This window comes from Mobula birostris, chromosome 13 (assembly GCF_030028105.1).
Source record: "Mobula birostris isolate sMobBir1 chromosome 13, sMobBir1.hap1, whole genome shotgun sequence".
Classification (NCBI taxonomy): domain Eukaryota; kingdom Metazoa; phylum Chordata; class Chondrichthyes; order Myliobatiformes; family Myliobatidae; genus Mobula; species Mobula birostris.
In genome coordinates, this window is record NC_092382.1 from 84,517,670 (window position 1) to 84,589,758 (window position 72,089).

Here is a 72,089-nt window from a genome sequence, read left to right on the forward strand (position 1 = left end):
CTTTCAATTTTTTTTTGAATTCGGCATATTTCTGGTGTTATTTCAGGGTTGATTGCAGAATGTGGTGTGTGTTTGGAATGGCGATATCTATTAAGTAATTTTTTGATTGTTTATCCTGTAATATTATATCGGGACAGACGTATTATTTATTGCCCTATCTATTATAATAGATCCGTCATGGTATTGTTTCATAACTCTGACTCTACAACTAGATGAGTTTTGTATTTATAGTAATGTATGGGATTTTTTTTCATGAGTTTATGTTTTAAAGCAGGATTTTAGTGAAGGATACTTGTCTCTTGACTGTGCCTGTGTGATCATTAGATTGAGTTAAACTGGTGCTGGCTCCTGTAATGAGCTAGATTGTTTCTTATTTCAGTTTGAATTTTCTGCATTTATTGTCTTCAATTTGTGTGCCTTTTATTGCGTGTTTTTGGTATTTTTGTGTTAAACGCCTGGTCATGTTTTGCCACAAGAAACACCTGTTTCTGTGATGAAGTTTTCAACTCTGAGCCAGGCATTTGACGAATGCTTGTCAACATCTGCTCTGCTCAGTTCGTGGGGATCTCTTCCATGGAGTTAACTGTATCTACTGAAGTCATAATTGCTTCATATTTGTCGGTTGTACCTCTATTTCATTTCAGCAGCGTGCACTTCGTACAAGAATAGCATGTAGAAACATTGAAAACCTACAGCCACAATAGAGGCCCTTCGGCCCACAATGTTGTGCCGAACATGTGTACTTATTTTAGAAATTACCTGGGGTTACCCATAAACCTCTAGTTTTCTATGTTTCATGTATCTATCCAGGAGTCTTTTAACAGACCCTATCGTATCCACCTCCACCACAATCGCCGGCAGCCTACTCTATGCACTCACCACTATCTGCGTAAATAACTTACCCCTGACATCTCCTCTGTACCTACTTCCAAGTACCTTAATTGTGTCCTCTCGTGTGAGCCATTTCAGCCCTGAGAAATAGCCTCATACTATCCATACGAGCAATGCTTCGCATCATCTTGTACAACTCTATCAGGTCACCTCTCATCCTCAGACACTCCAAGGACGCATCGTGTGTTGAATCCTGTTTTCGACGATGGAAACATATCCTGAGAAGGTTTACTGTGAATGAAGTTCCCCCAAAACAATCACAAAACATATAGCATAATTCTAAGTGCATGACTGTAAATTGCCCTCCTCGAGATTGCACTTTCACAGAGCGAACACTGGAGGGCAGCACAGAATGAACAGTAGGGGCCAGCGCCGAGCAAACACCGGAGATCAACCCTGCAGACCAGCAGATCCCAGCGCAGCACTGTTCCTGGGAGCCCATGAGAAGCCCTCTGGATGGCTGCAAGCTGCCTTTGCGTCCAAGTTGACCCTGCTGCGGAGACGGAGACCTCACTACAACAGCGTCAGCACAGGTCCCCACCACCGGTTTTTCCAATGATCTTGTGAACTCCACATGCAGTTCATCTGAAGCATGCAGAACCAATGCAGTCGTTGATATTTGTCGCTACGTGGAATAGACTATATTCCAAGCCTGCCCTGCTAACCATCTCACAATTTTCCGACGCTACATCGATGACTGCATTGCTGCTGCTTCCTGCACCCATTCTGAACTCGTCGAAGTCAACAACTTTGCCTCCAATCTCCACCCCGTCCTCAAATTCACCTGGTCCGTTTCCGAAACCACCCCCCTTGCCTTTCTGGATCTCACTGTCTCTACTTCCGGAGACAGCTTATTCACCGATGTCTTTTACTAACCCACGATATCTCACTGCACCTCGCCCCATCTTGCTTATTGTAAGAACGCCATTTATTTCATTCAATTCCTCTGACTGACGTTGGTTGATTCTCGTTTCCTTGTCTGCAAGAATGCACCACCTGCTGGCGATGATCTGAATTACACAAATAAAGCAGAGTGAGTCAGTTGTTGTCCCCTTCAATTTTAAAACACTCCTGTAAGGTTGGTGCTCCGTCTCCTACATTCCAGGGAGTAAAGACATCCTCTCTCCAGATTGTGGCCATCCTCTCCTCAGAATAGAGGCCTTCTGGTCTTTACAGCATGCTCGCAAATCTTCTCTGCACTCTTTCCTCTTTAACCAAGTCTTTTCAAACATATAGCGTCTAGAACTATACTTTGTACTGCTAACACTGTCTCACCAACGACTTATACAACGGCCCCATAGCGGCTAACACAACTCTTTACAGTTCGAACGACCCGGCTTCCATTTCCGCCGCTGTCTGTAAGAGTTTGCAGGTTCTCACTGCGATCGCATGGGTTTTCCCCGAGTGATCCGGTTTCCTCCACAGTCTCAAGACGTACCGCTGGGCAGGTTAATTGGTCATTGTAAATTGTCCTGTGATAAGACTAGGATTAAATCTTGGGATTTAATGGGTAGCGCGGCTCGCTGTATCTCAATATTGAATAAATAAAATGATGTCCCAGCTCCTGCACTCAGTACCCGGACTGTTGAAGGACGACGTGATAAACACGTCTTCACCACCCCGTGTCGCCGCATTGAGCGAACTGTGCACTTATTCTCCTCGGTCCCTCTGTTCTCCGACAATCTCAGACCATGAGCTGCTTGTTGCCGCGAAGGTGAGGAACAGACTCAGTGGATTAAACCTGGTAGAGATGAAGCCAAAAGAACTGTGGATAGAAGTAAAGAGCATTATACAAGAGGTGGAGACAAAAAATATCAAACCCTTGCTTTGAAGCAGGCGGCCATTGTTCTTAATTTTTAGGTTAACCTGTCAATCATGCAAACAGGTAACAGTAGCAACACACAAGTCACCGGGGCCAGAAGTGACTTAAAAATAAAAACAAATATCTCCTTGATCGCTGTTCCAATGCACAGACAACTGGTTGTTTGAAAATTAAAAAATCCGAAATAAGTATCAGAAGCTGAATTATTCCCTCCTTAATTCCCTGAGAGTGTCAGTTTCTGAGAGTGTGGATACGGTGTATCGTTTTGTTACAAATAGCCCCGCCCACCGCCCCACACGGATCTCCCGTAACCATGGCAACACACAATGCTGGAGGAACTCAGCAGGTCAGGCAGCTCTCTGGATGGGTGTAAATAGTCAACGTTGTGGACCGAGTACCTTCATCAGGACTGGACTGGAAAGGGGAAGAGGGCAGATGATTGACTGATTTGGAAGGTGCGGCTTGTTATTCTGTGAGACTCGGTGCTCAGGGTCTGCGAGCAAGCAGCTGCCTGTCCTGTCCGTGCACATTCCTCAGAACAGGGAGCGGCCTTTCTGCTGAAATCAAATCGAACCCGTTCGACAAAACAATGTCATTCAAGCATGAAGGAAGTTTAATATTGTAATTAACCCTTTCTGCTACAGGGAAGAGCGATAGAACCGGTGACGCGATGTAAGGACATTACCAGGGGTATCGAACCCGCAAAGTTACCAGTTACTTCGCTCCCCTGTTTGCTGCCAGCTTCCAGTATTTTGTTTTTATCTCAGACTCCTGTCATCTGTAGATGCGCTAAAAATAATTATCACGCTTCCTTCAAATAAGTCAAACCGACGCATTCCGAAAAGCGACGTTTCGTAATATAGCCGGGATTCGCCCTGTCATTCTGAGTAGTTGCGTTTTAATGAGGGACAGAGAGATCGGTGACAGATCACTGCTCCGTGGGATTTCACATGTTGCTACCGGTGTGAAAAATGCCTTCAGCTCTCACTCAGTAGAAACCGCCCTGGAGAATATTTCTGGTTGACGGTAACGACGTCGTTTCTCTTAATCCATTTGGACAATGATTGACCCGTTAACATGAACATGTCAGGTCTGCCCTCTGCCACTAAATTCACTCCCGATCCCGATCAAAGCCGAGTTTCGCTGTAAACGCTGAATACTTGTACAGACTCATACACAACACTTACCTCTGATGCTGTAACCGGACGGCGTTCAGTGTGGTCCCGGGAAATCACAGACTGACTTCCCGGGTGACCGACAATGGTCCTGCACCGGTGTGCTCACCCTGTACGGAGAGTTGAGTCTGAGCTGCTGCTCCCGAGTCCGTCGGTCATTACAGATGGACAGGGCTGGGTGAGCCAGGGTAGAGCGGGACTGCCGCGGTCCGGGTCACACTAACTCTCACCGGCTCAGGACGGGTCCGACAGCAGGAGTGGGATCAATGTAGCAACCTTAGAGAGAAAAACAAACAGGCTGCGCTAACCATTCTGTCCGGATTTCCGTGTAAATCTCTCCTTTTTCTCTCATCGCAACCAGTGGGGCGGAGTTTCCCTATTTAACACAGCGAGTCCCAGGCTGCCGATTTGATCCAGCCCGGGTTCTGGGAGGGTCTGAGTTCCGCCCTCTGTGCAAACGGGACTGCCCGGCGTAGGTATTGTTAAGGGGGACAGCCACAGGGGTGCTCCCTAGCCTCTGACTGCCGCCGCTCCCTCTCCTGACTGTTACCGTCTTATCTGCCTCCCGAGACCCCGGTGTGACTACCTGCCTCTAGCTGCTCCCTATCACCTCCTCACTCTCCCTGACCAGACGAAGGACATCGGGCTGCATCTCCAGCTCCCTAACGCGGTCCCGCTGGAGCTGCAGTTCGACGCACCTGGTGCAGAAGTGGCCGTCCGGGAGGCTGGGAGTCTCCAGGACCTCCCACATTTGACACCGAGCTCAGAACGCCGGCCTCACACACATAATTTCTGTCAGCATTGTACACAAGTAACGTACCTCGCCTTGACCCCTTCCCTCCCAAGCCCCGTTGAGCCAAAGCCTTCCTACTCTGTCTCGCTCCACTCTTTCGCCCGCTGTAGAAAGCTGTCTTCTTTTTAAACTCTTCTCGCTGTTCTCACTGGATGACCTCAATGAGGTTTTGCAGTCGTGCCCGTTCAAACCGCTGAAGAAATAACTAGCAAACCCCACTCTGTTGTGTCTGAAACAGCGGAACCCCCGAATATTGAGCTGCCAGTCCTGCCTCTCTAACCAAGTCTAACAGCTACAATGGGTTACCTGCCTTTGCTTCAATACTTCTTGCTTTGTAATTTACCAAACTCAGAACATTAGTCACAGCAATTTACCAAACTCAGAACATTAGTCACAGCAATTTACCAAACTCAGAACATTAGTCACAGCAATTTACCAAACTCAGAACATTAGTCACAGCATGATTAACCTTTTGATTCATGACTTTGTCTGCGGTCTTAACAATCTATTAAAGAAATTTGGATAAGTACATGGATGGGAGGGGAAGGGGGCGTGTCAATGAGACTCGGCTGATTAAAAGCTCGACACAGAGACCGGGAATCGAGCAGAGTAAAACTCCTGGTGTGGGACAGGGAGACAGGGAATCATGCGCCGTAAAACACCTACCGTGAAATAGGGAGACTGGGAATGGGAACCGTGTGCTATGGATTTGTTCAGAGACTTGTGATGAGCCATGACTGACATCCTTGGCACTGTGAGGGAATAAGTAGTTAGTCTAATAACTTTGACCAGTCACAGCACCTCTCTTCACTCATCCATGTCTCCTCGCCACGGATCTCCTTCACCCTGCTCTCTTCACCATCCCTCTCCCTATCCGCGCATAAACCTTCCATAAGACCATAAGATATAGGAGTAGAAGTAGGCCATTCGGCCCATCAAGTCTGCTCCGCCATTCAATCATGGGCTGATCCAATTCTTCCAGTCATCCCCACTCCCCTGCTTTTACCCCATTCCCTTTGGATTATACATTTCCTGGATAATCCTCTCTACTCGCCACCCATCACACTCATCCCTCCTTTCTTGCCACCTCCTCATGCTCACCCCACCCTTCGCATCCCACAGCTTCACTAGTTCTACCTCAAGCCTGTCTCCTTAACCCTTCTCTCATTCCCACTCACCAGCCCTTTCTCGCTGCACAGTCGGTCACCCCTCCCTTCTCAAAAAAAGAAAGCTTCCTGCAACAGAAAATACGACAAGTCGTACATAAAACACGGATTTATTGCGACCGGTGACTCGCACGCTCCAAGCCCCCTGTGTGTGGTATGTGGAGACAAGCTGTCTAATGAGGCAATGAAGCCCTCAAAACTGCTTCGGCACCTTGAGACCAAGCACCCTGCACTTAAAGACAAACCCGTTGAGTTTTTTGTGTGGAAAAAATGTGAGCAAGCGGGACAGGAGCAAGTGGGACAGAAGGAAGTGCTGAGAGCCACCACCTCCACAAACGCTGCCGCTCTGAGAGTGTCGTACTTAGTGGCTAGCCGGATTGCTAAGGCTAAAAAGCCTTTCACCGTTGGTGAAGAATTGATTCTGCCTGCTGCCAAGGTCATGTGCCGTGAACTGTTGGGAGAAGCTGCAGCTAACAAGATGGCACAGGTTTCTCTTTCAGCTACCACAGATTCAAGGAGAATCGATGCCATAGCGGAGGACATCGAAGCACAACTGTTGGAACGGCTTAACGAGTCACCATGGTATGCTATCCAGGTCGACGAGTCTACCGATGTCGACAACAAGGCAATACTGCTGGTTAATGTGCGATATATATTTCAAGACGATGTGCACGAGGATATGTTGTGTGCACTGCCGTTGCCAACTAACACAACTGGGGCAGAACTATTCAAGTCTTTGAATGACTACATGTCAGGCAAACTGGACTGGTCATTCTGTGTTGGAATATGCACAGACGGGGCTGCAGCTGTGACTGGACGGCTGTCTGGTTTCACTACCCGAGTCTGGACGGCTGTCTGGTTTCACTACACTGTGTCACACACAGCGAAATGCTGGCTAGCCGAAAAGTGTCACCTGATCTTAACAGCGTGTTGAGTGACGTTGTTGAAGTTGTCAATCACATCAAAGCAAAAGCCCTTGACTCGCGTCTGTTTGAGCAGCTTTGCGAGGAAATGGATGCAGAACACAAACGCCTTCTCTTACACACTGAAGTCAGGTGGCTATCAAGGGGGAGAGCCCTGGCCAGGGTTTTTGAGTTAAGAGAGCCGCTACAGAGATTTCTTTCAGGAAAAAAGTCACCACTGGCAGCACACTTCAGTGACGAGGAGTGGAGAGCAAAACTCGCTTATCTGTGTGACCTCTTCAACCTGCTCAATGAACTCAATTTGTCACTTCAGGGGAGAATGACAACTGTCTTCAAGTTGGCAGATAAAGTGTCTGCTTTCAAAGCCAAACTGGAACTGTGGGGACGGCGAGTGGACAGGGGCATATTTGACATGTTCCCAACATTAGCTGGGATTTTGGGGGAGACTGAGGCTGCACCGTCCCTCTCACAGCTGGTGCGCGATCACCTATCTTCGCTGGCGACAGAATTCGAGTGTTACTTCCCAACCGCAAATGACCCGAGACGTGCAAAGGAATGGATCCGTGTCCCATTTGTGAATGTTCCCAGTGAATCATCCATGTCAGCGCGGGAAGAAGATCAACTCCTCGAGCTTGCAAGTGACAGTGGGCTGAAAAGTATGTTTGACATAACATCTCTGCCGGCATTCTGGATCAAAGTCAAGGCTGAATATCCTGAGATAGCCACGAAAGCACTGAAAACGTTGCTTCCATTTCCGACATCATGTCTCTGTGAAGCGGGGTTTTCTGCAATGAATGCAATGAAAACTAACTTGCAGAATAGACTGGACATAAGGAACTCCCTTCGAGTATCGCTGTCTCCCATCACCCCTCGATGGGACCGTCTTGTTGCAGGAAAACAAGCCCAGGGCTCCCACTGATTCAGTGATATTGGTGTGTTGCAATGATTTTATATGTTCATGTGAGGAAAATATGTGCTGTGTGTTTAATATCCAAACGTTACATAAAATGTTATGAAGCTATTGACTTATAAGTGACTTATAGTTGAGTTATCACTATATTCATGCAACGAAAATATGTGCTGTGTGTTTAAAAATAAATTCATTACATAAACCCTTTTAGAAACGAAATTGAATGTATTAGCCACTTATAAGTGACTTATAGTTGACTTATCACCTGTATTCTGGTCGTGATTAACACCACCCAACCCCACCCTCGTCGGCCAGTCTGCAAGAATATTGTCAATATTAAACCGGTCCGCAGTGCGAAAAAGGTTGGTGACCCCTGGTTTAAAATGAGAGAAAGTCAACATGATTTGAGAGGAATGTGTATATTTCAAAATCAAAGGATAAGAACAAATGTAAAAGAATCATTGTATTTCAGTCAGAGGGCTGAATCTATGGAACAGTTGTAGTGAGAATTTAAAAACATGCACCACACTTAAAAAAGTTTTTAAAAATATATCAGAATAATTTAATGAACAAATATAAAACACATGATTTAAAATAAACGGGAGTAATGTAAATTAATGATACTTGGAACTGGATTTTGTGTTAAAAGATTATCAATGTTTTCATTTTGACGTGAAGATTGACACCAAATATGTTTTTGTATAAGTAAGAGGGGTAGGTGTAATAAGCTGTAGCTTCAGCTTCACCTTTCGGTTTGTGTTAAAGAATATCTATGTTTTTGTTGTTTAATGAAATCATCGTTGAGAATGATGTTTTTTGTTGTTTGTACTGACCAAAAAATAAAATTTCATTCATATCCTTCCCACCATTCAGCCCACACCACCCGTACACGTAGTCAGATCCCTTTCACCCACATCCACCCTTCCAGCAAGGGGACCCACAACTAACTGATTCCACAATCCCAGCTCAGCGCAAAATAAAACCGGGGCTGCAAGACCGGAGATCCCGGAGCCTCTAACTGTCCGGCAGAGCTCGTACTCGAACATTTCCCACTGCGACCGGCCCTCGATTTACACAAACCCGAGATCAGCCCCTTCCTCACCGCCGCCCGTACAGGAGGAACACCGGCGACGGCTGGGGTCTGCACCGAGTCTGCGCTTTGCAGGAGGTTCGCCGCGACACCACCAGTCTGCAGATGCTGGAAATCCGAAGCAACACAAACAAAATGCTGGCGGAACTCGGCAGGCCGGGCAGCAGCTATGGACAGTCAACGTTTCCAGCTGAACCCTCCTTCAGGAATGAGAAGGGGGGAAATATCGGAACAAAAACGGGGCGGGTGAGGAAGGGGTATCGATAATCCACAATGAACTTTAATGACCAATAAATATAATTCCTCTCTTTGATCAGCTGTCTGAATGATTCCCTGACTCTGAGAGGAAGGGGTGTCTATGGTCCACATTGTCAGGGTGTTGAGTTTACCAGGAGACAAAGACTGCAGGGACAGGAGGTTTTCTGGTCACTAATACACTGTGTGTGGACCCCGCTGGCAATTCTGGTGTTGTGACCCGAATCGAGACAAACACCACGCTGCCCACTCCACCAACAACACGGCACAGCCGGACACATAACAGGGACTTTACATCTCACAACACTGGATTCAGTGATGAAACCCGTGATTAATGTTGTTGTCCCAGTGAAATCATAAGAAACGTCCATTCAGGTGTTTTTAAATACACGCACACCCCCACCCGCCTGACGTCACACATGGTTCCCCTCGTGCGTAGCTGACGTCACACACGCGCTGCTCTGCTCGCGCTGAGGCGGTTTAACGGCTGAGCTACCGACCACGAGACCCCTCCACCCTCACCTCCGCTGCGCTGTAGTCATTGGCCCGAGGCGATGTCAATCACTGTTTACGCGCAATAGCGGAGGCGGACCAGCCGAGAGGGCGTTACCCCGCTGACATCTCTTCTCAAAGAGGAACAAATCCCAAAGTAAATGTCCGCTTTCTGATTTATTTCCATTTCCCTCCGAGGGAAGTTGGGGCGTTTGTGAAGCGTCTCCTGCGGCCGGAGTCTGATGTATCGCTGAGAGGTAGGAGGAGACCGCTCGGCCCGTCGGTTTGATGCCGGTTCCCCGGGGAGGGAGAGGATGAAGACGGTGAGAGAGGGGGCGGACAGGATGTTTGTCCCGGTGGGGACAGGAGGGGCTCATCTGTGGAAATGTCTGAGCCCACGGTGGTGGCGATTCACCACATTGGGGGCAAACACCGGCAGACTGTTGCCCTGCAAGCGGGGACAGGACTGGAGTTGGGAGGGTGGATGAGGAGAGGAGATTTCGGATAGTGGGGGTAAGATCTCGAAAGATCATTGCTAATGGCTCCACATCCCTTCAGCCACTTCTTTCAGATCTCTGGGGTGTTCACCATCTGGTCCAGGTGATCTATTTACCTTCAGACCATCTCTGTTTCCCAAGAAACTTCTCCTGAGTAACGTAACTTTACACATTCTGACCACTGACATCTGGGACTTTCATATTCCTGCCAGTGTCTCCGACAGATAAGAGTGATGTACAATACTTATTCAGTTCATCAGTTCACCTTCCACCCCCACCCCATTACTACCTCTCCAGCATCATTTCCCAGTGGTTTCCACCTCTCTTTTACACTATATGTACCTGAAGAAAAATTTGGTATCCTCTTTAATAGTACTGGCAAGCTCACCTATGTATTTCATCTTTTCCTTCTTAATTACTTCAGTTGCATTCTGTTGGTTTTTAAAAGCTTCCCAATCCTCTAACTTCCTAGTAATTTTTGCTCCATGCTCTCTCTTTGGTTTTTATGTCGTCTTTGGTTTCTCAAATTCCAACTATTGCTGCTCTGTTTTCATCCTTCCCATGTTCTTTTCAAATCAATTTTGACCAATTCTGCTCTCATGCCTCTGTAATTCTCTTTATTCCACATCTGACTTTAGCTTCTCCTTCTCTAATGTCAGGGTGAATTTGATCATATTAAGATCACTTGCCCCTAAGGGTTCTTTGAACTTAAGTGACCTAATTAAATCTGGTTCATTACAACACACAATCCAGAATAGCTGATCCCCAAGTGGGCTCAAACTCGAGCTGCTCTAAAAAAGCATCTTGTAGGATCTCTACGAATTTCTCCTCTTGAGACCAACACCATCCTAATTTTCCTAATCACCTGCATGACAATCCCCCATGACTATTGTAACATTGCCCTTTTGGCACACATTTTCTATCTCCCATTTTATTTTGTGGACCACATATTTACTACTGTTTGGGGGTCTCCATACAATTCCCATCAAAATTTATTTATTTATTTATTTATTTATTTATTTATTTACATTTGCTGCTCCTTAAATCTACCCACAGATTCTACACCTTCCAACCCTATGCCACTTCTTTCTAATGATTTTGTTTAATATTTTACCAATAGAGCCACACAACCCCACTACCAGCTTGTTCTTTTAAGAAACATACAAGTATCTGGGAAACACGAGGACCTGCAGATGCTAGAAATCCAGAGAACTACACACAAAGTGCTGGAGGAGCTCAGCATGTCAGGCAGCATCTATGGATGGGAATCAACATTTCGGGCCAAGACCCTTCATTGGGACTCTTGACACCCACATATCTGGAATATCAACAAGCAAAGAAAATAGAAAGTAGTGCAAAATAGGGAAAACCTTTAAGAAAATTTAGTTCAAAGTTTTTTAAAAAACTGCCAAACAGAGCTCAATAGTTAACAAATTCAACAAAGGCAATAAACATCTTCATCAATTGACTTTTTTTTGAAATAAAAAAAATATCTTGGTCCCATTTCAATCAGTCAAATTTACAAAGATAAATAAGAACTTTAGAAAAGTTTAGAATAGACCATTGACACTCAAACCCACTTAGATTAACATTACCTTGGACAGGAGGAAGAGAAGTAACACACATGAAAAAAAAAATCACACAACAGTCAGATAAAACTTCTAAGTATACACTTTCATCAAAAATGAACAGGATTCAGCACTCCAGGTGTGTCTATGCCATCGTGATAAGAAATACAGACCAGAAAACTTCAATGAGAGGACAACTCAGAGAAATGAATCATCACAATGGAAGAAAACATTAACCAGTCGAATGAGTATGACCCTTCATGGGAGACATCCCAACCATCTGAGCAGACAAGATAGTGACAAGGAAGCATGGAGCACCTGACTGAGAGTTGGAGAACTCTTCCCAGTGTCACGTACACGCAACCCAGTAAAAGTATCAGCAGCAATAGAACACACGTTACGTGGTATCTTATGGTGTTGTTTCACTAAGTACCGGAGACAGAGTTTAAAACAGAACTGATTTATTTGTCACAGATCCAGAATATTAAACTCCAGTCCCATTAAAGGTGAATGTGCAGTAGAAGAAACTTCTCCCATGCCCAGTGACCAGGGTGCAGAACTGGGTGTGGTGAGCAGCAGCAATAATTGCAGAATTCATAAACTTAAAACTTTTCTGACTACAGTAGTGTGTCATAAAGTTACATACATGACTGAACACCTTCCACAGTCACAGCAGGTGAACAGCATCTCCGCTGTGTGAACTTACTGGTGTCCCTTAGACCAAATAGATGGGTGAAACCCTTCCTTCAGTCTGAGCAGGTGAATGGCCTCTTTCCAATGTGTACTGCCTGGTGTGCCAATAGGTCAGATGACCGAGTGAATCCCTTCCCACACACTGAGCAGATGAATGGCCTCTCCCCAGTGTGAACTCGCTGATGTAGCTTCAGGTGGCATGATTGAGTGAATCCTTTCCCACAGTCTAAGCAGGTAAATGGCTTCTCCCCAGTGTGAACTGACTGGTGTGCTTGTAGGCTAGCTAACTGTGTGAATCCCTTCCCACACAACGAACAGGTGAATGGCCTCTCCCCAGTGTGAACTCTCTGATGTACCTTCAGTTGAAATGACCGGGTGAATCCCTTCCCACAGTCTGAGCAGGTGAACAGCCTCTCCCCAGTGTGAACTGACTGATGTGTCAGCAGGTGAGATGACAAAGTGAATCCCTTCCCACAGTCTGAGCAGGTGAACAGCCTCTCCCCAGTGTGAACTGACTGATGTGTCAGCAGGTGAGATGACAAAGTGAATCCCTTCCCACAGTCTGAGCAGGTGAACAGCCTCTCCCCAGTGTGAACTTGCTGATGTGCCTTCAGTTGAGATGACTGAGTGAATCTCTTCCCACAATCCGAGCAGGTAAATGGCTTCTCCCCAGAGTGAACTGACTGATGTGCTTGTAGGCTAGCTAACTGTGTGAATCCCTTCCCACAGTCTGAGCAGGTGAATGGCCTCTCCCCAGTGTGAACTCTTCGATGAACCTTCAGTTGAAATCTCCCAATGAATCCCTTCCCACAGTCTGAGCAGGTGAATGGCCACTCCCCTGTGTGAACTGACTGGTGTCTCCGTAGGGTGGATGAGTGTGTGAATCCTCTTCCACAGTCTGAGCAGGTGAATGGCTTCTTTCCAGTGTGGGCTGTCTGGTGTGTCTGTAGGCTGGATAACTGAGTGAATGTCTTCCCACAATCCGAGCAGGTGAACGGCCTCTCCCCAGTGTGAACTGACTGGTGTCTCAGTAGGTTAGATGATGAAGTGAATCCCATCCCACAGTCTGAGCAGGTAAACGGCCTCTCCCTGGTGTGAACTGACTGGTGAGCCAGAAGGTTGGATGATTGAGAGAATCCCTTCCCACATTCTGAGCAGGTGAATGGCCACACTCCAGTGTGAACTGATTGGTGTGTCTTTAGGCCAGATGACCTAGTGAATCCTTTCCCACAGTCTGAGCAGGTGTACGGCCATTTCCCAGTGTGAACTGACTGGTGTGCCTGTAGGTGGGATGACTGAGTGAATCCTTTCCCACACTCTGAGCAGGTGAAAGGCTTCTCCCCAGTGTGAATGCGCTGATGTACCTTCAGTTGACATGACCGAGTGAATCCCTTCCCACAGTCTGAGCAGGTGAACAGTCTGTCCGCAGTGTGAATTTGCCGATGCACCTTCAGTTGAGATGACAGAATGAATCCCTTCCCACAGTCTGAGCAGGTGAATGGCCTCTCCCCAGTGTGAACTCGCTGATGTACCTTCAGTTGAGATGACAGAATAAATCCTTTCCCACAGTCTGAGCAGGTAAACGGCCTCTCCGCTGTGTGAACTGCCTGGTGTGCCTGCAGGTTGGATGAGCGAGCGAATCCCTTCCCACATTCTGAGCAGGTGAACGGCCTCTCCCCAGTGTGAACTGTTTGGTGAGCTAGTAGGTTTGATGAGCGAGTGAATCCCTTCCCACAGTCCGAGCAGGTGAATAGCCGTTCCCCGGTGTGAATTCGCTGATGAGCCATTAGGTCAGATGATCGAGTGAATCCTTCCCCACAAATTCAGCAGGTGGCCAGCCTCTGCCCAGTGTGAACTGACTGATGTGTCCGCAGGTGGGATGACTGACTAATTCCCTTCCCACATACAGAACAGTGAGTGGCCGTGTCCCAGTGTGGAATTGCTGATGGACTTTCAGTTCAGATGACCGAGTGAATCCATTCCAACAGTGTGAGCAGGAAGGATGATTGAGTGAATCCCTCGATCCACTTCTTAATGGACAAGAAGGGCAACACTGGTGTGTTGTCTCTGAGATTCTGGGAGACAAATTCCTTGCCGTTCTTAACCTGTGAAAAGATTTACAAAATACATCAGTGGGTGAAGGCAACATTTCAGATGAGATCACTTTAGTCACCAAGATGTGATCTGACATCACACTGTGCTTGGGCCCTGACGATTTCTGCACTTGTCTTCCGCAGGGTCCTAGGGAACAACTTGTCAGGCCCTGGGGATTTATCCACGGTAATTTGCCTTAAGACAGGAAACACCTCCACCTGTGTAATCTGTACAGGGTCCATGAAGTTGATGCTGCTTTGCCTCACTTCTATAGACTCTGTGTCCAACTCCTGAAAAATAGAGATGCAAAAAAAAAATTTTAAATCTCCCCCATCTATTTTGTCTCCTCATATAGATTACCGTTCTGATCGTCCAGAGTGGGCATGGTTCTGTATTGACATTCTCCATGTTTCTGTGGCAGAGAAGCTGGCCAAACTTGTTTGGAAGGGAAACGGTAGGAGTGACAATGGAGCAGCAATGGCTGGAGTTTCTGGGAGCAATTCAGGAGCTGAGTGATTGATACATCCCAAAGAAGTGGAAGCATTGTAAAGGCAGGAGGACATAACCGAGGCTAAAATGAGAAGCCTAAGCCAACATAAGAACCAAAGAGAGGCCAAACAAAAGAGCAAAAACTGCTAGGAAGCTTTTAGAAAGCAACAGAAGCTGACTAAAAAAAAATGTCAGATGATCTCAGGGCGTGGAATTATGATTATTGTAGTCATTAATGCGTCTTTGTAGCACCCAACAGTCTGAGGCATTTAGAGGAACAAAATATCTGGGGCCTCGATATCTCTTGAAAACCAAGGTTCCCTGCACCAGCTACCTTTCAACTTTTACTTTGACAGGCACATACAAACCCTAACCCTCAAAACTTCACTTCTGAAGGCCTCCCACTTACCAAGTACTCCCTTGTCAGAAAACAGCCTGTGCCAATCCACACTTGTCAGATCCTTTCTGATACCATCAAAATTGACCTTCCTCCAATTGAGAATTGAACCCATGGTTCAGGCCTCATTTTTTCTATATTAACTTGGAATCTCATGACATTATGATCACTACATACAAAGTGTTCCGATACACTAATTTCTGTTACTAGCCCTGGATTATTTTCTAATAGCTTATTGCACACTTCTATGTCGGGAGTTCTACGTGCTGACTTCGGGCACATTTGACAAACTCTACCCATCCAGTCCTTTTATATACGGGAGCCCCAGTAATCTTTGGGAATTTAAAATCGCTCACTATATGAAGCATTCTTTCTTGGCATAGTCTGTGATCTCTCCACAAATTTATTTCTCTGAATTCCTCAGATTGTTGGGTGCAAACAAGTCCCAGCAATAGCTACAATATCACATTCCATGCCCTGAGGTCTCTGGTGTCAAGAAAACAACCTCTCTCTCATTGTCACAAAAACAAAGGAGCTGATTGTGGACTGCAGGAAGAATGGAGACAGGCTAACCCATATTTGCACCAATGGATCTGGGGTTGAGAGGGTGAACAGCTTTAAGTTCCTCGTCAGACACATCACAGAGGATCTCATGTGGTCTGTACAACAGTGCCTCTTTCACCTCAGACCGTTGTAAGAAGTTTGAAATGCAGCCCCCAATCCGAAGAACTTTCTGCAGGGACACAATTGAGAGCATCCTGACTGGCTGCATCACTTCCTGGCATGGGAACTGTACTTCCCTCAATCACAGACTTTGTAGAGTGGTGTGTACAGCCCAGCACATCTGCAGTTATGAACTTCCCATGATTCAGGACATTTACAAAGACAGGAGTGTAAAAAGGGCCCGAAGGATCATTGGGGACCCGAGTCACCCCAACCACAAACTGTTCCAGCTGCTACCATCTGGGAAACAGTACCGCAGCATTAAAGCCAGAACCAACAGGATCCGGGACAGCTTCTTCCACCAGGCCATCAGACTGCTTAATTCATGCTGATACAATTGCATTTCTAAGTTATAGTGACTGTCGTGTTCTATTATAACTTACTAAAAATTGCACGTTGCACATTCAGACGGAGATGTGACATAAAGATTTTTACTCCTCATGTATGTGAAGGATGTAAGTAATAAAGTCAATTCAATTCAATTCACCCTCTCCACTATCTGTTCTGTCATTCTGGCTCCCATTCCCACTACAACTTCAGTTTAACCCAGCCTGTCTCCACCACACTAGCACCAGCAAGCCTTACCACTACGACATTAGTCCCCTTCTAGTTCTGGTACCCTAACTACTGAACCCACATCACCCCCTTGACTTTCCTCTGCCAGGTAACCCCCCCCCCCACCTCCTCCAACAGTTTCTAAAGTGGTAGAATATATAGACCACAGAAAACCTACAGCACAATACAGGCCCCTCTGCCCACAAAGCTGTGCCGATCATGACCCTGGCTTAGGACTACCTGGGCTTACCCATAGCCCTCTATTTTTCTAAGCTCCATGTAGCCATCCAGGAGTCTCTTAAAAGACCCTATTGTTTCTGCCTCCACCACCACCGCCAGCAGCCCATTCCATGCACTCACCACTCTCTGCATAAAAAAAAACTTACCCCTGATGTCTCCTCTATACCCACTTCCAAGCACCTTAGAACTATGCCCTCTCGCGCTTGCCATTTCAGCACTGGGAAAAAGCATCTGACTATCCACATGATCAATGCCTCTCATTATCTCGTACACCTCCATCAGGTCACCTCTCATCCTCCATCGCTCCAAGGATAAAAGGCTGAGATCACTCAACTTATTCTCATAAACCATGCTCCCTAATCGACACAAAGTCCTTGTAAATTTCCTCTGCACCCTTTCTATGGTCTACCTGTTGTTGTGGGGGATGGCCACAAGAGTACTGTACTCTGCGATGGCTATTTAACCTCATTCCCCTTCCTGACTCTCACCCAGTTTCATGTGTCCTACACCTTGGGTGTAACTCACCTCTGTTCAATGTCATATCAATCACCCCTCCGACTCCTGATTAATCCAGAATTCATTCATTCCCAGCTCCAACTCCAATATCACTGTCAATAATAATTTTTATCTGCTCTGGGTTTGATTGACTTCATCTGCACTCTCACACCACCTATGTAGCAGGCCTGTAGTGGATAATGAAGGATTTTCTCGACAGAGCATTTGAACACCGTCCATACGTGACTTGCTTGCTAACTGATGCTATGAAAAGTCATTTTTTCAAATATCGCTCCACTTCTTCCCACTTGCAAATTCTCCAGCAACTTTTGCGTCACCACAATACACACAGGTAACACCAGTTTCTGTTTTGTACATAAATATTTCCCCTGAACCCTCCCCCAGGTGACTGACAGTGGTAAACTCATTGATGGCAATGTCAATGAATATGAAGGGAAGGGCAGTAGTCTGTCCCATTGGAGTCTGGCACACTTGTGATGTGAAAGCTACTTGTTGCCCAGTGCAAAGGTGTTTGATATCATTATGTACCCAGACAGAGTGGGTCAAAACATGTTCTCACGGGTGGAAAAGTCCAGAACAAGAGGAGGTAGAACAAGCAAAACACACAAAATGCTGGAGGAACTCAGCAGGGCAGGCAGCATCTATGGAAAAGAGTACTAATGCTGAGTTCCTCCAACAATTTGTGTGCGTTGCTTGCATTTCCAGCATCTGCAGATTTTCTCTTGTTTGTGATTGGAAGTAGAACAAAGGTGATTTTCTCACCTGGTGATGTAAAAGATTATGTTCCCTTTCCCCGAGTTCCCAATCCTTGCATTTAGATAGCTGGAGCTCAGCTCTGTCTGAGAGATCCAGCGGTTCCCATTCCCTCATCAGCCGGAAGCTCCCTGGGGCCCGTGTGCAGATCGTGGGGCTGAGAGAGAGGGCCGAGAGCAGGACTGTCCCGGGATTGCGGGTCACGGTATCCGCATCTCACAACAATTGTCCCGAAGTCGGTATTAAAATCCCGCCCGGAGATTCTCTCTTACCTCTTGCCGATCCTCCCGAGGCCTTTGTGTATTGCGCGCATGAGTGATATTCGGGAAAATGCGCAATCCTGACGGCTGCGAATTTGATCGGTGCTTCAGCGACGGCTAAATATCCAACTCCCGGCTTTATGGGTAACCAGGGCACCATTAAAAGTTTCCGCAAGCACCGCTTCCATGTCCATACCTCAGTTTTTTTTTTGTGTGTATAGAAAACTCAGCAGCTATTTTAACACAGAAAGCGGCTCCCATAAACAACATACTCTATAGCAACTGGTATTCCGTGCATCTAATACCAAAGTACAACCCTCTTACAAAGGCAGAGTGGCGGGCAACTGGAATCTCTGCCTGTGGTGGGAAACCCCACCAGTCACGTGATCTCATTTGCCCCTCCCATTTGACCGCGGAGGGGCAGCATCTGCGCGTATGTTTCCGAGGCCCCGCCCTCTGGATGATGTAACACTGACGCCGCGCATGCTCACTGCATCCAGATGGGTGGTGTTTTCCTTTCCGCTCACTGCTGAAGCCGATTCATCTGCGGCAGCGGGATCGGGAAAGGTCGGGATCGCTGTCCGCGGGCCGAAGTTTTCACTTTCCCATCGGTGAGTATTGAGACCGATCCCGAGCGGGGAGATCTGATGTGGGCCGTGATCCCCGAACTGAGGGCCAGTTACTCATTCAGTACCCAGTTATCTGGGCTCGTCAGAAATGTGTAGACTTCACTGAATCTGCATTGAACGATCCAAACCAGGAGCCCAGGCTGTCTGTTTCCACAGAATTGAAATGGGAGTCCCGTCAGCCGGTCACGTGAGGCTGTTTACCGCAGATCTGCCCCGCCCTCCGCTTTGTGACGTAGGATCACGTGGTGTGCCAGCCGTGGGGGTGGTGTGTGAGTGGCAGATTCAGCTGTTGACTCTGTGAGGCTGGGTCCTGGTGTATCACAGTTTCTGATCCAAGTCAAATGGACCCGGGGTCGAGCTGCCCGGGTTTATGAGCCGCTGAGTTCTGGGATCAGATCTTTGTTTCTGGAGTTCCTTTGGAAACAATGACTGCTGATCTGAGGAGAGACTCGAGGAAATCTGCAGATGCTGGAATTCAAGCAACACACCTAAAAGTTGCTGGTGAACACAGCAGGTCAGGCAGCATCTCTAGAAAGAGGTACAGTTAGGACAAGGGTCTCGGCCCGAAACGTCGACTGTACCTCTTCCTAGAGATGCTGCCTGACCTGTTGCGTTCACCAGCAACTTTTATGTGTGTTGCTTGTAACCTGAGGAGAGGATGCGTTCCCATTCCATCCTCACAGGTAGTGGCTGCTCTGTGTTTGCATCAGTAGAAATAAAATAGACCAGTGTTCAAACTGTGTTTGGAAATTCCCCCTCACTGTCACCTGTCTATCAGGCAGTGGAAATAAAACATAAACCCAAGATGCAGGAGATCGGCACTAAAAACTGAAAATGTGTGAGGCCATTCTGATAAAACGTTATTAACCTGAATCGTTAAGTTTGTTCCTCTCCCCACAGCTGTTCCTTACCTGCTGAGTGTTTCTGGTAATTCCAGTTTTTTTTAATGTCACTCACCCTGGTCTGGTTTATATTTCCTGAAATGAACCTGTTTTAACCTGGGAATGCAATTGGCTCATTCTGTGATAGTAGAACATGAAAGAAAGCACAACTTTTCCCTGGTACTAATATGTCTGTTATTCCTGGAAATGAGTTCTGTACATTTGTTGCTGACAAGGTTTACAAGAATAATCTCAGGAATGATCGGCTTTATGTATTGTCACGTATGCCGTGACGGGCTAAAGAACCAGCAGAATGGAAAACACTTTGAAGTCCAGTATTGTTATTAACTAATATTATTTATTAGTAACTATGCAATACAGTAATATAAATGCAGATATGTCAAACAGGTTAGCAATGAATATATATATATAGGAATATATAAAAACCAAGCTTCTTCAAGTCTAGGGGTAAATAGATCGTCTTACGATGATGAGTAAAGTTCAGTTCAGTTCGTGGTATTGAGTTGAGTAGTGATGGAGAGAGAGAGAGAGGGAGAGATTTGAGTCTTCAGGTGAGCTGATGGTGTTGATCTTCCCGTTGTCCTCTGAAATCCTTTTGAAGTCACTGACTGTGACCACAACAAAGGGGGCCGTTCTTATGTGGTGGAATTATCAACCCACGCGAGGGTTGGACACACAAATAGCTCCCCACCGGTCACACCCTTTTCACACTGCAAGAGCCGCTGATCGATTCTCCAAAACCCACCTTTTCTATGGGCACAACAAAGCTCATTCAGTGTCCAAAACCATTGTGTCTGTAGCTCTATCATCTGACCTTCTATTTATCTCACCGCACTGAATACCAACTGCCTATCAAGTAGCTCCTCCCTTCTCTCTGTAAGAATACAGAAGCTGAGAGTGTCCTTGCAAAAGTGTAAACATACTGCTGAAAAACCATAACAACATCTCAAAGCAGTCTTCGTCTCTCTCTCTCCTTCTTTCTCTCTCTTTTAACAAGGTGTCTGGTGTTGCATACCCCTCTATCTCTCTTTTCAAAAGCACAGTTCATAGGGTAATTCAGGACCCCCGTCACAGTATGAGGAGCATTTGATGGTTCTGGGCCTGTGCTCAATGGAGTTCAGAGGGACTGTGGGGGTGCTGGGGAGATGTACGGTTAAGTAAACCTACCGAATGCTGAAAAGCCTGGATACAGTGGACACGGAGAGGATGTTTCCATTAGATATTAATCTGACAGCACAGTCTCAGAATAAAGATGTTTCCCTTTAAAACTGAGGTGAGAGATTTTTTTTGGCAAAAAGCTGTCTGATGTGTGTGCGGGTTTCAGGTTACCAACCATTCCCTCCTTTCCCAGGTGTGTACAATTATGTTTCCATCATTAAAGGCTTGGTCTCCTGCGAAAGTGCTGTAGCAGGCCACAAATTGCTCCCAATAGTCTGGTCCCGATTCCCCAGGCTTAGGTTTTTATTAAAGTACCTTAGTGATATCTACAGGTTGGTGGAGAGCCCTTTCCAATGCTTGAATTATCTGGTCTGTCCGTTCATTCTCATTATGGTTTCCCGCTTGTAACTCCTGATAGGTTTGGTATCTCAATTCTGCCTTCTATTTCCGCCCCTCATCAGCTGAGAGAATCGTGCAGCAGAGACCGAATAAATCTTGCGGGGTCACTTTAAGCATTTGTAGAGTACTGCAGACATACTGAGCAAACTGTGCTGGTCTTTCTTTTCTATGTGGGGCCTGATTCATGATCATTATCATTTCTTAAGGCTTCCAGGGTGCATACACAGGAATCACTGAGGGCTGTCCCTCCTCCTGCTCGTGGACTGGGCATCATTCGGGTCGGCAATTGTCTTTGTGGAGCCATTAACTCTGGGGTTTTATTGGATTCTTCCCTCCCTGTCTCAGTATAATCCTCGGTATTCCCTTTCTGGATCTCAGGGTATAGGGACCTCCCCTCCCCTGATGCCGCTGTTTTACCTGAGCCGCCACCGTATCTGAGTACTGGGAGAATTGGGGTTCAGGAGCACGGGTGCACGGGTCGGTATGCCAGACATGTGTTCGGGATCCCTTGTTTCCCTATCAGTTAGAACTTTAGACTGACGTTCCTGCCCTTCCCTCCTATGTAAGCCAGCCTTGGTTTGCTTACGTTGTTTTTCCTGCTCTCGTTTTCAACGCCCATCCACCATTCACACTCCGGTTTTAGCCTCTCCCAACCTTTGGCATTCCTTCTGCAGTACATACCTTTGTCCGTTTGTCACATGCATTATTCCTCCAACTTGCTAATAATATACTGTTCCTCTTTACATCTGCCTTTTCCTTCCATTCCCTTTTCAACAACTTCCACTTCTTTCCACAGTTCTTTTTCCATATCAAATTTACTGCTTTTTCTCATGAGGTAATATCCCACCACAGTCTGCTTGGCACTCCCGATATTGGGATCCTGTTTGTGACGCCGAATGTTGAAGTTAAATCTGAATAAAACTTGAGAGACCAGCTTCTTATCATCACCACAGTTTATTGCGTATTCTGCTGCAGGAGTTTGAGACCCAGTTGTCAAAGGGAAGGCATGTAAGCACTGCCACCAACTGACAAGTGGAATGAGTTAGTCAGGTTACAGCCGTATATTTATACATAGTAAGCCGCATACCTTACTGTTGGTAGATGTTATTTGAACTGGTACAGCCATCATGTCTGTTGGTGTAAAACTTAATTAATTAGATAAGAGAGCTCATAAGGATTTAGTTACAGAAGGATGTACCATCCAGTCCTTATCCATTGTTCCCTTTGTAAGGTCCTGACTTAATTACAGACAGATGTTCATTCCTGTCCTTATCAGTGAGTCCTCCTCTCTTTACTCAAACGAGGGTACAATGTATAATGTTATCAACTAACGAAGGTACAATGTACAATGTTATCAGCTCTCAGTCTGTCTCTCTGCAAGCCGCAGAGAACTGATAATGAGCCTGTCTCAGCTAACTGCTGATGACAGAGTTTACTTCAGTTCAACATTCCTGTTCAGTCCCAATTATTCTTTTAGCCAGAGGTTACATAGGTTCGAAATGATTTTTTAATATATCCTCAATTCCTCGGGAGGACTCAGGGAAAATATTTATGTCCAATACAGAAACTGGTGTTTTTCCTGTGTGTATTGTGGTGATACAAAAGTTGCTGGAGAATTCGCAAGTGGAATGAAGTGGAGTGATATTTGGACACCTGACTTTTTAAAGTGTAATTTAGCAAGCAAACCACAGATGGACAATGTGCAAAAGCTCTGGTGAGAAAATACTTCATTACCCGTTACAGGCCTGCTGCATAGTTTGTGTGAGAGTGCAGGTGAACTTGATCGAACACAGAGGAGATCAAAGTTCCTATCGACAGTGATTTGCTAGCTGTTAAAATGAATACCTCTCTCTATATAAAATTCACTGTGCACATGTTGTCACTGGGTAAAAAAATGCACGGTACAAGATTTATGTATACGCTGGTCATTACAAATTAGAGGGCACATTGGTGGGAAGGTGGGGAGATCTCCAGCGTCCCTGATGCCCTCAGCTACAAGATGTGCATCCAGCTGCAGCTTGTAACCCTGCACTTTAAGGAGCTGGAACTTGAAATGAGTGAATTCCAGGTCATCCAGGAGATGGAGGGAGTGATAGATATGACATGAGGAGAGGTGAGTTGCACCCAAGGTGCAGGACACAGGAAACTGGGTGAGAGTCAGGAAGGGGAATGAGGTTAAATATTCATTGCAGTGTACTCTTGTTGCTATCCCACACAACAACAGGTGGACCACTTTAGAAACTGTTGGGGAGATTACCTAGCAGAAAAAATTCAAAGGGATGACAGGGGATTCATTACTTAGGGGAATAGAATGAGAGGGAACTAATATCCTAGTGGTAAGGCTTGCTAGTGCTCATGTGGGGGAGGGGGTGATGTGGTTAAAATAGTTGTAGGGGGGAATGGGAGCCAGAATGACAGAACAGATAGTGGAGAGGGTGAATTCAATTGACTTTATTACATACATCCTTCATATACATGAGGAGTAGAAATCTTTACGTCTCCATCTAAATGTGTAACTTAGAGTCATTTATAATAAATAGTTTGTACATAAGACATAGAAGTCAATTGTATCAGCATGAATTAATCAGACTGATGGCCTGGTAGAAGATGATGTCCCAGAGCCTGTTGGTCCTTTTGCTGGGGTACCGTTTCCTGGATGGTAGCAGCAGGAACAGGTTGTAGTGGTGGTGAATTGGGTCCCCAATATCCTTTTCACACACCTGTCTCTGTAAATGTCCTGAATAGTGGAAAGTTCACACCTACAGATTCGCTGGGCTATCTGCACCACTCTCTGCAGGGTCCTACGATTTAGGGAAGTACAGTTCCCATACCAGGCAGTGATGCAGCCAGACAGGATACTGTCAGCTGTATCCCTTTGGAAGGTTCTTAGGATTTGGGGCCCCATCCCAGACTTCTTCAACCATCTGATGTGAAGGAGGTGCTGCTGTGCTCTTATCAAAACACAACCATGTGAGATCCTCGGTGATGTTTATGCCGAGGAACTTAAAGTTGTTCACCCTCTCAACCCCAGATCCATTGATGTCAATGGGGTTAGCCTGTCTCCATTCCTCCTGTCGTCCACAATCACCTCCTTTGTTTTTGTGACAATCAGGGAGAGGTTGTTTTCTTGACATCTGTCAGAAGTTGTTCAGACCTCAGATAGAGCGAGTGATGAAATGGTTGAGCATGGTGTGATGAATGTGCTGAGCTGAGGATATCACAATGCAAGAAGCATCGTAGGAAAGCCAGATGAGCTCAGGACAGGGAACTATGATATTGTCGCCATTATTGGGATTTGGTTGCACCCAACAGTCTGAGGGATTGAGAGGAACAAATTTGTAGAGAGATCGCAGACCATGCCAAGAAACAAAGGTTGATTCAGTAACTGATTTTAACTTTCTATATTTTGACTGGGACTCCCATACTGTAAAAGGACTAGATGGGTTTGAGTTTGTCAAATGTGCCCTTAATCAGTACGTAGAATACCCAACATAGAAGTGTGTGATAAGCTGTTAGGAAATGATCCAGGGCTGGTGGCAGAAATCAGTGATCATAATGCCATGAAATTCAAAGCAAATATGGAAACAGATAGGTCTGGACCATGGGTTGAGATTCTAAATTGGAGAAAGGTCAATTTTGATGGTATCAAAGGATCTGACAAGTGTGGTTTGGGACAGGCTGTTTTTTGGCAAAGGAGTACTTGGTATGTGGGAGGCCTTCAGAAGTGAAATTTTGAGGGTGTCTAATTTGTATGTGCCTGCCAAAATAAAAGTTGAAAGTTAACTGGTGCAGGGAACCTTGATTTTCAAGAGATATTGAGGCCCCGGATATTTTGTTCCTCTAAATGCCTCAGACTGTTGGGAGCTACCAAGACTCATTAATGACTGCAATATCATAAATCAATGCCCTGAGCTCATCTGACTTTTATTTTAGTTGTCTTCTGTTTTTTTTCTAAAAGCTTCCAAATAGTATTTGCTCTTTTTTTTGCCCTCTCTTTGGCTTTTATGTTGGCTTTGGCTTCTCATTTCAGCCACGGTTGTGTCCTCCTGCCTTTCCAATGCTTCTGCTTCTTTGGGATGTATCGATCACTCAGCTCCCGAATTGCTCCCAGAAACTCCAGCCATTGCTGCTCCATTGTCACTCCTACCTTTTCCCTTCCAAACAAGTTTGGCCAGCTTCTCTGTCATAGAAACATGGAGAATTTCAGTATGGAAACAGGCCATTTGGCCCATCTAGTCAATGCTGAAAAAACATTTAAGCTGTCTAATCCACCAGGACCATCGCCCTCCATACCCCTACCATCCAGGTACCTATCAAACTTCTTCGAAATGGTGAAACTGAGCTCATATTGACCACTTGTGCTGGCATCTCATTCCACACTCTCACAACCATTTCAATAAAGAGCTTTTCCACATGTTCCCATTAAATTTTCACCTTTCCCATTTACCCATGACTTCTGGTTGGCATCCCACCCAACCTCAGTGGAAAAAGCCTGCTTGCATTTACCTTATCTATATTCTCATAATTTTGTATACTTCTAACAAATCCTCAAAGCAATGTATAATTTCCTTGTTTATGTTTAGAGCCTTTTTCAGGTGTATAAGATGATGAGGGGCATTGATCGTGTGGCTAGTCAGAGGTTTTTTCCCAGGGCTGAGATGGCTAACACGAGGGGGCATAGTTGTAAGCTGATGGAAACAGATACCGAGTGGATGTCAGGGGTAAGTTTTTTTACACAGAGAGTGGTGGGTGCGTGGGATGCACTGCCGGCTATTTGCGTGAGAATGTTTCAGTTACTGTGGGGCCAGGAACCCATGCAGCTCAGTGGGAACAGGGAATAATACCAATGGAGAGAGTCAAACTGAGCCAGGTCACAGATTGGAGATGACAGAAATGGCCCATTCTTATTGAGACAGAAAGAGCATCAGAAAGTTTGATGGTCATTCCAGATACCAGCACTGTGCCCAGTTAGAAGATGATTTCTCTCTCCAATTTGAGTTGAACTTCACTGTAACAGTGTGATGCCAGATCACACCTTGACAACTCAAGTGATCTCATCTGAAATGTTGTTCTTCACCCATTGATGAATTTTGTAAATCTTTTCACAGGTTAAGAATGACAAGGAATTTGTCTATGGGAATCTCGAACACAACACATCAGTTTTTCTGTCTCTGTCCAGATATTTAAGAAGTGGAGCAAGGGATTCACTTGATCATCCTTCCTGCTCAGATGTGGGGAGGGATTCACTCGATCATCTGACCGACTGACATGCCCGTCATTTTACACGGGGGGGAACCCGTTCATCTGCTCAGACAGTGGGAATGGATTCAGTCGGTCATTTCAACTGAAGGTACATCAGCAAGTTCACACTGGGACAAGGCCATTCACCTCTTCTGTGTGTGAGAACGGATTCAGTCGGTCTTCTCGCCTGTGGACACACCAATCAGTTCACACTGGGCAGTGGCTGGTCATCTGCTGAATTTGTGGGGAAGAATTCACTCAGTCATCTGACCTAATGGCTCACCAGCGAGTTCACACCAGGGAGCGACCATTCACCTGCTCGGACTGTGGGAAAGGATTCACTCACTCATCTAGACTGAAATTACATCAGCGAGTTCACACTGGAGAGAGGCCGTTCACCTGCTCAGACTGCGGGAGGGGATTCACTCGGTCATCCGCCCTACTGGTACACAAGTCAGTTCACACTGGGGAGTGGCCATTCACCTGCTCAGACTGTGGGAAGGGATTCACTCGCTCATCTGAACTGAAGATACATCAGCGAGTTCACACTGGAGAGAGGCCATTCACCTGCTCAGACTGTGGGAAGAGATTCACTCAGTCATCTCAACTTAAGGTACATCAGCGAGTTCACACTGGGGAGAGGCCGTTCACCTGCTCAGACTGTGGGAAGAGATTCACTCATTCATCTCAACTTAAGGTACATCAGCGAGTTCACACTGGGGAGAGGCCGTTCACCTGCTCAGACTGTGGGAAGAGATTCACTCATTCATCCACCCTACAGAATCATCAGCGAGTTCACACTGGGGAGAAGCCGTTCACCTGCTTAGAATGTGGGAAGGGATTCACTCAGTCATCCCACCTACTGGTACATCAGTCAGTTCACACTGGGGAGAAGCCGTTCACCTGCTCAGTTTGTGGGAATAAATTCACTCTGTCATCCCACCTACAGAATCATCAGCGAGTTCACACTGAGGAGAAGCCGTTCACCTGCTCAGTCTGTGGGAAGAGATTCACTCATTCATCCAGCCTACGGAGTCACCAGCGAGTTCACACTGGGGAGAAGCCGTTCACCTGCTCAGAATGTGGGAAGAAATTCACTGATTCATCCACCCTACGGAGTCACCAGCGAGTTCACACTGGGGAGAAGCCGTTCACCTGCTCAGAATGTGGGAAAGGATTTACTCAGTCATCCCACCGACTGGCACACCAGTCAGTTCACACACAGGGGAAGCCGTTCACCTGCTCAGTTTGTGGGAAGGGATACACTCGGTCATCCTACCTACAGAGACATCAGCGAGTTCACACTGGGGAGAAGCCGTTCATCTGCTAAGAATGTGGGAAGGGATTCACTCAGTCATCTCAACTACGGGCACACCAGTCAGTTCACAGTGGGGAGTGGCCGTTGTTAATGAATCCCTTGGTTTCGTTTGCTGTGGACTGTCATTTTAAGAGAGAGAGAGAGAGAGAGAGATTAAGAAGGCTAATCAGTCTGATTTGCAGCTTGTTTATATCGCTCACAGCTTGTTCAGTTTTAACCAAGGGCACAAACACTAAGAGTCAAAGGAAGAAAAATGGAAGGATCAAAACCAGGGAACTAGTGGCAAGGGTCACTGTTTAGAACTATACTTTGCCCAGAAGGGTGGGTTAATTATCGAAACAGCGTACATTGCATGTGTGGTTGTCACCTCATTTGATCCATTGGAGTGGATTGGATTTGGGGTATCCTGTGAAGACCACTTATGTCTTATGTGCCTGGGTGCGGTGTGGTAATTCACTTGAAGATGATACCCCTTGTGAAAAGTCACTTTCGGTGATAATTCGTATGTGGATTTGGAACGACGACGAATAAAATTTACAGTGACTATTCTCTTGTTTTACCAACATGGGACCTGTGGAATTCGACATAATTGCCTTCTCTTGACATTTACCCTGGATTACAAATATCTCTCTCTCATCACCTATTCCATAGATGAACTGAACTTTCATACTTCATCTCAAGACTCTAAGCCTGGTTTCCCCAGAGCTCAATATTTTGGGAGTTGTATTTAAACACATATATACACATAATACTGTTCACTTTTGTTTATCTTGCTTAAGTTACTATATTATAAGTAGATACTCGTAATGACAGTGGTTTTAACATCAAAACCAGACTCCAGGTGTAGTCTACTGCTGCTGGTTTGTTTCTAAAGCGCAACAAAATTGAGACCTGCGTTCGGGATATGAACAAATTCGGGGGCATATTTATTGATTAATTATCAATTTCATTGGGGAAATCCCTTTTGATTTATTTGTGTGTGGAAAATCAGCAGCAATGGATGTTGATAGATTTCTGGAAGCGCCAGTCTCTGAGGCATGAGAGGATGCCAGAAGGATTGGGTTGTTGAGTATTGCTAAAAGGTTAAAATTTGCTAAGGTGAAATTGACAATGAGGAGGGCACAGAGAAGCAGAAAAACAGAGAAGAGGCAGAAAAACAGAGGGAGGAAGCACAAAGACGGGCTGATTGAGCTGGAAAAGATGGAGAGATTGCAGCAAAGGCGTCTGGCATTAGACTCTGGTGATAAGTTTGAGGCCAGTCAGGAAGTTAAATTGGTACCTCCATTTGAAGAGGCGGATGTTGATAAATACTTCCAGCATTTTGAGAAGTTTGCTCAGAGTTTAAAGTGGCCAAAAGAGGGTTGGCCTATCCTCTTACAAAGTGTAATTAAGGGGAAGGCTCAGCAAGACTATTCTACTTTGACAGTTGATGAAGCAGCTGTTTTGGACATAGTGAAACAGGCTGTGCTCAAAGCTTACGGGTTGGTCCCAGAAGCAAAAGTTTAGAAATTTGAGGAAATCTGTTATATGGAATTTGCTTATGAGAAATTTGTGTGTTTTGACCGCTGGTACACATATAAAAATGTAAATGATGATTTTACCAGCTTGAAAGAGTTGGTTTTAATTGAAGAATTCAAAAGGTGCATCCCTGATGACATAAACATGTATTTAGATGAAAAGGATGCTGCCACTTTGCAGGTGTCTGCTAGATTAGCAGATGAGTTTGTTTTAACTCATAAGATTAAGTTTACGCCGAATAAGAGTTTCCAGAAGAGTAGCAGGGATAACCAGTGTAAACCAGAAATTAAAGCTGGGATTACTAACAAGTGCAAGGATGAAGGGCAGCAGTTGAAGGAGAAATATTCTTGTCTTACTTGTTACTATTGTAAGAAAGCTGGTCATATGATGGCTAATTGTTCCGTCCTGAAGAAGAAAAAGGAAAAGGAAGCAGTCCCAAATGCCTGTGAATCAGTATGTTGAAGCACCTATAAACCCACAGGGTTCTGAACATTCTGTTGAGGCTCAGTTAAGGACTGAGGGGTCTGACCGAGTTAAGAAGGTATTTGATTATTTTAAGCCAGATGGGTTTGTATTAGTAAAGGAAGGGTCAACCCCAGTACCAGTGACAATTCTTCGAGATACTGGGGATTCTCAGTCACTTATATTAGTGTTCTAAAGTTTGGTGATGAGATGGACATAGATGAGGTAAATCTTATTAAAGGCATTGGGGGTGGCATGGTTTCTGTGCCATTGCACAGGGTAACTTTATATTCGGTGTTGGTTTCGGGACCTGTTAAGATCAGATTATGCTCCGGTTTACAGGTGGAAGTTGTTACTTTGCTGTTAGGGAATGACCGGGCAGATGGTAAAGTTGTTCCTGCTGTGCAGTTGACAACTAAGCCAACCACTGACGACCCACAGATGGATTTTAACATTTATCCTTCCTGTGCAGTAACTCGAAGTATGGCTAAAAAGTCTGCCAATGCAGACGATTCTGGGCAGCATGATTCTGATAACCATGATAGCCAAAATCGGGATTCAGGTTATGATAACTTGTCAGGGACTTTTCTGCCTTCATTGTTTCAACAAGATTCAGGTAGTAAGTCTGATGGAATAGATTTATCCCTGCCTAGGAAGAAGTTTATAGCAGAACAGAACCGAGACCCTGAGATTGAAGCTTTAAAAGAAACAGCTCTCTCAGATAATGAGATTAAGAAAGTGCCAGTAGGGTATTATCTCAAGGATGGAGTGTTAATGAGGAAGTGGAGGCCATCTGCTATACCTGTGAGTGAGGAATGGGCAATTGTTCACCAAGTTGTAGACCCTAAAGTTTATAGGACTAAAATTTTAGCTTTGGCCCACAGTATGCCCTGAGGTGGCCATTTCAGAGTGAATAAAACTGTAAACAGGATTATGAAACAATTTTACTGGCCTAATTTGAGGAAAGAGGTTGTGACCTTTTGCAGAACCTGTCACACTTATCAATTTGTGGGTAAACCTAATGAGGTCACCCCAGTGGCCCCACTCCGGCCTATACCTGTATTTGGTATACCCTTTTCTAAAGTTATAGTGGATTGTGTTGGCCCATTGCTAAAGACTGAATCCGGCCATCAGTATTTGCTAACTATTATGTGTACTGTATCCAGATTCCCAGAGGCAATACCTCTCAGAAATATTAAAGCTAAAACTGTAGCGAAGGCTCTTACCAAGTTTTTTACTTTATTTGGTTTACCTAAAGAAATCCAGTCTGATCAAGGAAGTAATTTTACATCTGGATTGTTCCAGCAGGTATTTTATGAACTGGGAGCTAAACAAATTACATTTTCTGAGTACCATCCGGAATCACAAGGGGCTTTAGAAAGATTTCCTTCTACCCTCTAAACAATGATTAAGACATACCGTGTTGAAAATGGAAAAGACTGGGATGAAGGAATACATTTGCTTTTGTTTGCAGTAAGAGAGTCAGCACAGGAGTTACAGGGCTTTAGTCCTTTTGAACTTGTATTTGGTCATAGAGTGAGGGGAACTTTGGCCTTGTTAAAGGAACAGTGGATTGATGGGGATGTACATGTTAACTTGTTAGACTATGTTTTGAAGTTCAAAAATAAACTACACCAAACTTGTAGTCTAGCAAGACAAAAATTAAAGATTTCTCAAAACAAAATGAAGTGTTGGTTTGATGAGTGGGCTTGTGAAAGAAAATACCAGGTGGAGGATAAGGTGCTTGCCTTATTTCGAAGGTTGACGAATCCACTTCAGGGGAAATTCAGTGGACCGTCTGAAATAGTCTCTCAAAGTAATGATGCGAATTATGTTACTAAAACACCCGACCGACGTCAACTAACACAGGTGGTACACATAAATATGATAAAGCCTTATTTTGACAAGCAGGCACCATCTGTGAGTGTTGTCAAAATATATGAATCTAGCAACCCTGAGAATGAAACAATTGACTCATCTAAGGCTACGTCCACACTAGACCGGATAAATCTGTAACCGAAGCTTTTGCTCTTCGTTTTGTCCTTCTGTCCACACTGAAATGGCGTTTTCCTCCCCCAAAAATGGAGATTTTGTTCAACATCCTCCAGAGTGTGTAAATTTGAAAACGCCGATTGTGCAGAGCAGTGTGGACGGGGTAAACGGATATTTTTAAAAACGCTGTCATGACGTGCTGGTACAGATGGCGGCAGCGCGACATTTCATTGTTTTCTTGACGCAACCTCCCACACAACCTAACAATTTCAGAATAGACGGCAACAATACTGAAGCCTGAGGAGTTAAAAATGTACTTACCAAATACTTTGACCCATAGCTTACTGAATAAATAAGTATACTTACTTTGCCCTATTTTCTGTCCTTGCTTGTGTGAAGGTAGTTTACCTATTTATGCAAGTACTTCTTTCACAATAGATGTGTAACAGCCTAATGTAACATTGTATGGAGATACAAGATAACACTGATGCAGACATGTTTTATACATTTAACAAGATGCTTTATTTGTCACGGACTCTTCTGGCAATCCACCACCTTACTATTTACCTCAGGAATTGGGCTTCAATCCCCTCGTTTAATTTCTAATCATTCCCAGGTTCCACCAACTACACACACCTGCTTTCCATCAGAAAATGCAGGATAAAGACCCTGTGATCACAACAAGGAGCTGTCAGTTCATTGGTCAACTCGGGTGTGAGTAACCTTGTTTCATGGTTCTTAGGGACATTAGTTCCAAGTCTAGCATCGCTCCTGGAATCTCTCCAAACCCAAGGCTTCAGGTATATACCCTTCTGGAAACCGATTCCATGCTTGCTACGGTGATAACGCCTCCCGATTCTGTCCCCGCGCCCGTGTTCTGCACTTGCGTTGGTCCACCGCCACGCTTGTGCAAGTAATGTATTAATGTATTGCTTGTGCAAACATTCAATAGATGCAATTGTCACCTTTGCCCAGTAACTCATTTTATTGCACATGTTAAATACAGCAAAATAATACACAAAGACATGGCAAAAGTAAAGGTAAACAAATGAGGTAACAGCAAATTTCACTTTTGCCCAGTAATAAGCCTTATTGCATTTAGTTGTAGCTGTCGTCCCTTTCATCGATGAAGAGACTATGGCTGTAGAAAACATTTCTGGACAAACGCGCACCAAGTCTTTCATTTGACAATTTTCTTTTAAGTTTCTCTAGTCCAACTGGACAAACGCGCACCAAGTACACCGTTTCCTCTCCGCTTGTTTTCCGTGTGTCTTGCACATGCCCAGTAGGAGGAGATTCACCCAAATATCCATTCTAATGTGAACGGAGGTATTTTGAAAAACACCTGGTGTGAACGCCTATCGTTTTTAGGCCAAACCGGCATTTTCAAAATTATCCGGTCTAGTGTGGATGTAGCCTGAAACTTTTTACAAGCCAAACATGGTTCCAGTTAGGCTAATGAACTTGGTTGTTCTAGAAAACATTGATAACAAGTTGGCTCATCTGCAGCCAAAGCAACAACAACAGCTGAGGAATTAATTCTGAAGTTTAAAGATTTATTTCCCGACGTTCCCAAGCAAACCACGGTCACAGTACATGACGTAGATATTGGTCAAGCCAAACCGATTAAACAGCAGTCATATCGCATGAATGTAGAAAAGCGTAAATTGGCTGAGCAAGAAATTGGGCTATTATTAGGCCTTCAAAATCAGATTGGAGCTCACCCTGTGTTATTGTGCCCAAACCTGATGGTAGTGTTAGATTTTCCACTGATTATAGGAAGGTAAATGCGGTAACATAAACAGATGCCTATTCTTTCTCTAGGGTGGATGATTGCATCGATAAGGTTGGAAAAGGTAAATTTCTTACAAAGATTGATCTGTTGAAAGGGTATTGGTATGTTCCATTGACGGACAGAGGTAGAGAAATTTCTGCATTTGTGACACCTACTGGGTTGTATGAATACAATGTTTTGCTGTTTGGAATGAAAAATGCTCCAGGAATATTCCAGAGAATGATTGATTCTGTAATTTGAGGGTTAGAACACACAGTTGCCTATATTGATGAGTTAGTCACAGGGAGTGACACTTGGGAAGAGCATATCTCTGCAGTAGAAAAGCTGTTTGACAGGCTTTCCCAGTCCAGCCTTACAGTTAAGAGTGAATTTGGCCGTCCCACTGTGACCTATCTTGGCTATGTAGTAGGTCAAGACAAGTTGGCTCCTGTTCAGGCAATTTCTGAAGTTCCTATTCCAACTGGTAAGAAAGCTCTTGAAAGGTTTCCAGCGATGGTTGGATATTATCGTAAGTTTTGGAAGAATGCTGATATCGCTCTTCCTCTGACTAATCTCCTGAAGAAGGGTGAAAAGTTTGTTTGGACCGAGCCTTGTTTGGAGGCATTTGATCGATTGAAAGTTATTATTTGAGATTAGGCCAATCAGTGTAGTGTCGTCAGCAAATTTAATTAGTAGATTGGAGCTGTGGGTGGCAACACAAGTCATGGGAATACAGAGAGTAAAGGAGGGGGCCAAGGAGACAACCCTGTGGGGTATGTGTGCTGAGGGTCAGAGAGACAGAGGTGAGGGAGCCCACTCTTACCACCTGCCGGCGATCTGACAGGAAGTTCAGGATCCAGCTACACAAGGCAGGGTGAAGGCCGTGGTCTCTGAGCTTCTTGTCGATACTTCACGCCTTCATATGGCTACCGCTCTGCCCATGACTGCAAGGAACTGCAGAGAACTTTGGAGAGTAGAGAACATCAGAGAAACAAGCCTCCCCTCCATGGACTCTTCCTACACTTCCCCTGTGTCGGAAAAGCAGGCCGTGTTCTCAAAGATCCTCACAACACACACATTCTTGCTGCAAACCCTCTCCCCCATCGGGGAAGGGATACAAAAGCCTTAAAGCATGTACCACCAGGCTTAAGGATGGTTTCCTGTCTGTGGCTATAAGCCAAATGAATGGTCTCCAGTATGATAAAATAGACTCGACCTCACAATGTAACTCGACAAGACCATGCACCATATGTCTATCTGCACTGCACTTTCTCTGCAGCCATAATGCTTTGTTACAGTTATTGTTTTGTCGTATATCAGCTTAATGTACTGTTGTAATGTATTGATCTGTGTGGCTGGTACGTCAGGCAAGATTTTCACTGTAGCTCGGTACGTGATAAAGATAAACAAATTCCCCATTTTAATGGTGTGGAAATATTAGACAGACTGAGATTCTGCTGTGTGACCTCAGAAGGAAACTTAACTGAACTGTTGTCATTTCTGAGGAATGCAGATAAATAGAAAAGGCTTCAATCTCGCATTATGATCTGCGGTATCTGGGATCAGGTGACCGGTTGTGGGTCTCCCATACCATTTATCAGAATCAGGTTTAATAGCACCAGCATATGTCATGAAATTTGTTGTTTCTGCGGCAGCAGTAGAACTTAATTCATAACAATAGATTTTAACTATGAATTATAATAATATTTATTAAATAGTTAAATTACTTCAGTGGTCCAAAACTAAAAATAAAAAAAAATGTAATAAACTCTTTTAATTGTGTGGAAATTCTGGAGCAAAGCTTAACTAAACTGTACAAGTTTATGAGAAGCTCAGAAAAATAGGAAAGGCTAAATTCTCACATGAATGCTCTGTGTTAAATGTTTAACCATCACAGTGACTGAAGGCAGCTGCAGGTTCATGAGGGACTGTTACTGTCAGATTCTGCAGTTCTTGCGGCTGCTCATCGCACCCAGGACTGAACCCTGGTCACTTGAGCATTGGAGGAGTCTGTTCGGCTGATGTTAGCCTTAAACTGGACTGGTGTTTAATATTGTGGATCTGTGAAAGATCAATCAGTTCTGTATCAAATCTCGTGTCTCAGGTACTTCCTGTCTCTACCACACTCACAATGTACACTAGAGAGGCCATTCGGCCCATCTGGTCCCTGCCCAGGTTTCTGTTCCATATCATTATATGAAAATCTATCCCTGCCGTTCCCCTCTCACTCTCCCTGTGATGACAAGTTGCAACTAGTCACCACTCCGTGGGATAGGAGATTTCCCTTGAATTTCAGAGAATCATAGAAATCTACAGCACATTACAGACCCTTTGGCCCACAATGTTATGACGACCATGTAACTTACTCTAGAAACTGCCTAGAATTACACTACCGCATAGGCCTCTATTTTCCTAATCTCCGTGTACCTATCTAAGAGTCTCTTAAAAGACCCTATTGTATCCGCTTCTACCACCGTTGCTGGCAGTGCATTCCACACACACACCACACTTTGTTCAAAAAACTTAGCTCTGACATCTCCTCTGTACCGACTACCAAGCAGCTTAAACCTATGCCCCCTCGTGTTAACCGTTTCAGCCCTGGGAAAAAGCCTCTGGCGATCCACACGACCAATGCCTCTCATCATCCTACACATCTGCATGAATTTCCTGCATGCTTCTCTCCAGGCTGAATAAGACGATGAGCACACTGTGGTTTTAATGTTCTTCAGGGCTCTGGTCTAAGGTGTTTAAGCTCCTTCTTCCCTGATCTTTTCAACGTTTTGTGTCACTCTCACTCATTTCAAAGGACTGTGCCTCTGACAGCTGGGTTGTTGCAATGCACCTCTAAAGTCTGACAGCAGACCAGCGAGTGAATGTTCGATGGAACAGAGTCAGAAACCAAATAATTACCAGCCTGAGTCAGGGCTTTTGGGCTCCGAGAAGAGATGGCCCATAGAGATTACAAGGAGGAGGAGAAAGAGAAATTAGACCAGCAGGATGTGGCTACAAGTGAAAGATCAGAAACATTTTGAAAATGTTTGATTGAAAAAAAAGGTGGTTAATTTCTGCAAATTACTGGAGGAAATCAACATATCAGGCAGCAAATGTGGAGAGGAATAAATGGAGAACGTTTAGGCCGAGTCCCTTCAGCATGCCTAGACTGTGTACTCCTCTGCTTAGTTGCTGCCAGCATTTTGTGTGTGGGCGTCTCTGTATTTCCAGCAACTTTTGTATTTCATATCTGCATTTGTAAGAGGATTATACCTTGGCATTAAATACATGGAATACCTGTTGATATTGAGTCCAGAACAAGGGGCCACAGTTTGAGGATAGAGGGGAAGCCTTTTAGGACAGAGATTAGGAAAAACTTCTTTACACAGAGAGTGGTGAATCTGTGGAATTCTCTGCCACAGGAAACAGTTGAGGCCAGTTCATTGACTATATTTAAGAGGGAGTTAGATATGGCCCTTGTGGCTATGGGGGTCAGGGGGTATGGAGGGAAGGCTGGGGCGGGGTTCTGAGTTGGATGATCAGCCATGATCATAATAAATGGTGGTGCAGGCTCGAAGGGCCGAACGGCCTACTCCTGCACCTATTTTCTATGTATGTTTCTATGTATATTGTTTGTGGGAGCCGCCAACACAAAAAAAAACTGAGCTGTGGATATCGAACTAGTGCTTGCAGAAACTTTTAATGGCATCGTGATTACGCATAAATCCTTGCGATAAAAATGTCGCCGTCGCCGAAGCACCGATCAAATGCGCAGGCGTCAGGGTTGTTAGCGAATATCACGCTTGCGCAAAGTATACAAAAGGCCTCTGATTATTCGGTGAAGGTTAGAGCGGGTTTGCGGGAGGGACAGTCGCTGTGACCCACAATCCTGGGACAGTCCAGCTCTCTCGTCCCTCTCTCTCTGCCCCACGATCCGTACACGGGTCCCGGGGAGCTTCCGGCTGATGAGGGAATGGGAACCGATGGATCTCTCAGACAGAGCTGAGCTCCAGCTATCTAAATGCAAGGATTAGGAACTCGGAGAAACGGAACAAAATCTTTTACATCACCGGTTGAGAAAATCACCTTTGTTCTACCTCCAATCACAAACCAGAGAAAAATTGTAGATGTTGGAAATCCATGCAACAGACACAAAACGCTGGAGGAATTCAACATTAGTACTCTTTTCCATAGATGCTGCCTGGCCTGCTGATTTCCTCCAGCATTTTTTGTGTGCTCCTTGTTCTACCTCCTCTGGTGAGAAAATCCTTCATTACCCATTACAGGCCTGCTACATAGGTTGTGTGAGAGTGCAGATGAACTCGATCAAACCCAGATGAGATCAAAGTTCTTATCGCCAGTGATTTGGTTGCTGTTGAAATGAATACCTCTGTATATAAAGTTCAGTTTTCACATGTTGTCACTGGGCAAGAATTGTACAGCACAAGATTTTTGCAGACACTGGTCATTACAAATTAGAGGGGACATTAGTGGGAAGGTGGGGAGACCTCCAGTGTCCCTGATACCCTCACATACCTGACTCCCTGTAACCCTGCACGTTAGGGAGTTGGAGCTGGAAATGGATGAATTCCGGATCATTCAGAAATCAGAGGGGATGATAGATATGACACGAAGAGAGGTGAGTTACACCCAAGGTGCAGGACACAGGAAACTGGATGAGAGTCAGGAAGGAGAATGAGGTTAAATAGCCATCACAGAGTACTCTTGTGGCCATCCCCCAGGACAACAGGTAGACCACATTAGAAACTGTTGGCAGGGAATTAGCTAGCACAGGAAAGTCAAAGGGGATTTGTTAGTTAGGGGAACAGAACTAGAAGGGGACTAATATCCTAGTGGTCATGCTTGCTAGTGCTAGTGGATGTTAAACTGAAGTTGCAGGGTGGATGGGAGCCTGAATACCAGAACAGATAGTGGAGTCATTGAAGTGAATTGACTTTATTACTTACATCCTTCATATACATGTGGAGTAGAAATCTTTATGTTCCGTCTCCATCTAAATGTGCAATTTGTAGTAATTTGTAATAAACAGTATGTACATCAGAATGGTCAATATAATATAGAAATACAATTGTATCAGCATAAATATATGAGTCTGATGACCTGGTGGAAGGAGCTGTCCCAGAGCCTGTTGGTTCTGGCTTTCATGCTGTGGTACCATTTCCCGGATGGTAGCAGCTGGAATAGTTTGTGGTTGGGGGTGAATCAGGTCTCCAGTGATCCATCAGGCCCTTTTTTACACATCTGTCAGTGTAAGTGTCATGAATAGTGGAAAGTTCACATCTACAAATGCACTGGGCTGTCCGCACCACTCTCTGCAGAGTCCAGCGATTGAGGGAGGTACAGATCCCATACCAGGCAGTAATGCAGCCAGCCAGGATGCTCTCTATTCTGCCCCTGTAGAAAGTTCTTTACATTTGGGGGCACATTCCAAACTTCTTCAGCCTTCTGAGGTGAAACTGGCATGCTTGTGCCTTTTTCACCACACAGCCGGGATGTACAGACCACGTGAGATCCTCGACGATGTTTATGCCGAGGAACTTAAATCTGTTTACCCTCTCAACTCCAGATCCATTGATGTCAATACGGGTTAGCCTGTCTCCATTCCTTCTGTAATCCACAACCAGCACCTTTGTTTCTGTGACATCGAGGAAGTGGTTGTTTTCTTGACACCAGTCAGATGTTGTTCAAACTTCAGACAAAGTCAACAATCAAAAGATTGAGCATGGTGCTTCGAATGTACTGAGCTGTGTAAATCAAATGCAAGAAACATCATGGGAAAGCCAGATGAGCTCAGTGTATTGAATTATGATATTGTTACCATTACTGGGACTTGGTTGAAACCAAAAGTCTGAGGGATTGAGAGGAACAAATTTACAGAGAGATCACAGACTATGCCAGAAACAAAGACTGATACAGTAAGTGATTTTAACTTTCCATATATTGACTGGGGGTCCCATACTGTAAAAGGACTAGATGGGACAGAGTTTGTCAAATGTGCTCTCAACCAGTAGAATTCTCAAAGTAGAAGTGTGCAATAAGCTATTAGGAAATGATCCAGGGCTAGTGACAGAAATTAGTGTATGGGAAGACTTTGTACCTGGTGATCATAAAACCATGAGATTCCAAGTAAATATGGAAAGAGAGAGGTCTAGACCACAGGTTGAGATTCTAACTTGGGAAAGGTCAATTTTGGTGGTATCAGAAAGGATCTGACAAGTGCGAATTGGGACAGGATGTTTCTGGCAAAGGAGCACTTGGTAAGTGGGAGTTCTTCAGAAGTGAAGTTTCGAGGGTTGTATGTGCCTGTCAAAATAAAAGTTTGGTAACTGGTGCAGGGAACCTTGGTTTCCAGAGATATTGAGGCCCCGGATATTTTGTTTCTCTAAATGCCTCAGGCTGTTGGGTGCTACCAAGACTCATTAGTGACTACAATATTATAATTCCACGCCCTGAGCTCAGCTGACTTTTTTTGAAGTCATCTTCTGTTGGTTTCTAAAAGCTTCCCAATAGTTTTTGCTCTTTTGTTTGCCCTCTCTTTGGTTTTTACATTGGCTTTGGCTTCTCATTTCAGCCATGGTTCTGCCCTCCAGACCTTACAATGCTTCCAGTTCTTTGGGATGTATCTATCACTCACCTCCCAAATTGCTCCCAGAAACTCCAGCCATTGCTGCTCTGTTGTCAGTTTCTACCAGTTTCCCCTTCCAATCAAGTTTGGCCAGCTTCTCTGTCATAGAAACATGGAGAAGGTCAGTGCAGAAACGTGCCCACTCTGGACGATCAGTGAATGGTAATCTATACTGTGAATGGTATCTATAATGTGAAAAAGACTAAGGAGCTGGTGGTAGACCTGAGGAGAGCTAAGGTACTGGTGACCCCTGTGTCCATCCAGGGGGTCAGTGTGGACATGTGGTGGCCAGTGCTATCATGTTTGCTGTTGTGTGCTGGGGCAGCAGGCTGAGGGTAGCAGACACCAACAGAATCAACAACTCATTCGTAAGGCCAGTGATGTTGTGGGGATGGAACTGGACTCTCTCACGGTGGTGTCTGAAAACAGGATGCTGCCTAAGTTGCATGCCATCTTGGTCAATGTCTCCCATCCTCTACATAATGTACTGGGTGGGCACAGGAGTACATTCAGCCAGAGACTCATTCCACCGAGATGCAGCACTGAGCGTCATAGGAAGTCATTCCTGCCTGTGGCCATCAAACTTTACAACTCCTCCCTTGGAGGGTCAGACACTCTGAGCCAATAGGCTGGTCCTGGACTTATTTCATAATTTACTGGCATAATTTACATATTACTATTTAACTATTTATAGTTCTATTACTAGTAATTATTTATGGTGCAACTGTAACAAAAAACAATTTCCCCCAGGATCAATAAAGCATGACTATGACTATACGAGGAGGCAAAATAGATAGGGTAGATTTTACATAGCATTCTTGCATCGGTATTTACTCAGGACACAGATACCCATTCAAACTTCTCATCAAATGCTGGAATTGAGCTCACATGCATCACTTGTGCTGGCATCTCATTCCACACTCTCAACCATTTCACTGAGAGGTTTTCCACACGTTCCCCTTAAATTTTCACCTTCCCCACTTACCCATGACCTCTGGTTGTCGTTCCACCCAAACTCAGTGGTAAAAGCCTGATTGCATTAACCCTCATAATTTTGTATACTTCTAACAAATCCTCAAATCATGTATAATTTCCTTGTTTATGTTTAAAGCCTTTTTTAGGGGTCTAAGATGATGAGGGGCATTGATCATGTGGATAGTCAGAGGCTTTTCCCAGGGCTGAAATGGCTAACATGAGGAGCCTGAATAACAGAACATATAGTGCAGAGTTGTGGAGACAGATGTTGTTCAGACTTCAGATAAAGTCAGGAATGAAAAGTTTCAGCAACTTTAGTTTAATCCTCCCCACACACACAAACCCACCTTCCACCATGCAGCTCTATCACCCCTTTGGCTTTCATCTCCCAGATCAATAAAAAGGAGGTGCATACCAGTTACAGGTAAATAGGAACAAATGGGGTACTTATGAAGTACAGGATATTCAAGTGAACACTTACGAAAGAAATAAAAGCAGGCATGAGGTTGCCCAGCAGACAAGGTGAAGGAGAATCTTCAGGGATTCTGCAGATATGTTCAGAGTGAAAAGATTGCAAGGGAGAAAATTAATCCTCTGAAAGATCAGAATGGTAATCCATATGAGGAGACAAAATAGATGGGGGAGATTTTTTTGCCATCTGTATTTACTCAGGAGATGGTCACAGGGTCTATAGAAGTGAGGCAAAGCAGCATCAACTTCATGGACCCTGTACAGATTACAGAGGTGGAGGTGTTTGCTGTCTTAAGGCAGATTACCATGGAAAAATCACCAGGGTCTGACAAGTTGTTCCCTATGACCCTGTGGAAGACAAGTGCAGAAATTGGTGGGGCCCAAGCACAGGTATTTAAATCATTCACAGTGACAGGTGAGGTACTGGAGGTTTGGAGCCAATGTTATTCCGCTGTTCAAGACAGGCTCCAAATATAAACTAGGAAATTATACGTTGGTGAGCTTGACATCAGTAGTGGAAAAGTTATTGGAACGTATGTGCAGGAACTGGATATATAATTATTTGGATAGATGTGGACTGATTAAGGATAGACAGCATTGCTTTGTGCATGCTAGGTCATGTCTAACCAATCTTATCGAGCCTCACGAGGAAGTTATCAGGAAAGTGGATGAAGGCAAGGCAGTGGATGTTGTCTACATGGACTTTAGCAAGGCACTTGACAGAGTCTCATATGGGAGGTTGGTCAAGAAGGTTCAGTCACTCAGCATTCAAGATGAGATAGTAAATTGGATGAGACACTGTCTTTGGGAGAAGCCAGACTGTGGTAGCACATTGTTGCCTCTCTGACTGGAGGCCTGTGACTAGTGGTGTGCCACAGGGATCAGTGCTGGATCTGTTGCTGTTTGTCATCTATGTCAGATATCTGGATGATAACATGGTTAGATGTATCAGCAAATTTGTGGCTGACACCAAGGCTGGGGGTGTAGTGGACAGTGAGGAAGACTATCATGGCTTGCAGAGCAATCTGGACACACTGGAAAAAATGCGTTGGGAAACAGAAAAAGGAATTTAATGCAGACAGGTGTGAAGTGTTGCACGTTGGTAGGAACAAGGTCTTACACAGTGACTGGTCGGGCTCTGAGGAGTGATGTAGAAGGAAGGGATCTGGGAACACAGGTCCATAGTTCACTAAAAGTGGTGCCCCAGTTAGGTAGGGACGGAAAGAAAGATTTTGGCACATTGGCCTTCATAAACCAAAGTACTGAGTACAGGAGATGGATGTTATGTTGACGTTGTATAAGAAATTGGTGAGGCCTAATTTGCACTGTTGTGTGCAGTTTTGGTCGCCTACCTACAGGAAAGATGAAAAAGAGGTTGAAAGAGTTCAGGGAAAATTCATAAGGATGTTGCTAGGTCTGGAGGACTTAGGTTATAAGGAAAGCTTGAACAGGTTAGGTGTTTATTCCTTGTAATGTAAAAGATTGAGGGGAGATTTGATGGAGGTGTACCACAATTATGAGGAGTAAAGATAGGGTAAATGCAAGCTGGCCTTCTCCACTGAGATGGGGTGGGACAACAACACGAGGTCATGAGTTTAGTGTGAAAGATGGAATGTTAAGGGGAACATGACTGGAAACTTCTTCACACAGACGGTCATCCGGGAGTGAAATGAGCAGACAGCACAAGTGGTGAATGTGACCTCAATTTCAACATTTAAGAGGTTTGTGTCAGTACCTGGATAGTAGGGATATAGGAGTAGAAAGTTCAAATAGTTAGCACAACCTAGATGGGCTGAAGGGTCTTGTTCTGTGTTGTACTTTTCTATGACTGTGACAAGAACCTTAAATAGAATCCTTAATTCACTCTAATTCCTTTTATCAGACCGACCGTTCATCTCAGCAGCAAATTTTTATATGGCGTTAAAACTGTGGCAATTTAATCTAACAGTGTATAAAAGAAAGTCCCAGCTGCAGGTCAACAAAGGCTATTTGTGTGAGAGTGTTTCAGTTACTGTGGAGCCAGAGACCTATGTAGCTCAGTGGGAACAGGGAATAATACCAGTGGAGAGAGTCAAACTGATCCAAGTCACAGATTTGAGACAGCAGAAATGCACCATTCGTATATAGACAGGAAGAGCATCAGAGAGTTTAATTCCAGGTACCAGATACCATTTAATTCCATATACCAGCACTCTGCACAGTTAGAAGATGATTTCTCCTTCCAACTTGGGTTGACTGTCACTGTAACAGTGTGATGTCAGATCACACCTTGGTGACTAAAGTAATCTCATCTGAAATGTTGTCCTTCACCCATTGATGGATTTTGTAAATCTTTTTACAGGTTAAAAACTACAAGGATTTTTTCTATGGGAATCTTGAACACAACACACCAGTTTTGCTGTCTCTGTCCAGATGTTTAAGAAGTGGAGCAAGAGAACCACTCGATCATCCTTCCTCCTCAGACTGTGGGGAGGGATTTACTCGATCATCTGACTGACTGGCACGCCCATCATTTTACACATGGGGAGAGGCCGTTCACTTGCTCAGACTGTTGGAATGGATTCCCTCAGTCATCTCAGCTGAAGGTACATCAGTAAGTTCACACTGGTCAAGGCCATTCACCTGTTCTGTGGGTGAGAAGGGATTCAGTCGGTCTTCCCACCTGTGGACACACCAGACAGTTCACACTGGGCAGAGGCTAGTCATCTGGTGAATTTCTGGGAAGGATTCACTTGGTCATCTGACCTCATGGCTCACCAGCGAGTCCACACTGGGGAGAAGCCATTCACCTGCTCAGAATGTGGGAAGGGATTCACTCGTTCATCCACCCTACAGAGTCACCAGCGAGTTCACACAGGGGACAGGCCATTCACCTGCTCAGACTGTGGGAAGGGATTCACTTTGTCATCTCAGCTACTGAGCCACCAGTCAGTTCACACCGGGGAGTGGCCATTCAACTGTTCAGACTGTGGGAAGGGTTTCACTTGGTCACCCGACCTACTGGTGCACCAGCGAGTTCACACCGGAGAGAGGCCGTTTACCTGTTCAGTCTGTGGGAAGAGATTCACTCGGTCATCCGACCTACAGAGTCATCAGCGAGTTCACACTGGGGAGAAGCCGTTCACCTGCTCAGAATGTGGAAAGGGATTCACTCAGTCATCCAACCTACAGAGTCATAAGCGAGTTCACACTGGGGAGAAGCCCTTTACCTGCTCAGACTGTGGGAAGAGATTCTCTCATTCATTTCACGTACTGACCCACCAGCGAGTTCACACTGGGGAGAAGCCGTTCACCTGCTCAGAATGTGGGAAGGGATTCAATCAGTCATCCACCCTACTGAGTCACCAGCGACTTCACACTGGGGAGAGGCCGTTCACCTGCTCAGAATGTGGGAAGAGATTCACTCGATCATCCGACCTACTGAGTCACCAACGAGTTCACACTGGAGAGAAGCCTTTCACCTGTTCAGAATGTGCAAAGAGATTCAGTCGATCATCTGACTTACAGAGTCATCAGCGAGTTCACACTGGAGAGAAGCCGTTTACCTGCTCAGAATGTGGGAAGAGATTCACTCGATCATCCACCCTACAGCGTCACCTGCGAGTTCACACTGGGGAGAAGCCGTTCATCTGCTCAGTCTGTGGGAAGAGATTCACTCGATCATCCACCCTACGGAGTCATCAGCGAGTTCACACTGGGGAGGGGCCGTTCACCTGCTCAGACTGTGGGAAAGGATTCACTCAGTCATCCCAACTACTGGCACACCAGTCAGTTCACATTGGGGAGCGGGCATTGATATGAATCTCGAGGTTTCATTTCCTGTGGACTGTCATTTTAGGGGAGAGAGAGAGAGATTGAGAAGGTGAATCAGTCTGACTTGCAGCTTGTTTACATCACTCACAGCTTGTTTAGTTTTAACCGAGGACACAGACACTCAGAGTCAGACAGAGACAAAGGAGAAAAAATGGAAGGATCGAAAGAAGGGAACTAGTGGCCAAGGGTCACTGTTTAGAACGTTCCTATGCCCACAAGGGTGGGTTAATTATTGATTCAGTGAACATCGAATGTGTGGTTATCACCTCATTTGATCCATTGGAGTGGATCGGATTTGTGAAGACCACTTATGTCTTATGTGCCTGGGTATGGTCTGGTAATTCACTTGAAGATGATACCCCTTGTGACAAGTCCCTTTCGGTGATAATTCGTACGTGGATTTGGAACGACAAGGATAAAATCTACAGCGACTGTTCTCTTGTTTTACCACCGTGGAGCCTGTGGAATTTGACATAATTGCCTTGTCTCGACATTTATCCTGGATTACAAATATCTCTCTCTCATCAACTATTCCATGGATGAACTGAACTTTCATACTTTACCATCTCAAGACCCTAAGCTCAATAGTTTGGGAGTTATATTTAAATATATATATATATATATATATATATATATATATACACACACACACACACACACACACACACGTAACACTGTTCAATTTTGTTTATCTTGTTTTAGTTACTATCTTATAAGTAGATACTAATAAAGATAGTGATTTTAACATCAAAACCAGACTCCAGGTGTAGTCTATTGCTACTGGTTCGTTTCTAAAGTGTTACGGTTCGTAACAAAATTGGGGCCTGCGTCCGGGATATGAACAAATTTGGGGGCATATTGATTATCAGTTTCATTGGGGAAATCCCTTTTGATTTATTTGTGTGTGAAAAATCAGCAGCAATGGATGTTGATAGATTTCTGCAAGCGCCAACCTCTGAAGCATTGGAGGATGCCAGAAGGATTGAGTTGTTGAGTATTGCTAAAAAGTTAAAACTTGGAAAGGTGAAATTGACAATGAGGAGGTCACAGATGCAGAGGATAATAACTGAGCATTGTTTATCCAAGGGTGTGTTTAAAGTGGAGGAGTTGGAGGTGTCTTCTGAAAGTAAACCCACTGAGTTTGCGCTCCTGTACAAGTTAGAAAAATGAAAGATGGAGGCTGCGGAATAGCAGAGGCAGCTTGAGGCTAGGGAGGCAGAAAAACAGAGGGAGGAAGCAAAACGACAGAGGCTGTATGAGCTGGAAAAGATAGATTGCAGCAAAGGGGTCTAATGTTACACTCTGGTGATAAGTTTGAGTCCAGCCAGGAAGTTAAATTGGTACCTCCATTTGATGAGGCAGAGGTTGATAAATACTTTCAGCATTTTGAGAATTTTGCTCAGAGTTTAAAGTGACCAAAAGCTGGTTGGCCAATTCTCTGACAAAGTGTAATTAAGGGGAAGGTTCAGCGAGCCTATTCTGCCTTGACAGTTGATGAAGCAGCTGATTATGACATTGTGAAACAGGCTGTGCTGAAAGCTTACGAGTTGGTCCCAGAAGCATACAGGCAAAGGTTTAGAAATTTAAGAAAATTGTTGTATGAAATTTGCTTATGAGAAGTTTGTGTGTTTTGAATGCCGGCGCACATATGAAAATGTAAATGATGATTTTAACAGCTTGAAAGAGTTGGTTTTAATTGAAGAATTCAAAAAGGTCCATCCATGATGACATAAAGACATGCTTAGATGAAAAGGATGCTGCCACTTTGCAATAGTCTGCTAGATTAGCAGATGAGTTTGCTTTAACTCATAAGGTTCAGTTTACCCGGAATAAGAGCTTCCAAAAGAGTAGCAGGAATAACCAGGGTAAACCAGAAGTTAAAGCTGGGATTAGTAACAAGAGTAAGGATGAAGGGAAGCAGTTGAAGGAGAAATATTCTGATCTTTCTTGTTACTATTGTAAGAAAGCTGGTCATATGATGGCTAATTATTCCATCCCGAAGAAGAAAAAGGAAAAGGAGGCCGTCCGAAATGCCTGTGATCTGTATGTTGAAGCACCTATAAACCCACAGGGTTCTGAACATTCTGTTGAGGCTCAGTTAAGGACTGAGAGGTCTGACCGAGTTAAGAAGGGATCCGATCATTTTATGTCAGATGAGTTTGTATTAGTAAAGGAAGGGTCAACCCCAGTACCAGTGAAAATTCTTCGAGATACTGGGGCTTCTCAGTCAGTTACGTTAGACAGTGTTCTAAAGTTTGGTGATGAGACTAACATTGGTGAGATAAATCTTATTAAAGGCATTGGGGGTGGCATGGTTTCTTTGCCATTGCACAGGGTAACTTTACAGTCAGGTTTGGTTTCAGGACCTGTTAAGATCAGATTATGTTCCAGTTTACCGGTTGAAGATGTTACTTTGCTGTTAGGGAATGACCGGGCAGATGGTAAAGTTGTTCCTGCAGTGCAGTTGACAACTAACCCAACCACTGATGACCCACAGATGGATTTTAATATTTATCCTTCCTGCACAGTAACTCAAAGTATGGCTAAAAAGTCTGCCAATGGAGACGGTTCTGTGCAGCATGATTCTGGTACCTATGACAGCCAAAATCGGGTCATCAGGTTATGATGACTTGTAAGGGTCTTTTCTGCCTTCATTGTTTCAACAGGATTCAGGTACTAAGTCTGATGAGAAAGATTTATCCCTGTCTAGGAAGGAGTTTATAGCAGAACAGAATTGAGACCCTGAGATTGAAGCTTTAAAAGAAAGGGCTCTCTCAGATGATGAGATTAAGAAAGTGCCAGTAGGGTATTATCTCAAGGATGGAGTGTTAATGAGGAAGTGGAGGCCATCTGCTATACCTGCGAGTGAGGAATGGGCAATTGTTCACCAAGTTGTAGTCCCTAAAGTTTATAGGACTGAAATATTAACTTTCCCCCACAGTATGCCCTTAGGTGGCCATTGAGAACCTAGAACAGTTCAGGCCCTATGGCACACAATGTTGTGCCGACCCTTAAACCCTGCCTCCCATATAACCCCCCACCTTAAATTCCTCCATGTACCTGTCTAGTAGTCCCTTAAACATCACTAGTGTATCTGCCTCCACCACTGACTCAGGCAGTGCATTCCTCGCACCAACCACTCTCTGAGTAAAAAACCTTCCTCTAATATCCCCCTTGAACTTCCCACCCCTTACCTTAAAGCCATGTCCTCTTGTATTGAGCAGTGGTGCCCTGCGGAAGAGGCGCTGGCTGTCCACTCTATCTACTCCTCTTAATATCTTGTATATTTTGGAGTGAATAAAACTGTAAGCAGGATTATGAAAGAATTTTACTGGCCTAATTTGAGGAAAGATGTTGTGACCTATTGCAGAACCTGTCGCACTTGTCAAGCTGTGGGTAAACCCAATCAGTTCACCCCAGTGGCCCCACTCCGGCCTATACCTACTTTCAGTGAACCCTTTTCCAAAGCTGTAGTAGATTGTGTTGGCCCATTGCCAAAGACTAAAGCTGGCCATCAGTATTTGCTAACTGTTATGAGCACTGCATCCAGGTTCCCAGAAGCAATACCTCTCAGAAATATTAAAGCTAAAACTGTGGGGAGGGCTCTTATCAGTTTTTGTTTTACTTTATTTGGTTTGCCTAGAGAAATCCAGTCTGATCAACGAAGTAATTTTACATCTGGATTGTTCCAGCAGGTAGTTTATGAACTGGGAACTAAAAAAATTACATCGTCTGCATACCATCCAGAATTACAAAGGGCTTTAGAAAGATTTCATTCTACCCTCAAAACAAAGATTAAGACATACTGTGTAGAAAATGGAAAAGACTTGGATGAAGGCAAACTGTCTTTTTTGCTTTTGTTCGCAGTAAGTGTCTCGGTACAGGAAAGACTGGGCTTTAGTCCATTTGAACTTATATTTGGTCATAGAGTGAGGGGAACTTTGACCTTGTTAAAGGAACAATGGACTGATGGGGATGTACATGTTAACCTGTTAGACTATGTTTTGAAGTTCAAAAATAAACTACACCAAGCCTGTAGTCCAGCGAGACAAAACTTAAAGATTTCTCAAAATAAAATGAAGTGTTAATTTGATAAGCAGGCTTGCAAAAGAAAATACCAGGTGGGGGATAAGGTGCTTGCCTTATTTCCAATGTTGACGAATCCACTTCAGGCGAAATTCAATGGACCCTATGAAATAGTCTCTCCAAGTAATGATGTGAATTATGTTATTAAAACACCTGACCGATGTAAACTAACACAGGTGGTACACACAAATATGATAAAGCCTTATTTTGACAAGCAAACCACGTTCACAGTACATGACACAGATATTGGTCAAGCCAAACCAATTAAACAACAGAGGTATGGCATGAACGTAGAAAAGTGTAAATTGGCTGAGCAAGAAATTGAATATATGCTGAAAAATTATATTATTAGGCCTTCAACATCAGATTGGAGCTCACCCTGCGTTATTGTGCCCAAACCTGATGGTAGTGTTACATTTTTCATTGATTATAGGAAGGTAAATGCAGTAACAAAAACAGATGCCCATCCTATACCTAGGGTGGATGAGTGCATCGATAAGGTTGCAAAAGCTAAATTTCTTACAAAGATTGGTCTGCTTAAAGGGTATTGGTATATTCCATTGACGGACAGAGGTAGAGAAATTTCTGTGTTTGTGACACCTTCTAGGTGGTATGAATACAATGGTTTGCCACTTGGAATGAAAAATGCTCCAGGAACACTCCAGAGAATGATTGATTGTGTAATTCGAGGGTTAGAACACACAGTTGCCTATATTGATGACTTAGTCACAGGGAGTGACACTTGGGAAGAGCATATCTCTGCAGTAGAAAAGCTGTTTGACAGGCTTTCCCAGGCCAATCTTACAGTTAACTTTAGCTAAGAGTGAATTTGGCCATGGCACTGTGACCTATCTTGGCTATGTAGTAGGTCAAGGCAAGTTGGCTCCTGTTCAGGCAATTTCTGAAGTTCCTATTCCAACTGGTAAGAAGCCTCTTAGAAGGTTTCTGGGAATGGTTGGATATTATCATAAGTTCTGTAAGAATTTTGCTGATATCGCTCTTCCTCTGACTAATCTCCTGAAGAAGGGTGAAAAGTTTGTTTGGACCGAGCCCTGTCAGGAGGCATTTGATTGATTGAAAGTTATTATTTGAGATTAGGCCAATTAATGTAGTGTTGTCAGCAAATTTAATTAGCAGATTGGAGCTGTGGGTGGTGACACAAGTCACGGGAATACAGAGAGTAAAGGAGGAGGCCAAGGAGACAACCCTGTGGGGTATGTATGCTGAGGGTCAGAGAGACAGAGGTGAGGGAGCCCACTCTTACCACCTGCCGGCGATCTGACAGGAAGTCCAGGATCCAGCTACACAAGGCAGGGTGAAGACCGAGGTCTCTGAGCTTCTTGTCGATACTTCACGCCTTCGTATGGCTACTGCTCTGCCCATGACTGCAAGGAACTGCAGAGAACTTTGGAGAGCAGAGAACATCAGAGAAGCAAGCCTCCCCTCCATGGACTCTTCCTGCACTTCCCCTGCCTTGGAAAAGCAGGCCGGGTACTCAAAGATCCTCACAACCCGGACATTCTTGCTGCAAACCCGCTCCCCCATTGGGGAAGAAATACAAAAGCCTTAAAGCGCGTAACACCAGGCTCAAGGACAACTTCCTGTCTGCGGTTATAAGCTAAATGAATGGTCTCCAGTCCGATAAAATGGACTCGACCTCACAATGTAACTCACCGTGACCCTGCACCATATGTCTATCTGCACTGCACTTTCTCTGAAGCCATAATGCTTGGTTACAGTTATTGTTTTGTCGTATATCAGCTCAATGTACTGTCGTAATGTATAGATCTGTGTGGATGGTATGTCAGGCAAGATTTACACTGTAGCTCAGTACGTGATGATAACAAACAAATTCTCCATTTTAATTGTGTGGCACTATTAGACAGACTGAGCTACTTTGGAATCACAGAAGGAAACTTAACTGTTGTCATTTCTGAAGAATGCAAATAAATGGAAAGGGCTTCAATCTCGCTTTATGATCTGCGGTAACTGGGATCAGGTGACCGGTGGTGGGTCTCCCATACCAATTATCAGAATCAGGTTTAATAGCACCGGCATATGTCATGAAATTGGTTGTCTCTGCGGCAGCAATAGAACCTAATTTATAGCAATAAATTTTAATAATTGTGATTTGAAATAAGAATATATATATATTAAATAGTTAAATTATGTAAGTAGTACAACATCTCAGACGCTGCCTGACACATCCACCGCATTTCCCACATTATTCCATATTTACACCAGATACATATTTACCTTTTCCCTCCATATCTTCCCTCTCCCTTTTCCTCCACCTCCAGGTCAGAGAGTCACGGGCTGGATTCCCATCCCGGTCTGACCCACAATTCAGATGCAAACTGGAAATGTGCAGGTTTCATTTAAATCAGTCTTTTGTTTATAAACACTAATTTCTATTCACATTCCTCTGGCCTCACTGGACAGGAACACTGAAACACCAAGTGAGAAACAGCAGGAGGTGGCCATTCAGCCCCTCTAACCATCAACAAGATGGCGGCTGCTCTCCCATCTCAGCCACATGTTTCTGTCCGATCCTCATTTCCTCGATCCCTTCAGTCTCCTCACATCTGCCGGCCTCTGTTTTATGTGAGGACGATCACCGAATCTTCACCGCCCTCTGTGGTGGGGATTTACAGACGTTCACCACCCTCGGAGTGGAGACAATTCCCCTCATCTCAGTCCCGGACAGTCCACCCCCTTTTTCAGAGACTGGGATCCCTGGTTCAACCGGTAATGATGTAGTGCATTTCAATGTGTTTACCTCTCAGTCCTCGATTCTCTAAATGAAAGGGTAATCACATTTGATCTTTCTTCATATGATGACCCCACCACTCCAGGGATCAGTCTGGTAAATCTTCATTGCACTCTCTGTAACAAATACTCTCTAACCTCTTTGTTAATCCTCTGTGGAATTAATTTCCATCTTCTGCAGCCCCGTGTTGCCCCAACCACTCACCTCCCACCCCTGTTACTATTTCCACCTTCCACCTCCCCCTCACCTGGATACACTTCTCACTCCCCAGCTCTTGCCCCGTCCCCACCCCTCACCTCTTTTCTCTGACTATTTCCCGTCCACTCTCAGTCCAGAGGGAGGGTCTTGGCCCGAAATGTTGACGGTCCATTTCCCTCCACAGATGCTGCCCGACCCACTGAGTTCCTCCGGCAGTTTGTTCTTTGGTCTGTATAACCCGTGTTAGTGTGGGGAGCCGGATTTTACACAATATTCCTGGTACAATCTCAACAAAATCCAAATAATTGTCACTTTGCTCGGACCATTGTCCCCACTTGCAGGTTAACATTCTGCCGGTGTTTGCCCCCCAATGTGGTGAATCCCTCTGCTCGCCACCACCGTGGGCTCTGACATTTCCACAGATGAGCCCCTCCTGTCCCCACCGGGACAAACATCCTGTTCGCCCCCTTATACAATCTTCATCCTTTCAATAAAATCCCGCCACCCCACCCCGGGGAACAATTCCCATCAGAGATGCTTTTTTTTGACATTTGCTGTTCCTTAATTCTACCCACAGATTCTACACCTTTCAACCCTATGCCACCTCTTTCTAATGATTTTATTTAATATCTTACTAATAGATCCACACAACCCCACTACCAGCTTGTTCTTTCAAGAAGCATGTAAGTATCTGGGAAACATGAGGACCTGCAGATGGTAGAAATCTAGAGAACTACACACAAAGTGCTGGAGGGGCTCAGCATGTCAGGCAGCATCTATGGAGGGGTATCATCATTTCGGGCCAAGACCCCTTATCGGGACTGTTGATACCCACATACCTGGAAGATCCACAAGCAAAGAAAATAGAAAGTGGTGCGAAATAGGGAAAACCTTTGACAAAATTTAGTTCAAGGCTTAAAAAAACCCTGCCAAACAGCTCAATAGTTAACAAATACAACAAAGACAATAAACAATTTCATCAATACCAACATTGACTTTTTTTTATATAAAAAATATCTTGGTCCCATTTCAATCAGTAAAATTTAAAGATAAATAAGAACTGAAATGATATTTACGCTCAAACCCACTTAGATTAACACTACCTTGGACAGGAGGAAGAGAAGTAACACACATGAAAAAAATATCACACAAGTCAGATAAAACTTCTAAGTATATATTTTCAACAAAAATGAACAGAATTCAGCACTCCAGGTGTGTCTATGCCATCGTGATAAGAAATACAGACCGGAAAACTTAAATGAGGGGCCAACTCAGAAAAATGAATCATCACTATGGAAGAAAACATTAACCAGTGGAACGAGTATGACCCTCCATGGGAGACATCCCAGTGATCTGAGCAGACGAGATGGTGACAAGGAAGCTTCGAGCACCTGACTGAGAGTTGGAGACCTCTTCCCAGAAACAGAGGGGTTCCTTGCAGAAATATAGGACAAGCCGGTTAACAAAAGGAAAAAAAAATGTGAATACATGCAATACGCACGAACACGGCGGGAGGAGAAGATGGCGGCACGCCGGCGTGTGCACAGCCCTCCGGTGAAAAATGATGTTGTATCTGTTAAATAGGGGCCGTGGACAACTCTGATTTGATGGAGAATGGACGTGAAAGCACAGAGGAACATCTGGAGAAATTTATGAAATGCCCATTTGCTGCTGTCATTACCGTGTGGTCGTGAAACTTTCAGAGGGTAGGCCTCAAAATCCCCGGCCTTGCCTACTTTTGGTGACCGAGAGGAGGTCGAATCGTTCAGACAGAGATGGTGCTCAGTACTCGGTGTCAGAGAGCTGATCACAGCTCGAAGTTTTCGGATGACTCAGAGTCAGATTGTGATCGGCATGGCAGGGAGAGTTTTTCTTCCTTCTCCTGTCTGTGTGAGATGTGGGACATTTGAGAAACTTTGAACTTTACTGTGCTCACTGATTTCTTCATCAAGTTATGGTATTGTTACACTCTTTGTAACTATATGTTATAATTATGTGGTTTTGTCAGTTTTTTCAGTCTTGGTTTGTCCTGTGTTTTGTGATATCACACCGGAGGAAATAATGTATCATTTCTTAAGGCATGCATTACTAAATGACAATAAAAGAGGACTACGTGTCTTCATAATCATATAAAAACAAGGCAGTAAGTGCAGAAAATGCCAAGAGAAACCAGACACAATCCAACACATTCCAGGATCCTGCAGCAGTTTAACTCAATCTGATTACTTGCAAAGGTACAATCAAATGGCAAATAATATTCACAAAAATCTTGCTTTAAAATACAAACTCATGAAGGCCCTCCATCACTTCATAAAGGCATCAGATTTCAAGCCTGATCCAGTTCAGAGTCAAAATATTACAAATTATATGATAATCAATACATTATTTCAGATAGGACAATCCATAATAACCATCCAGATATAATATTACAGGATAAACAAGCAGGAACAACTCCCTCAATAGATAAAACCATTCCCCACACACACGTTCCTCAACCAGTGGAGCACCTCACCACAGGCATTGTTTGTGTGATCAGTCAGACAACTGAAAGATTTTCTCTCTCAGTCAGCTTCCAAATGTTGTTACTCTGTCATGCGTTGCCACGCCCCACTGCTGATTCCCTTCTCCTCATCATACGTTCTTACCCCGACCGTCGTCAAGATCCCCAAACTCTGCCCTGTGCAGACCTGCCTCTGGTTTCTGACCCTGCTTCATTGAACATCCAACAGATGGTTTCCCATTCTGCTTTCAGTCTTTAGAGGACAGTGGTGTTTTCTAACAACCCTTTAGAAGCAGGAAAAATGACCCACAATGTGGAAATGAGTCGTCATTATGGAGGTTAACGACCAATGCCATTCTTCCTCAGCCCAGAGATTTCAGGGCGAAGAACATCTCAGACAGAACTGCAGTCAGCTCGGCTTCTTCAGTCTGCAGAAAATTCAAGGGAAACCTCTTCACCCACAGAGTGGTGACTGTTCGGAACCCATAAACACAGGGAGAGCGAGAGATGAACAACAGGGCAGGATTTAAATTGACCGTCATGGAACTGAATCACTGGCAGGGTCCAGCAAAATAAACTGATTTATTTGTCTCAGATCCAGAATATTAAACTCCAGTTCCACTAAAGGTGAATATGCAGCAGAAGAAACTCCTCCCATGCCCAGTGACCAGGGTGCAGAACTGGGTGTGGTGAGCATCAGCAATAATTGCAGAGTTCAGCACCAACAGTCACTCTCAAAATTGCATTCAGCAACTGTGATGGACAAATATCCAGCATGCAGCTTATTGAAACTTTCTCCCCAGTGTGAACCCGGCAGTGTGTCACAAGTGTAACATACTGTAAGGTTCCACTGCTAATGTAACGGCCTCTGTGCAGTGTTTCACTGCTGAGGTAATGGTTTCTCTGTAGCAGCAATGTTTAGGTTATGACTGGAGATAACAGGGTCTTGGAGTGCGGGGTCATCCAATGAGAGAAATGTTCTTTCTTGTGAGTCTGGAAGAGGGATTTTCGTGGTCTTTTGTTGTGGAGAGATGAGAAGATGCGAATGGAGAGAGTGGGCCCTTTTTTTTTGTTTACTTCACTAACCATATAGAACCATAGAACACTACCACACAGAATCAGGCCTTTTGGCCCTTCTTGGCTCTGCCGAACCATTTTTCTGCCTAGTCCTACTGACCTGCACCTGGACCAATTTAGCACATTATCATCCAGATCATTGATATAGATGAGAAATAACAATGGACCCAGCACTGATCCCTGTGGCACACCACAAGTCACAGGCCTCCACTCAGAGAAGCAATCCTCTCCTACCACTCTCTGGCTTCTTCCATTGAGCTAATGTCTAATCCAATTTACCACCTCTCCATGTATACCTAGCGACTGAATTTTCCTAACTAACCTCCCATGTGGGATCTTGTCAAAGGCCTTACTGGAGTCCATGTACACAATACCCACTGCCTTCCCTTCATCCACTTGCCTGGTAACCTCCTCGAAAAACTCTAACAGATTGGTTAAACATGACCTACCACGCACAAAGCCATGTTGACTCTCCCTAATAAGTCCCTGTCTATCCAAATACTTGTAGATCCTATCTTTTAGTACTCCTTCCAATAACTTACCTACTACTGTCGTCAAACTTACCGGCCTATAATTTTCCAGATTACTTTTAGATCCTTTTTTAAACAACAGAACAACATGAGCCATCCTCCAATCCTCCGGCACCTCACCCGTAGATACCGACATTTTAAATATATCTGCCAGGGCCCCTGCAATTTCAACACTAGTCTCCTTCAAGATCAGAGGGAACACCCTGTCAGGTTCTGGGGATTTATCCACTCTAATTTGCCTCAAGATAGCAAGCACCTCCTCCTTTTCAATCTGTACAGTTTCCATGATCTCACTACTTGTTTCCCTTAATTCGATAGACTTCATGCCAGTTTTCTTAGTAAATACAGACGCAAAAAACCCATTTAAGATCTCCCCCATTTCTTTTGGCTTCACACATAGCCGACTACTCTGATCTTCAAGTGGACCAATTTTATCCCTTACAATCCTTTCACTCTTAATATACCTGTAAAAGCTCTTTGGATTATCCTTCAGCTTGACTGCCAAGGCAACCTCATGTCTTCTTTTAGCCCTCCTGATTTCTTTCTTAGTTTTTTTTTGCACTTTTTATACTCCTCTAGCACCTTATTTGCTCCCTGTTTCCTATACGTGTCATACAACTCTCTCTTCTTCTTTATCAGAGCTCCAATATCCCTTGACAACCAAGGTTCCTTATTCCTATTCACTTTGCCTTTAATCCTGACAGGAACATATAAAGTCTGCACTCTCAAAAATTTCTCCTTTGAAGGCTTCCCACTTACCAATCACATCCTTGCCAGAGAACAAACTGTCCCAATCCATGCTTTTTGGATCCTTTCTCATTTCTTCAAATTTCGCCTTTTTCCAGTTTAGAACCTCAAACCGAGTACCAGATCTATCTTTATCAATGATCAAGTTGAAACTAATGGTGTTATGATCACTGGAACCAAAGTGCTCCCCTACACACACTCCCGTCGCCAGTCCTAACTCATTTCCGAATGGGAGATCTAATATTGCATCCTCTCTAGTTGGTACCTCCATATATTGATTTAGAAAACTTTCCAGAACACATATTACAAGCTCTAACCTGTGTAGACCTTTAACAGTATGGGAGACCCAATCAGTATGTGGAAAATTAAAATCCCCTACTATCACTAATTTTTGCTTCCTGCAGTTGTCTATCTCTCTGCAGATATGCTCCTCCAATTCTCGTTGACTACTGGGTGGTCTATAATACAACCCCATTTATGTGGCCATACCTTTCTTGTTTCCCAGCTCCACCCATATGGCCTCAATAGACAAGCCCTCTAATCTGTCCTGCCTGAGCACTGCTGTAACATTTTCCTGACTAGCAATGCTACCACCTGCACCCCCCACCACCCTTCATTCCTCTGCCTCTATCACGTCTGAAACATCAGAACCCTGGAACATTAAGCTGCCAGTCCTATCCCTCCTGCAGCCAAGTTTCACTAATGGCTATAATGTCGTCATTCCATGTGTCAATCCATGCCCTCAGCTCGTCTGCCTTCCACACAATACTCCTTGCATTGAAATAGACACACCTCAGGAGATTATTTCCACCATTCACAACCCTTCTAATTGTGGCTTTGCATGAGCTTTTAACATCATTTATTTTCACCCCCGCTCCACTATCTGCTCTGGCACTCTGGTTCCCATCCCCCTGCAAATCGAGCTTAAACCCTCCCCAATAGCACTAACAAACCTCCCCATAAGGATACCGGTCCCCTTGTAGTTCAGGTGTAACCCGTCTCTCTTGTACAGGTCCCACCTGCCCCAGAAGAGATCCCAATGATCCTGAAATCTGAAACCCTGTCCCCTACACCAGTTCCTCAGCCTCAGTCAAAGTAAGAATTATAAAGTTCAATCATTTAATCAGATATTGTTTACCATTTGTTATTTCATGGTACCGATTTGTAACAGAGGAGACATCACGCAGCATCCACCCAAACGAGATTTCTTAAGTTTGGCTGGGCTGGGGGGCTATCACCCCCTATATTAAGCTGCTAGCTGAAGGGAGAGTTACATAAAGTGAGATGACTGAGTGAATCCTTTCCCACATTCACAGCAGGGGAACGGCCTCTCCCCAGTGTGAACGCAGTCATGCACATTTGGTTGATTTGGCTGAGAGAATCTCTTCCCAAAGTCTGAGCAGGTGAACAGCCTCTCCCCAGTGTGAAGTCGCTGGTGTCTCAGTAGGTGGAATGACCGAGTGAATCCTTTCCCACAGTCTGAGCAGGTAAACAGCCTCTCCCCAGTGTGAACTGACTGGTGTCCCTTCAGTTGAGATGACTGAGTGAATCCCTTCCCACACACTGAGCAGGTGAACGGCCTCTCCCCAGTGTGAACTGACTTGTGTACAAGTAGGTGGGATGACCGACTGAATCCCTTCCCACAGTCTGAGCAGGTGAACGGCCTCTCCCCAGTGTGAACTCGCTGATGTTCCTTCAGATGAGATGAGTAAGTGAATCCCTTCCCACAGTCTGAGCAGGTGAACGGCCACTCCCCGGTGTGAACTCTCTGATGTGCCTTCAGTTGACATGACCGAGCAAATCCCTTCCCACACACTGAGCAGGTGAATGGCCTCTCCCCAGTGTGAACTCTCTGATGTACCTTCAGTTTAGATGACTGAGTGAATCCCTTCCCACAGTCTGAGCATTTGAACGGCCTCTCCCCAGTATGAACTGACGTGTGTACCAGTAGGTCAGATGATCGAGTGAATCCCTTCCCACAGTCTGAGCAGGTGAACGGCTTCTCACCGGTGTGAAATCGCTGATGTCCCTTCAGTTCAGATGACGAAGTGAATCCCTTCCCACAGTCCGAGCAGGTGAACGGTCGCTCCCCAGTGTGAAATCGCTGATGTATCTTCAGTTGAGATGACAAACTGAATCCCTTCCCACAGTCTGAGCAGGTGAATGGCCTCTCTCCAGTGTGAACTCTCTGATGTACCTTCAGTTTAGATGAGCAAGTGAATCCCTTCCCACAGTCTGAGCAGGTGAATGGCCGCTCCCCGGTGTGAACTGACTGGTGTCTCAGTAGGGTGGATGACCGAGTGAATCCCTTCCCACAGTCTGAGCAGGTGAACAGCTGCTCTCCAGTGTGAACTCGCTGGTGAGCCATTAGGTCAGATGACCGAGTGAATCTTTCCCCACAAATTCAGCAGATGACCAGCCTCTGCCCAGTATGAACTGACTGGTGTGTCCACAGGTGGGAAGACCGACTGAATCCCTTCTCACACACAGAACAGGTGAATGTCCTTGTCCCAGTGTGAACTTGCTGATGTACCTTCAGTTGAAATGACCAACTGAATCCATTCCCACTGTCTGAGCAGATGAACGGGTTCCCCCCTGTGAAATGACGGGCGTGCCAGTCGGTCAGATGATCGAGTGAATCCCTCCCCACAGTCTGAGCAGGAAGGATGATTGAGTGAATCCCTTGCTCCACTTGTTAAATATCTGGACCAAGACAGCAAATCAGGCGTGTTATGTTCGAGATTCCCATAGACAAATTCCTTGTCACTTTTAACCTGTAAAAAGATTTACAAAATCTATCAGTGGGTGTAGGACAACAGTTCAGATGAGATCACTTGGGTTGTCAAGGTGTGATCTGACATCACACTGTTACAGTGAGGTTCAACCCAAGTTGGAGAGAGAAATCATCTTCTAACTGGGCACAGTGCTGGTATCTGGAATGATCATCAAATTCTCTGATGTTCTTTCTGTCTCTATGAGAATGGGTTCAGAGGAGATGTGAGGGGTATGTTTTGTTACGCAGAGAGTGCTGAGTGTGTGGAATGGGCTGCTGGCAACGGTGGCAGAGGTGGATACAATAGGGCCTTTTAAGAGACCCCTGGACAGGTATATGGAGCTCAGAAAATTAGAGGTAATTTCTCAGGTATGGCCATATTCGGCACAGCTTTGTGGGCCAGGGAGCCCGTGTTATGGGGTAGTTTTTTTTCTATGTTTCTACCCTCCCCAATCTGTGACCTGGCTCAGTTTGACTCTCTCCATTGGTATTATTCCCTGTTCCCACTGAGCTACATGGGTGCCTGGCCCCACAGTAACCGAAACACTCTCACACGAATAGCCTTTGTTAACGTGCAGCTGGAATTTTCTTTCATGTATTACTAACTTAAAGTGCCACAGTTTTAACACCATATAAACAATTCCTGCTGAGATGAATGGTTGGTCCGCACAGCTGGTAAAAGGACTTAAAGTGAGTTTTTGTATTATTTCAGGTTCTTGTCACAGTCATAGAATAATACAATACAGAAACAGGCCCTTTGGCCCATCTGGTTGGTGCCGAGCTACTTAAACTTTCTACTGCCATACCCCTACCATCCAGGTACCTGTACAAACCTCTGAAATGTTCAACTTGAGCTTGCAGGCACCGGGTGTGCTGGCTGCTCATTCCACACCTGGATGACGGTCTGTGTGAAGACGTTTCCCCTCATGTTCCCCTTACCATCTCAACTTTCACACTTGACCCATGGCTTCTGGTTGTAGCCCACCCAATCCCAGTGGAGAAAGCCAGCTTGCATTTACCCTATCTGTGCACCTCTGTCACAATCAAATCTCCCCTCAATCTTCCACATTCCAAGCAATAAAGTCCTGATCTGTTCAATCCTTCCCAATAACCCAAGTCCTCCAGACCTGGCAGCATCCTTGTGAATTTTCTCAGAACTCTTTCAACCTCTTTTACATCTTTCCTGTAGGTAGGTGACCTCAAGTGCAAACAAGACTCCACATTAGGCCTCACCAATATCTTCTACAAGTCAACATCCATAAGACTGAAAGAAGCTGCAGAAGATCGTGAACACAGCGCAGCGCATCACACAAACCAATCTTCCGTCCTTGGACTCACTTTACACCACACACTGTCGGAGCAGTGCTGCCAGGATAATCAAGGACATGACCCACCCAGCCAACACACTTTTCGTCCCTCTTCCCTCCGGGAGAAGGTTCAGGAGCTTGAAGACTCGTATGGCCAGATTTGGGAACAGCTCTTTTCCAACTGTGATACGACTGCTGAACGGATCCTGACCCGAATCTGGGCCGTACCCTCCAAATATCCGGACCTGCCTCTCGTTTTTTTTGTACTACCTTACTTCCCATTTTTCTATTTTCTATTTATGATTTATAATTTAAATTTTTAATATTTACTAATTTTAACTATTTTTAATATTTAATATGTGTAATCCAGGGAGTGTGAAGCGCAGAATCAAATATCGCTGTGATGATTGTTCGTTCTAGTTCCAATTGTTTGGCAACAATGAAGGATAAAGTATAAAGTATAAAGATCTATCATTGTCACTACTTTGGTTCATGAAGGCCAATGGGCTGAAATCTTTCTTTCTGTCCGTATCTAACTGTGACACCACTTTCAGTGAATTAAGGACATGTATTCCCAGATCCCTTTCTTCTACAACACTCCTCCATGCCTGAACAGTCACTGTGAAAGTCCTCCCTTGGTAGGTCCTACCAAAGTGCAACACCTCACACTTGTCTCCATTCAATTCCATTTTCCATTTCTCAAACCATTTTCCCAGCTGGTCCAGATCGCACTGCAAGCCATGATAGTCTTCCTCACTGTCCACTGCTGGTCCAGATCGCACTGCAAGCCATGATAGTCTTCCTCACTGTCCACTGCACCACCAATCTCGGAGTCAGCCACAACTTTGCTGATCCAGCTAACCATGTTATCATCCAGATTACTGATATAGATGACAAACAACAGATCCAGCACTGATCCCTGTGGCACACCACTAGTCACAGGCCTCCAGTCAGAGAGGCAACCATCTGCTACCACAGTCTGGCTTCTCCCAAAGACAGTGTCTCATTCAATTTACTATCTCATCTTGAATGCTGAGTGACTGAACCTTCTTGACCAACCTCCCATATGAGACTCTGTCAAGTGCCTTGCTAAAGTCCATGTAGACAACATCCACTGCCTTGCCTTCGTCCACTTTCCAGATAACTTCCTCGAGAGACTCTATAAGATTGGTTAGACATGACCTACCATGCACAACGCCATGCTGTCTATCCTTAATCAGTCCACATCTCTCCAAATACTTATATATCTGGTTCCTGCACATACATTTCAATAACCTTCCCCTACTGATGTCAAGCTCACCAAAGTACAATTTCTTGGTTTATTTTTAGAGCCTTTCTTGGACAGCAGAACAACATTGGCTGTCCTCCAATCCTCCAGTACCTCACCTGTCACTAAGGTTGATTTATATATCTGTGCTTGGGCCCCGACAATTTCTGCACTTGTCTTCCGCAGAGTCCTAGGGAACAACCTGTCAGGCCCTGGTGATTTATCCACGGTAATGTGCCTTAAGACAGCAAACACCTCCACCTCTGTAATCTGTACAGGGTCCATGAAGTTGATGCTGCTTTGCCTCACTTCTGTAGACTGTGTCCAACTCCTGTGCAAATACGGATGCAAAAAAACTATCTCCCCCATCTACTTGGTCTCCTCATATGGATTATCATTCTGATCTTCCAGCGGATTAACTTTCCCCTTGCAATCTTTTTGCTCTTAACATGTCTGTAGAATCCCTGAGGAGTCTCCTAAATCTTGTCTGCTGGGGCAACCTCATGCCTTCTTTTATTTTAACTTGAATTTCCTGTATTTCATAAGTACCCCATTTGTTCCTATCTGCCTGTACCTGGTATGCACCTCCTTTTTATTGACCTGGGAGAAGAAGCACAAAGGGGTGATGGAGTTGCATGGTGGGAGCTGGGGGAAGGGGTTATTTAAATTAAAGTTGCAAGGGGAATGGGAGCCTGAATAACAGAACAGATAGTAGAGGGGTTGTGGAGACAGATGTTGTTCAGTCCTCAGACAAAGTCAGGAATGAAAAACGTTGAGCATGGCGCAGTGAATATGCTGAGCCCTGTATATTTCAATACAGGGAGCAGCGTAGGAAAGGCAGATGTGTTCACGGCATGGAACAACACTGGAATTATGACACTAGGATCTGGCAACTGTGGATTGTGACAGGCTGCTTTATGGCAAAGGTGTGCTTGGTAAATGGGAGGCCTTCAAAGCAAAATTTTGAGAGTACAAGGCGGGTATGTGCTTGTCAGAATAAAAGGTAAAGTTGGAAACTGTATCTCTTGGTTTTCAAGAGATATTGAGAACCTGGTGAAGCACAAAATGGAGTTGCATAACAGGGATAGGCAGGTAGATTCTTATGGAGTATAAGAAATGCAAGAGAACAAGGAGGAAATAAATCAGGATGGCTAAAAGAAAGCATGAGATTGCCCTCACAGAAAAGACGAAGGATAAGCCTCACGGATTCTAGAGATAGATTGAGAGCAAAAGGATTGCAAGGCACAAAGTTGGTCCTCTGGAAGACTGGAATGGCAATCCACGTGTGGAACCAAAGCAGATGGGGGAGATCTTAAATATTTTTTTCATCTTATTTACTCAGGAGATGGACACAGTGTCAGTGAGGGTGTGGAAAAGCGGCATTAAAATCATGGACCCTGTACAGATTAATGAAGAGGAGATGTTTGCTATCCTGAGGCAGATTAGGGTGGATAAATCTCCAGGGCATGACAAGGTGCTCCCTCGGACCCTACAGGAGGCAAGTGCAGAAATCGTCAGGGCCCTAGCAGAGATAATTAAATCATCCTTTGTGCCGGGAGAGTTATCAGAGGATTGTAGGATAGCCAGTTATTTCACTGTTCAACATAGAACATAGAAATCTACAGCATATTCCAGGCCATTCAGCCCAATGTTTTGCCAACCATGAAACTTACCTAGAAACTGCCTAGAATTTCCCTAGCACACAGACCTCTATTTTTCTAAGCTCCATGTACCTATCTAACAGGCTGTTAAACGACCCTATTGTATCTGCCTCGACCACCACTGCTGGCAGTGCATTCCACACACCCATCACTCTCTGTGTAAAAAACTTACCCCTGCCATCCCTTCGGTATCTATTTCCAAGCAGCTCAAAACTATGTCCCTCATGTGAGCCATTTCAGCCCTGGAAAAAGCCTCTGGCTATCCACACGATCAATGCCCCTCATCATCTTATACACCTGAAAAAGGCTCTAAGCATAAACAAGGAAGTTATACATTGCTTTGAGGATTTGTTGGAAGTATACAGAAGCTTTTGCATCACCGCAATACACACAGTTTCTGTATTGTACATAAATATTTCCCCTGAAGCCTCCGCCAAATGACTGACTGTGGTGAACTCATTGATGGTGCAGTAATGCCAGTGAATATAAAGGGAAGCGCAGTAGTCACATTTGTGATGTGAAAGCTATTTGTTGCCCAGGGCAAAGGTGTTTGATATCATTATCTTCACAGAGTGAATGGGTCAAAACATGTCCTCACGGGTAGAAAGGTCTGGAACAAGAGGAGGTAGAACAAGCAACACACACAAAATGCTGGAGGAACTCAGCAGGCCAGGCAGCATCTGTGGAAAAGTGTACTAATGCAGAATTCCGGCATTTTGTGTGTGTTGCTTGGGTTTCCAGCATCTGCAGAATGTCTCTTGTTTGTGATTGGAGGTAAAATAAAGGTGATTATCAGAACTGGCGATGTAAAAGATTTTGTTCCCTTTCTCCGAGTTCCTAACCCTTTGATAGCTGGAGCTAAGCTCTGTCTGAGAGATCCATCGGTTCCCATTCCCTCATCAGCCTAAGCTCCCCGGGGTCCGTGCAGGGGATCGTGGGGATGAGAGAGAGAGAAGAGAACAGGACTGTCCCGGGATCGCGGGGCACAGTTTCCGGGAGTCACAGCAATTGCCCCTCAGTCGGTAGTGAAAACGGGCGCACGGAGAAACACTCACCGGCAGCGATATCCGAGGCCTTTTGTGTACTGCGCATGCGTGATATTCGGGACATCCGCAACCCTGACGCCTGCGCATTCGATCGGTGCTTCAGCGACCCCGAAAAGTGTTACGCCTCAGTGTTCAAGCTAATCACAGTGCCATTGAAAGTTTCTGCAAGCAACGGTTCAAGTACATACCTCAGTTTTTGTGTGTAGAAAACTCAGCAGCTCGTTTAACACAGAATGCAGCTCCCATAAAACATTACACTTAACATCAGCAAACGTTCCGCATGTTTAATGCCAAAGTAGAACGTTCTTACAACTGCAGATATAAAACACAAGAGATTCTGCTGTTACAGGAGATGTGGACACATTCACACAAAATGCTGGAGGAACTCTGCAGTTCAGGCAGCAACTAAGCAGAGGTGTACACAGCCAATGCATGCTGAAGGGGTTCGGCCTAACCGTTGCTTATTTGTTCCTCTCCACATTGACTGCCTGATCTGTTGATTTCCACCAGTATTTTGCAGAAATTAACCACTTTTTTTTTGATCAACCAGCTTCCAAATGTTTTTGATCTTTCATTTGTAGCCACATCCAGCTGATCTGATTCCTCTTCTCCCCCCTCCTTGTAAACTCTCGGTCCCATCTCTTTCTGGAACCCCAAACCCCTGACTCAGGCTGGCAACCCTTGGGGTCTGACTCTGGTCCATCGAAGATTCACTCTCTAGTCTGCTGTCAGACTTCAGCAGTGCATTGCAACAACCCAGCTGTCGATGGCACAGTCGTTTGAAATTAGTGAAAACGGCCCAAAAAGTTAAAAAGAGCAGGAAAGAAGGAGTTTAACCACCTTAGTCCAGAGCCCTGGGGAACGGCAAAACCACAGTGAGCTCATTGTCTTATTCAGTCTGGAGAAAATCATGCAGGAAATTCATGCAGGTGTATAAGATGATGAGAAGCATTGGTCGGGTAGATAGCCAGAGGCTTGTCCCAGGGCTGAAATGACTAACACGAGGGACATGGTTTTAAGCTGCTTGGAAGTAGGTACAGATGAGATGTCAGAGCTAAGTTTTTTAAACAAAGAGTAGTGTGTGTGGAATGCACTGCCAGCAACGGTGGTCGAGGTGGATACAACAGGGTCTTTTAAGAGACTCTTAGATAGGTACATGGAGATTAGGAAAATAGAGGCCTATGCGATAGGATAATTCTCGCTGTTTCTAGAGTAAGTTACATGGTCGGAATAACGGACCCAAAGGGTCTGTAATGTGCTGTAAATTTCCATGATTCCATAATATTCAAGGGAAATTTCCTATCCCACGGGGTGGTGACTAGTTGTAAACTGTCATCACAGGGAGAGTGAGAGGGGAACGACAGGGATAGATATTGATATACTGATATGGAACGTGAAACATTGGCAGGGACCAGATGGGCCGAGTGGCCTCTCTAGTGTACATTGTGAATGTGGTAGAGACAGCAAGTACCTGAGACACGGGAGTGAATATAGAACTGTTTTATCTTTCACAGATCCAGAATATTAAACACCAGTCTAGTTTAAGGCTAACATCAGCAGAACGGACTCCTCCAATGCTCAGTGACCGGGGTTCAGTCCTGGGTGCGATGAGCAGCCGCAAGAACTGCAGAATCTGACAGTAACAGTTCCTCATGAACCTGCAGCTGCCTTCAGTCACCGTGATGGTTAAACATTTGACATAGAGCTGATTTGAACTTCCTCCCTGATGTGAAGTTGCTGCTGTTGCAGCAGCTGGGATGATTGAGTAAAACTCTTTGTTCACTCCGGACAGAAATGTGGCCTCTATTTATTGTGAATTCACCGGAGCATCACAAGGTGGGTTAACTGAATGAGCCTCTTCACACACATGGAGCAGGTGAACGGCCACTTCCCGCTGTTAGTGTATCTGTGATGGCATGGTTTCCCCTTCACTTTGAGCAGATTAGGTTCCTCTGATTTGCAGAGTAGGAGGTTATCTGTGTACTAGTTGAAGTGTTTCCTTCAATTTTGGAGGGACAATTATCTCCCAATTTGTGTAAAGGAAATTACAGTTCTACTGGATTTGCAAATGCAATATGCAGTTATGGGTGGGCTATTGATGGGAATCCAACTCTTTTGAATTTTGGATTTCCTGTGGTGTAGAAAGATGGGTGAGAATGCACACAAAAAAAAACTGGAAACACCCTTCAGAACAGGCAGCACTGGGAAGGACAACCAGACTTAATGCTTCATCTCAAAGAACCTTTGTTGGAAGTATAAAGGAAACAGAAAGGTATGGGGAAGACAAGTGTGGCTCTATTTGAGAGACAAGAATACATTGCAATGAGAAAGGCAGTCTGATGTAGGAAAATTAATTTACCTGTCTGGAGGGGCTTATGGGATATCCTATATTAAGGGAGTAGGAAATGCTCCCTTGTTTTTTTTTCTGGGGATGGGGTTTATGGAATTTGCTATATTGAGGGAGTAGGAAATACTCCCTTGTTTTTTTTTCTGAATAATTGGTTTGAGATGGAGATCTGTTTTCTCCCGAGTCAAGGGAAATTGGAATACATATTCCGTAAGAAGGAGTTAAATTACATCTAGTTTTTAAAATTATTATAAACAGGTTTGCTCCATCTAACACACGGACACCCCAAACATGACTTGCTCTGCTCACTCACCAGGAACTCCAGTGACGGCAATGACCGTGTACAATATTTTCTGCACAGTGCCGTACCTAACCCACATTTCAGACATTTTGTCCATCCAGCGATTTGACCCCAGACACCACAGACGATCTCTATGAACAAAATATTAAGTCTGTGATTTGAAGTACCACTTAGCCACTCCAAAGTGACAGATTTCAACAGATTTAAAAATAAAGCTTTTGAACAAGCCATTACGTCACACGAGTGTAATCCCTGCACTGACAGACTGTGATTAATTTAGTGAATTATTTTAGGTACTATTTGTGTGAGTTGGTTTGTTCCAACAAAGATTTGTGTCTGATTACAGAGGAAAGGATAGTCTTGTATGCAGAGTGAGGGATCTTCACAGGTTTGGAAAACAGGATTCCTTGGTGTGATGTGGAAGTTGATTCCCCTGGTGTACACACAGGGAGATTTCCATGAACCGTGAGGGAGGGGTGTTCTCTAGTGTTTTGGAAGGTGATTTGCTCTGGTGAGGGAAAAGTTGGTTGGTGATTAATGAGGAACATGAATAATCTGATTTGGAAGCAATTAAGTCTCGCAGTGTTTTGGGGATGTGGGTCTTGGTGTGAAGGAAGGGGATTCTCTTGGTGTTAAGTGATGGATTTCTGTGGATGATGGTGAGTGGAGGAAAGCTCTCTGCTGTCTGGCTGGAGGTCATGAGCCTACGAGTGCAAATTAACCATGTTTCTTCACCCATTTCTCATCATCAATTGCCCTGATCCACAGACAGCTACGTGAGATGCTGATAGAGCTGACACCCTGTAAGTACGTCCTGTCTAAGTGCAGAAGATAAACGGAACAGAGAAAGCAGGAAGATGGAAAAGAGTTGATACAGAAGATACTGGATTATGGTCATGCATGTATTATTCCATTCAATGTATTGATGGGGTGGGGATGGTGGTGGGGAATCTGGGACAGTGGGGTAATCTAAGTAAAAAATGCATAATTATCCATGCAGTCTTTCTTCTACATTTCCTACATCTTTTTGATAAACAAGTTATTTTTTTTCCAATTTTAAAGTAAATTCTATTATTAAACCACATATATGTTACCATAAACAATCCTGAGATTTACTTTCTTGCATATCAATAGAATAACAATCATAACCAAATCAATGAAAGACCGCCCAACTAAGGTGTTCACCAGAATGCAGAAGACAACAAACTGTGTAAATACAAAATGAAGAGATGATCATAATAAATAAAAACGTGCTGAATATTGAAAACATGAGATGAAGAGCTCTTGAAAATGTATCAATTGGTTCAGGAAACATTTCACTGATGGACGAGGTGAAGTTGAGTAAAGTTATCCCCTTTGGTGCAAGAGCCTGATGGTTGAAGGGTGGTAACTGTTTCTGAACCTGTCCTTGATGTTAGGTGTTCCTGTTGACAGCGGCAGCTTTCCTGCCATAGCACTTCATGTAGATGTGCAGAATAGCTGGGAGGCCTTTATCGCTGACTGATTAGGCTGTATCCTTTACTTTTTGTAGGATTTTTTGTTCAAGTACATAGGTGCTTCCATTCTGCAAAGGCCAGTAAGTTGTCAATGATGGAATGCAAGGACAGATGCATTCATGACATTCTTATCTGTTTCAGTAATTGTTTCTGCATCTGTTGATACAAGGCATATGTTCCCACTTTACTTCAGTGTGACATTATGCTCATTTATCTACGTTGTGAAAGTCAATGTAGTAAAGACACAGAATAATGCACAAATGTTTCCAGATAACTTTATGACAATGGGAACCAATCTAAACAGATTGCAGATAACATAATATATGGTGGCCATGTCCATCGGTAGGATAGTCTTGGGTTACAGGATGATATTGATTACTGGGGAAAATCGACAGAAAAACTTGCCCCACTCTTCTTGAACTCTCCCTCCCATCCCCTGCATGATCACAAACTCCTTGGTTAATGGTTTTGGCTGTTAAGAAAAAAAAAGTTGGCAACCCCGGTCTACATGATAATTTCTCCATAATTTTATCAAGTTCTATCAAGATTCCTCTCAGCCCCGAGCATTCCAATAAAAGCCCATGATTGTTGAAACTCTAAACTCTGTTTATAAACCTTGGGACAGGCAACATCCTGGTAAATCTTACCTGTACATTTTGAAAGTCACCTTAGGAAGATCGGAATTGCATAACTGTATTCCAAGTGGAAACCGGAATGTTTCATGGAGCTGCTGTTGACCTTCTCCAACCAATAATGACAGGCGTGTCAATAAAAACAGGCCTTCACCATTTTGTTGACTTGCATACCTTTGTTCACTTTTAACCTATTCTAAAATCAAGCTGAACTCTTCCTGCATGGTCATTAAATGTTTAATGGGGTAGTAAGTCTGGAATTTGATTGTAAATAAGGTGGGGCACCAGAAAACTGATTGAATGAGGATGAACCAATCAGGATGGATGGACGATGGAGACCATGCTGTCTCCCTTTTTTGGGGAATGCTCCCATGGTGGAGGGGGTGGGGTAGGTTCAGCATCTGCTACTCATTGTCCAAGGGTGACCTGCAGACTAGAGAAGGGAAGGAGCACATCAGGAAGAAGCGTGTGGGGTTCAAGTTTAGGGGTTCAGGCTCAGGTGTTGTAGGAAGGATCCTTGTTTCGTCAGCCACTCCTGTCACCACTCACAGTCCTGGCAGTGAGGCAGTGGGATACATGTGCTTAAACACCTGGGAGGGTAGCGGATAACAGTCTATTAATCCCGAGCTTCTAAATAATCTGGAATAAACCAGCAATGGCAGACAAGAAGATCAATGCGCCTTGATGTACCTTGCAAGATTGGTTTATTGTTGACACCTGTACCGAGGGACAGTGACAGTCTTGTCTTGAGTACCGTACACAACAATCAGAACACTACACTGTGCACTGCGGTAGAACAAGGTAAATCAATAACAGAACGCAGAATCGAGTATAACTGCCTCAGATAAAGAGATAAAGTGCAGTGCAGTTAAACAATAACGATATTGTGGCGCATCGGACGGCAACTTGTTAAACGGCAATACGGAGTCGAACAGCGGTTCCCGCCACGACTCAAAGTTTCTTCTCATCGAGGTCGTCCGAGTGTGCGCTCCTGTCACAGAATCTTCTCGGAGCCAGCAAAGCGCTGGATCACTCAAACCATCTCCAGGCTGTAAATCGCAGCCTTTACCTGTCCCAGAAACACATTAAAGATAAAAAAAACAGACATAAAAGAAGTAAAAAATATATATATATTCGTGTCCTATGAGAGAGATGTCGACCGAGAGAGCGTTTCTCCAGCATTTGTGTCTGTTTTGGAAGAAGATGGTTGGATTCTAATCCAGGATCATTCCTCCCCCGAAGTCCAGTGCGGATGCCACTACATCACTGGCCAGATGGACAATAAGGTGCAAGATGCTAATCCAGTACATTGAGGTCGAGTCCATCTAGTTATAGTAGGGATATTCTTATCGCATAAGAATATTATAAAACGTAATCATTGTCCTTATAACAGACTGTCCGTGAGCCTGGCAGTGTGAGCTTTCAGGCTTTGTTCTCTTTTGTCCGGTTAGAGGGGAGACAGGATGTCTGGGGTGAGTGATTATACTGGCTGCTCTACAAGGCAGTGGGAAGTGAAGACAGAGTCTACGGAGGGGAGGTTGGTTTCCGTGACATGCTGAGATGTGGTCGTAACCCTCTGCAGTTTCTCACAGTCACAGGAGGAGTATTTTGCTGTACCAAGCCATGATATCAGGATGCTTTCCGCCAAGGTCAAGGTGGACGTGGCTACAGGGGTGTGGGCTGCCACATTTACCTGTCTGGATAGGGGGAGGAAATCGCAATGTGGTCCCACAGATTTCTCCACGGCCTGTGGTGGGGAG

General features: G+C 44.6%; 3 protein-coding genes across 4 annotated transcripts; 1 reads left to right on the plus strand and 2 right to left on the minus strand.

Moving 5' to 3' along the window:
* Positions 1-11,505: 11,505 nt before the first annotated feature.
* LOC140207085 (uncharacterized) lies at positions 11,506-19,118 on the minus strand. 2 transcript variants are annotated; one of them, XM_072275405.1, is made up of 2 exons: positions 18,315-19,118; positions 11,506-14,380 (listed from the first exon to the last, which is right to left on the minus strand). In XM_072275405.1, exon 2 carries the CDS (start codon positions 14,060-14,062, stop codon positions 12,329-12,331), a length of 1,734 nt encoding a protein of 577 aa, XP_072131506.1. In that variant the 5' UTR covers positions 14,063-14,380; positions 18,315-19,118; the 3' UTR covers positions 11,506-12,328. The 2 variants fall into 2 exon arrangements, with proteins under 2 accessions (XP_072131506.1, XP_072131507.1); XM_072275406.1 differs by lacking the exon at positions 18,315-19,118 and adding an exon at positions 18,052-18,143.
* Positions 19,119-26,882: 7,764 nt separating this feature from the next.
* LOC140207093 (uncharacterized) lies at positions 26,883-46,179 on the plus strand. The gene is given in 2 exon segments (XM_072275420.1): positions 26,883-27,971; positions 44,501-46,179. Coding segments are annotated over 2 exon segments (2,145 nt in total). The 5' UTR covers positions 26,883-26,905; the 3' UTR covers positions 45,580-46,179.
* Positions 46,180-58,753: 12,574 nt separating this feature from the next.
* Positions 58,754-65,584, minus strand: LOC140208027 (uncharacterized). Its single transcript, XM_072276557.1, has 3 exons — positions 65,563-65,584; positions 58,957-60,273; positions 58,754-58,757 (listed from the first exon to the last, which is right to left on the minus strand). The coding sequence occupies exons 2-3, from the start codon at positions 59,865-59,867 to the stop codon at positions 58,754-58,756; spliced, it is 915 nt and encodes a 304-aa protein (XP_072132658.1). The 5' UTR covers positions 59,868-60,273; positions 65,563-65,584.
* Positions 65,585-72,089: the final 6,505 nt, after the last annotated feature.

Coding starts and splice junctions, on each gene's coding strand:
- LOC140207085 (XM_072275405.1), bottom strand. CDS start 14,062: ATGGCTCATCAGCGAATTCACACCGGGGAACGGCTATTCACCTGCTCG.
- LOC140208027 (XM_072276557.1), bottom strand. CDS start 59,867: ATGGCTCACCAGCGAGTTCACACTGGAGAGCAGCTGTTCACCTGCTCA.